At 40.7% G+C, this 72,089-nt stretch overlaps 1 protein-coding gene and 1 long non-coding RNA gene across 2 annotated transcripts; one reads left to right on the top strand and one right to left on the bottom strand.

Moving 5' to 3' along the window:
- Positions 1-6,004: 6,004 nt before the first annotated feature.
- LOC125122208 (uncharacterized) lies at positions 6,005-8,319 on the top strand. Its single transcript, XR_007133729.1, has 3 exons — positions 6,005-6,174; positions 6,401-6,501; positions 7,734-8,319. It is a non-coding gene; the product is annotated as an uncharacterized LOC125122208 (long non-coding RNA).
- Positions 8,320-45,801: 37,482 nt separating this feature from the next.
- DAPL1 (death associated protein like 1) lies at positions 45,802-71,319 on the bottom strand. The gene is made up of 4 exons (XM_047772671.1): positions 71,188-71,319; positions 60,850-60,937; positions 54,915-54,975; positions 45,802-46,082 (listed from the first exon to the last, which is right to left on the bottom strand). The coding sequence occupies exons 1-4, from the start codon at positions 71,243-71,245 to the stop codon at positions 45,966-45,968; spliced, it is 324 nt and encodes a 107-aa protein (XP_047628627.1). The 5' UTR covers positions 71,246-71,319; the 3' UTR covers positions 45,802-45,965.
- Positions 71,320-72,089: the final 770 nt, after the last annotated feature.

Here is a 72,089-nt window from a genome sequence, read left to right as displayed (position 1 = left end):
AACTTCAAACAAATGACTAATACCCTCTGAAAGATAAGTGATGATATTATATCCTTGAAACAAAAACAGGATGATAAGACAATGGAACAATTAAGGAACATGAAAAAGCTTTATAAATTAAAAATATGCTGATTTAAGTAAAAAAAATTCAATAGAAGTGTTAAAAGATAAAGTTGAAGAATCCTTCAAAAGTAGAACAAAAAAAATCTAGCAAAAGAAAGTAGGGCAATTTGAGAGGGTCAATATCTGATTAATAGGGATTTCAGAAAAACAAACAAACAAACAAAGCAGCAGAAATTTTCAGCTACTGTATTAGTCTGGGTTCTCCAGAGAAAGAGAATCAATGGTGTATATATTTATATTTATATACATTTAATATATTTATTATAAAGAATTGATTCACTTGATTATGTAGGCCAAGAAGTCACTAGATCTGCAATCAACACGCTGGAGACCCAGGAAAAACAATGGTATACTTCTAGCTCAAGCCTGAGTCCACAGGCAGAAGATTGGTGTCCCATATGGAAGTTAGGCAGAGAAAAAAAATTCTGTCTTACTCAGGATTTTATTTCTATTTGGGTTTCAATGAATTGAATGAGGCCTACCCACAATGGAGGGCAATTTGCTTTACTCATTCTACTGATTCAAATGTTAATCTCTTCTAGAAGCACTCACAGTCACACCCAGAATAATGTTTAACCAACTCTGCGTACCCTGTGGCCCAGTCAAGCTGACACATGAAATTAACCATCACAAACACAACACAGGAACACATTCCAGAATCAAGGATGTGATGGGGAGAAATGAAAATGATCCGTACCAAGGCACACCACTGTAAAATCCTCCGTCATTAGGGATAAAAGGAATCTAAAAGCTTCCAGAAAGAAAACGAAAGCTCACCAGGCAATAGAACAACATTGGACTCTCAACAGTGCTAGTGGTTAGAAGCTAAGACAACAATGCATTCGAAATTTTGCAAGAAAAATTTCCAACCAATTCTCTGCTCAAACTATCAAATATGAAGGTAGCCAAAAAAGATGTTTTCAAGCAGGATAATCTCAAAAACTTTGCTTTATTTGGATTTTTTTCCCCAAGAAGCTTCTGGAGCATATGTGTTACCAAAGGAAGGGAATAAACCAAGAAAGAGGAAGATCTGAGTGAGGAAACAAGGGTTCAAACAAAGGAAAGAGGCAAGTTGAATTTAGAGAAGGATGATGAAATGTCCTAGACTGACAAAATTTAGCCATTCTAGAAATGAACCAGTCCAGGTAGAAACAGAAGGATGGAAGAATTCAGAAAAGGTATCTGCATTAAAAACAAATAAACAAACAGACAAATAAACCAAACAACTATGGGAATACTTGAGGTGCTTGAGTATAAGAAAAAGTGTTTTATATCTATATCTCCATTCACACAGATGCACAAAACAAAATAAGTAAGCAACATTTATCTCCAGGAAAAACAAAAAATGCGTAAGAAGAGAAAAATAAACACAGTATTGCATACTTATGAACAATATTTACAATATCATTATAATATAAAAACCAAGGTTTTTTTTTTTTTTTGTCTTTTTGCCTTTTCTAGGGCCGCTCCTGCGGCATATGGAGGTTCCCAGGCTAGGGGTCAAATCGGAGCTGTAGCTGCCAGCCTACACCAGGGCCACAGCAATGCGTGATCTGAGCCATGTCTGCGACCTACACCACAGCTCACAGCAACACTGGATCCTTAACCCACTGAGCGAGGCCAGGGATCGAACCTGCAACCTCATGGTTCCTAGTCGGATTCGTTAACCACTGAGCCACAACAGGAACTCCCAAAAACCAAGTATTCTTTTAATTAAAAATTGCAATTAAAATACATAGGAAGGGAGAAGTTTGTGTGTGTGATGTAGGGATGGTGAAAGGATACCTAAGTCCTTATGTTCCATAGTAGAAAGTGAGTAGATAATGTCTAAATCAATAAATAGAACACAGGAGTTCCTGTTGTGGTGCAGCGGAAACGAATCCAACTAGGAACCATGAGGTTGTGGGTTCGATCCCTGGCCTCACTCAGTGGGTTAAAGATCCAGCATTGCTGTGAGCTGTGGTGTAGGTCACAGACCTGGCTTGGATCCTGCATTGCTGTGGCTCTGGCATAGGCCAGAGGCTACAGCTCTGATTGGACCCCTAGCCTGGAAACCTCCATATGCCACAGGTGCGGCCCTGAAAAGACAAAAATAAATAAATAAATAAATAGAGCATAAAATTATTAGTAAAAATAAGGAGGTAAATATAAGAGGAGAAACAGGTAACTGGATTAGAAGTTGCCTCTGCCTTTGGGAATCCACTTCTGTGGCTGAGTACTATGTGTTTTTGGTTGTTGTTGTTATTGCTCATTTGTTATTTTAAATTTTGTAAGTTTCTTTTTCTTTCTTTTTTAGGGCCCTACTCACAGCATATGGAGGTTCCAAGGGAAGGGGTTGAATTGAAGCTGCAGCTGCCAGCCTACAGCACAGCTCTTGGCAACACCAGATCCTTAACCCACTGAAAGAGGCCAGGGATTGAATCCACATCCTCATGGATACCAGCCACAATAGGAACTCCTAAATTTTATAAGTATTAATTGACCTTTCAAACCATGTCTGGGTATTTTTTGACTGCCAAATTTTTTTATGACCAAAAAAAATTGTGTATAAGATGATACAAAACAATCATGTTAAAGCTTTTCCTAATCTGTCTGGAATAAGCTGGGTCTAGACAAATAAGATATGTTGATGTTAATTACCTACTAGTTATTAATCACTATTTTTCCTTGATTCAAATGGCTCAATTCAGTATGGCATGTACATTATTAAGAAAATATTTCTATTAGATTAAAATATTTTCTATTGTAAGGGATGAAAAACATTTTTTCCTACTACCCTTTCTAGGTTCTTGGGGCTCCGTTACAAAAGACAGGTTAACAGGAGAAAAGCATCCAAGTTTACTCAACAAGTTTTATGTGATACAAGAGCCTTCACAAGGAAATGAAGAGCCCGAAGAACAGGTAAACCTGAATGTTTTTATACTAGGTTTATTGAAGAATGGAAAGTCATAGAAAAACATGATAGGACAAAAGGGTATAAAGTGAGAGTACTAAACCCAGGGCAACTTAGCCAGGAGGCCTCTTTGGATTCCTCTCAATGTCCTTTTTCTCTGGGTAGAGGGCGAGCGCTTCCCACACGAGGGTCTTTTGACCTTCTTCCAGGGAGAAGGGAATGTGAGAGACTCCATACATCTTCCATTTCTCAAATTCCTTTAGCTTAAAGTTTTCAGTATGCCAAGGGGCCATGCTTGGGGGTAGTGTGTTCTTAACCCTGTCACAATCATAAAATAAACGTATTTACTCTTTGTGAAATATTGCTGCTAAGCACTTTTACTTAAAATCAGATAATTCTGTATTTTTATTTTATCCCTTTTACACAAATTTCTTATCACATTCTCTTAATAACCTTCAAAGGGAACAACCCTAGATTAATGCTTTAAAAGTGAATGAATTATTTAGACATATCCTTAGAGATATTCAGTTATGTCCTCTTATATAATTTCCTCCTCCTAACTAGGGTAGAACTATTACTATCCAGTCTGTATATCTTGGCTTGAATTTCTTTAATTATCTTTGTATAAGCAATGCTCTTAAAATAAACACGTAGTTCTATAGAAAACAATCCAGAGGAATATATAATAAAAAAAACCTGACAGTGGGTATCTGGGAAGTAGAATTGGGGAGGATTTTTTTCAAATGTTTTACAGTCTTTGTGTGTTACTTTTATAATTAAAATATCTATCTCTGTGTGTGTGTGTATGTAAGATAAAGTAAGAGTTGTACAGAGTAGGTTTGGGCTCTGCTATTTGTAGTTCTTTATGGTTTTCACCTTTATCCCAAAGGGGTTTCACTGTCACAAACCTGAAAGGATATTCTGTTGAACTTCACATGGCATTCCAAGATCTGGTATAGCTACTTGGACCAAATGTCTCTGAACTGAGGTGACCCAAGGCAATTGCTCTGCTCTAGACAGTTAGATCTAAATTGGGGTCAGCAGTGTGGTGTGGCCAGGCACGTCTAAACTAGGTCAATGGGCAATCCCTCATCAGGTCACAATCAGCCACAGAAAACACACGTGCAAGCACTGGAAATGAACTTTACATGTTAAAAAAAAAAAAAGACAAATAAATTATAATGTAAATATAAATACACATCCCTGGTGTGCCTGTTGTGGCTCAGTGGTTAACGAATCCGACTAGGAACCATGAGTTGCGGGTTCCATCCCTGGCCTTGCTCAGTGGGTTAAGGATCCAGCATTGCCGTGAGCTGTGGTGTAGGTCGCAGAGGTGGCTCAGGTCCCAGGTTGCTGTGGCTGTGGTGTAGGCCGGCAGCTGCAGCTCTGATTCCACACCTAGCTTGAGACCTTCCATATGCTGCAGGTGTGGCCCTAAAAAAAAAAAAAATACATACATACATATATATATATATATATATATATATATATATAGAGAGAGAGAGAGAGAGAGAGAGAGAGAGAGAGAGAGAGAGAGAGAGATCCCTATGTCCTCTCCATTCCTACACTATAAATGGTTTAGCACCAATATGTCCTGGAAAGTATTCTCAGACTTTTGTTACCGTCATATGGTTCTACTGTGGGGACGAGGAGCAGGTTATGTACCCAAGTCCCTATTGATGGGCATAAAGTTGTTTCCAATAATTTCTGTATAAACAACACTACAATTCATAACCTTATACACAGGTCCACTGATAAGTGTGCAGTTATCTCTAGGGTATATTTCAGAAGTCATTTCCATAGTGCTCTTTACTTTTCTTTGTCGGCCCAACCCGGGGCACGTGGAAGTTCCTAAGCTGGTTGAATTGGAGCTGCAGCTGCTGGCCTATGCCACAGCCACAGCAATGCTGAATCCAAGGGGCATCTGTGACCTTGTGGCAATGCCTGATCCTTAACCCACTGAGCGAGGCCAGGGATCAAACCTGCATTCTCATGGATACTAGTGGGATTCTTAACACCTGCTGAGCCACAACGGGCAACTCTTCAGATTGTTGTTTCTTAAAGCATGGACTTCCTTAACTCCAATGTAAACTTCCTCTGTTCATTTCCACTAAACTCAAGGGGCTTGTGTAAACCCATTTATGAAAAAGAAAATTGGTATATTGTGAGGTATGTGTGCAAAGGATGGTGTGTGCGTTGGTGTTTGTGTGTGTGTGGGAGGTGGTACCGTGTGTGAGTGTAGGTGTTGTGTGTGTAGGGATGTGTGTAGGGGGGTGGTATGCATATATACATGTGAAGTGTGTGGGGCATGTTGCGTATGGGTGTGGGTGATGTGTGTTTGTGTGGTATGTGTGTGGGAGGGAGGGTGGTATGTGTATGGGGTGTCTGTGTGTGTGGTATTGTGTGCGTAGGTGTTGTGGTAGGGTGTGCGTGGGTGTAGGTGCTATGTGTGTGTGTTGTGGGGGGTATTGTGTTTGTGTGTGGTAGGTGGTATATGTGTTGTATGTGTTGTGGGGGGATGTTGTGTGGGGTGTTGTATTTGTGTGTGTGAGGTGGTATGTGTGTTGTGTGTGTGTGTTGTATGGGGGGTGTTGTGTGGGGGTGTAGGTGTTATGTTTGTGAGAGGTGATATGTGTATTGTGTGTGTTATATGTGTATTGTTGGGCTGTAGGTGTTGTGTCTGTGCGGTGTTGTATTTGTGTGTGTGAAGTGGGATGCATATGTATTGTGTATGTTGCAGGGGGTATTGTGTTTGTGCCTTTGTGAGGTGGAGTGTGTGTTGTGTTGTTTGGTGTTGTGTGGTGGTGGAGGTGCTATGTGCAGCGGTGTGTGTGGGGTTTGTGTGAGGTGGTGTGTGGGTGGTGCAGTGTGTGTGGAGGGTGTGTGGAGGAATGGGGTGTGCGTGTGGAGGCTGCAAACTGGGAGCTCCTCCTAATTTAGGCTCCACCTGCGGGAAAGGCACAGGAAGAGGGCTCTGAGGAGCTGCCCTGCACCCGTCTTCTGATCGTGACTTAGCCCCGTTTGCTGTTTTCCATGTATTTATAGCAGATATCTCATGCTTCTATCTGTGCCTTTCACTTCTGACCTCTGACTAAAGAAAAATTTTTTTTTCTGATCTGTGTTTCAGTCTCACCAGCGATTTATGGAGTTGGCTCTTGGTAAGTTTTTCTTTTGATCATTGTTCACCCTCAGTTAATTTGCTCAAGTAAAAAGCAAACTCTCAGGAGGAGATTAGCGAGGAGAAGGACCGAATTTAGCTTTATCAAATGAAGTGTTTCTGAATTTGATCACTCACTTCTCCCTCCAGGGGAAATTTAGGAAGTAATAGTAACCTCTTTGATATTTAACAACTCATTGATGGTCTCCGTTATTTATGTCTTAAAGGGCCACACTGACTTTAAACACTGATGACTCATTTAAACTCTAGTCATAGGCTGAAAACAGAAGTTGAATGAAAAGCACAACCTCCTCCAGACTGCCTTCTGGTGAGTCCTAAATTTGACCTGCATCTTACCTTTAGTGTGAAAGAGTCCTAATTTTGGCTTTCTTTTGTGCACACAGGTATTGCGGTAACGGGGGAGCTGGTTGTTGATTAGAGACAGGCAATTGTGAAAGTGATGTCAGAGAGATTTGCTCAGGCATGTGCCACTAGGTCACCTCTCCTGCACAGTTATTTTCGGAACAAAATACCGCAAATAGAGACCATAATATTTTTCTTTCCACATTGTTTATTCCGAGAGACATGGGAACCATCACGGAGAAGATTCATAGGCTTAAACTGTAAACCCTGCAAGGCTGCTTTGTTTGAGTTAATGAAGATGTGATTTGGGGTCTCCTCTTCGCCATCTCACCTCTGCTGTGAGAAAACGGCAGTTCTCTGAAATTTATGGGAATTCTGACCTAAAGGGCCAGGAAGTGCAGGAGACTGGAGAAGGTGGGTAGAAAGGAGACCGGCCCCCAGTGGTGCACTTTTCCCAGGAGAGAAAATAATATTACCTGCAGCTCTTGGCACTGTTTCCATGGCACTGTTTTTAAATGCACAGAGATTTGCTTCTCCTCTTAAAATAGCCTCAGGCGTGTGAAAGACACTAGATGTCATTTAATTGACCTCTTCCATGTTTGAAGGCTGATAACCTATTTTATCTGGGGGAAAAAACATCTTGCAGTACTCAGAAAATCGTTAGCCCTAAAACTAGGCGCAATCTGCACATGCATAGCCCAAACAATGTTTTAGGGGGAAATGATCAGTTTTGCATTGAAATTTACTGTGAAAAATTTTATTTCAAAATGTCAATGTTTGCCAGTTCTATTAAGTTAACAGGGACAAGGCTAAAGGCTGAAAGAAGCCTTAGAGGAAGTCATGAAAGCTCCAGATTAAAAAATATTTTTTAAATGGTCTCATTGAGAAAATTTTCAAATGAGAGTCACACTCGAATGAATGAATGCTGTATCAAATTATCCGGAGACAAAGAAGAGAAGCCATTCTACCAGAACAAATGCAGTCTGCTTTGTCTAGGGGACAAATCATTCTTGCAGCCCATTTGGAAATGTCACTTTTAAGTCAATGAGAGTTGTGTTCAAATAAGAGGGGGATGCAAGACCCTATTATATTCATTAGGATGTGATGTTTTGCCTCTGAATGGTTTCTACAGTGCATGAAAATTCCTTTTTTGGTGGGGGAGGCATCTATCTTTTTAATGTCTTAAACTGTTTTCAGGTTTTACAAAGTGCTTCAGTTTTTACATTGAAAGGCCAGACATGATCACACTGGAACACCAGTTGTCCAGCTACAGAAGTTCTGACTTTCCGGGCAAGTCTTTTGAACTTTTAACTTGGTGAAAATAGAGTCGTTGGCTTGCATGCAGAAGTTGTCTTCTGGAAGTGATCCAGGGCTTAGAGTAGTCAATCCTGCCATTTTCTCCATCTTTCCAAGATGTCACCACTGGAGCTCTGTCCACAACAGGGTTGATTTGAGCAGCGATGATGTCCAGTGAAACAGGAAGTTCAGAGCTGAGATTGAGCAAAACTGACAGGGAAGTCAATTCACTGTCCCAAATTGATCAGATTGGCTGGCAACTTGGGGATTGTAGCCCAGCCAAAGCAGTTTGCCTTCTTGGTTCATTCTGACAAACTATAAATTCTCCAAAACTGCTGGTAAGCTCGTGAAACCAATTCGTTTTTGTTGCCAATATTAACAACTTTTTTTTGGATTACTAAAGGAGACGACATACTAATCAACAGTCCAACACCATCAAACTCTTCTGGCAGATATAATAAAACCCTTTTTACAACGACTGATGATGTTTTTGGATCCTTCTGAAGTTTGATTTTTTTTTTAAAAGGCGAGTTTCTCCATAGAGTCAGAAGGATATAAACTGGGCTGCCAGAGTTGAGCCATCTTTGCTCCACAACAAGCAGGGCTCCCGGCAGACATGCGCTTGGGGAGAAAGCAGACGCTCCCTTTGATCTGTTAAAGTCTCTCCAGAAATACACGAAGGCTGATACCTTGTGTGCAGTCTCAGAGCAGAAACTCAAAGTTTTTGGATGATCCAAAGAAAACAGCTCCTTCCAAAAAGAAAGCAAGTTTTAAAGAGACACGCATTGGGCACATTGTTGTCAAAGTTCAAATTCTCCACCTCATTGCACAACCTTCCATTTAGTTTTCTGGTAGAGGCGAAAGTTTAAAACAGTGGTGAGTCGTCTGTGGTCAGGAGCCTGCCTCGCTTCAGCAAGCGTCAGGAAATGTACTCCATGTTGCTATTTCTCAAATATGTACAAATATCAGTGCTAAATTTTTCATCACACGTCTAATAATAATATCATTAGAATTATAAAAAGAATATTAAAAAATCATACTAACAATCAGCATATATTACATTTTACTCTGTGCCAGGCACGGTATCAAGTGTCGATGTGCCTATCTTGGAGTTGGTATTATTATTAGCCCCATTTTGTAGATGAGGACACCGAGGTTGAGAAAAATAATTTGCCCAAAGTTACGGAGTTATTTATTTAGCTTGGTAGATCTAGTATTTGGATCCAGGCAGTGTAAATCCAGAGCCTGAGAGCTTAACCTCTGATAAAAGCTAACATTATGGAGCATGCCCACCGTGTGCTAGGCAGCACTGTTCTGTGCTATTATTATCACTTTGCAGATAAGGAAATAAAGTGGTAAAAAACTTGCCCAAGGTGACACTGCTATCAAGGGTGGAGGTCAGATTTAAACCCTGTCACTCTGATCCTAGACTTTGAGCACTTAATGTCTAAGTTTGTTCTACTGGTTAGAATATACATATTTCTTATAGGAGTTAATACAAGTATTTTCATTTTGAACTCTGAAAAGATGGGATCCGAATTGCCTGGCCTTAATCGGTTATTCTAAGGAAATGGCTGCCCTTCATTGCTTAGGTAGTCTCAGGATTATTTTGCAGCCAGCCGGATGGTTGGATTTTTTTGCTGGTTTATACTACCCTCTAGTGGTTTATAGAAAATTCTGATGATACCGCAATTTGATGACAAAGAAATAGAATGAGGTCTGTTAAGAGGATTCCTTTGAAACATAAAGGTAAGTCATGAACATGAATTGATAGTATTTGTACTTTCAGTATTTTCTGACTAAGAAAAATACGTAAAGACAAAAAGCTGCTATGAATTAAGTACCTCTTTATGTGGATATATTTTTATTAATGTCAAGAGTATAGATATACATGCAGATAAGATATGCATGCATACATGTGTGTATATGTGTGTGTTTGTGTGTATGCATCATCCTGTTTCCAATGTATATTTATATGTACCTATATGTTCACATAGATACATATATACATAAATGTGTGTGATTTATTAATAATTTACAAGTCTTAGCTATAGACAATGTTTGGAGTACACTGATGGCTTTGAAAGCCTCACGACAGCTCTTGAGCTATCATTTCAACCCAATCACAAGCAAGGGGATCTGAATTAACACAAAATCTTAGATTAATCAGAATATTCTCCGGCCAGGTATAGGGTCTCCTTCCCTGGTGGTCTGTTTAAGAGGAAATCCTGCTACATGAGTACATCACAGCCTTACTCAAGCCTCTCTTATCCCCCAGTCTCCAACTCTGGGTGACCTTAGGAGGTGGAAGGGCAGTGGGAACAATCTTTCCTTGGTACACATAAAAGATACACCATTTAAAGAGAATTTTAAAACAATACAACCAACTTCAAAATGGCCTGCTTTTTATTATCACCATTAGCTGGCTATTTTATTTTATTTTATTTTATTTTGCTTTTTAGGGCTGCACCTGTGGCCTATGGAAGTTCCCAGACTAGGGGTCTAATTGGAGCTACAGCTGCCAGGCTATATACCACAGCCACAACAATGCCAGATCCGAGCTGTGTCTGCGACATAAACCACAGCTCACGGCAATGCCGGATCCTTAACCCACTGAGCGAGGCCACGGTGGAACCCAAAACCTCATGGTTCCTAGTAGGATTTGTTTCTGCTGTGCCATGACGGGAACTCCCCAGCTGGCAATTTTAAACACTGAGAATGATAACATAATTCTAAATTTTTTTTCTCGTCTAAATTCTAAACAACTACTTTGATTTCTTTTCATTTTAATCACACATACACATTTGCAATGAACACATTTGTGTTACTTATCCTCTCATAAACATTGTGTTCTTTATCATAGAAGTTAATCTGGAGAATTTCCAGTTATGCAGTTGGCCTATGACACAGGCCGACTAAGCTACTAGCTTTTTTTCAAGAGTAAGTTCATGATATATTGGAATCATTAAGCCTCAATTTGGGTATAGCTGACCCACATATTCCTGAGTCAAACTGTAGATTTGAAAGAATCAGTGATAACACAGTGATTATAAAGATAAACAAAATTCAAGTAACTTTAATTCTGTCATTCTCTATAACCAGACATATTTGCAAACTGCCAGAATCGACCTAGAACAACATACAGTAAAATGCTATACTTTAGAATTGTTCATTGAAGGCTGGCATGTAGAAATTGTGGAGAATACCATTAACTCTGCAAAAATAGAGCATAAGGAAAATGGACATTCAAAGAGTAATGTTGGGAAAAACAGCAAAAGACTGGTCTTACATTGCCAGAAGTAATCAAGAGGACAATGTTTAAATGTTTCAATCATTTTCACTAAGAACTGGACCCTCATTCTCAAATAAAAGATCAAATGCAAGCCCATGTTCTCTATCACTCAGCAACTTTCTCTAATTTTTGCAGAAGAACAATTTGGGAAGATTAAACCAAATACAGTAGAAATTTATGGTGATTCTTTTGGTATATTCTAAGGGACTTTTTGGGGGGTGGGGGGACCACAGACATATTTGAAAACTGCCACTATTTATCCCGAGGAAACAAAGACATAGACAATATTGCAATCTCTGGGATTTTTGAGAAATAGGATTATTATAAATCTCTGCTGATCTCAGCCTTATAGTTAAGTTTTCTTCTAACTCTTTGTATATGTATTGCTTCATTTGAAAGAAGACTGTCAAATTTAAAATAATTTAAAATGTTCCTTGCTTAAACAGTATGAGTGGAGACAGCTATGCTGTCTATTAAATCTGGGAAGAAGGTTGATTTTGACACTCATTGACAAATTTGCAGAAGTGAAGGCTCAGAAATAGAAACTAATAATATTCATTTCTGAAACACACCAAATGGAGGTATAAATTTTAGTCTTCTTTTCAAAAATCCATTAGATGTTTTCTCTTGTGTCCTATAATTTTTATTTTTTACTAAAAAATTGCTTTACTCTTTTCTATTGACCTCAGTTGATGCCCTGTGGAGGTCATTGTCTTGACAAAGTCTTAGTAGTGTCTCTGAAAAGTGAGGTCAGACATGGGATATTTTTAAGGTGTCTGGGGTCTGGTTTAAGGTAAGTCTTTCAAGGTCAGTCTGGATTGGAATTGGACAAAGTTCATGATATTATAATTTCGTATTGGTTAATACAGTCGAGTTAGGATTTTGAAGTGTTTTCAAAAAGTAAACAATCAATTGGTAGAACAGTTAACTATTGCTATTGCAGAAACAGATCGGTAACTACTTACCCAATGTTATATAGACTGAGTATGTCCCGCAAAATTCATTTGTTAAAGTCTTACTCTCCACTGTGATGATATCTGGAGGTGGAGCTTTGGGCACGTGATTAGGTTTAAATGAGGTCATGAGAGTAGAGCCCCCATAACAGGATTATTATCGTAAGAAGAAGAGGAAGAGAGGCGTTCCCATAATGGCTCAGTAGTAACGAATCCGACTAGTATCCATAAGGACACAGGATCAATCCCTGGCTCTGCTGAGTGGGTTAAGGATCCAGCACTGCTGTGAGCTGTGGTATAAGTTGCAGATGCAGCTCGGATTTGGCATTGCTGTGGCTGTGGGGTAGGCCAGCAGCTGTAGGTTCGATTCAACTCCTAGCCTAGAAACTTCCATATGCCGAGGTGTGGCCCTAAAAAGACAAAAAAAAAAAAAAAAAAGGAGAGCAGAAGAGGAAGAGACACCAGAACCTTCTCTTTCTCCATGTGCACACACTGAGACCACAAGCACACACAGTGAGAAGGGGGCTGTCTACAAGCCAGGAAAAGGGCCCTTGCCAAGAACCTAATCTGTCAGCACTTTTCCCCTGGACTTCCCAGCCTCCAGAACTGTGAGAAAACAAATGTCTTTCTTTTAAGCCACTTAGTATTTTAAAAATATCTACAGTATTTTTTTTATAGCAGCCCAAACTAAGACACTCCACTAAGTGCAAATTGATAGCGTATTGTTTAGACAAACTGATTTTTCAGGAAATTCAACTTTACCTTCCTGATCAAGAATTTTCTGGTAAATAAACAAGAGTAAAGTCATGTAAATGCAGAGTGTAACCTGTGTGACTGCAGACGATTTCATTTCTCAATATATGCAAAGGTTGGCAAAGTAAAATGAATATTGTTTGCACTTTTCTGGCTATCACAATTATTTATTTTATTTTATGATTATTTCCAGAAATAATCTTGTTGTTTAGAGGACGGGTGCTAAAAATATTCTGTTCTGGTTGCCAGTTATGCTAGGGAGGGCTGCTAGATGGATTATGTCAAAAGACCCTGCAATATGTGGGAGCAGTAGGATCTTGGCTTCATACCCACAAAAGGAAATGAAAGGCCCAAGGGAGTTATTTATCATGCAACACTTCTGATGTGTTAAAAATGTTAAATTGTACACCTGCATTATTCACAGTAGTCACAAGGTGGAGGCAACCCAAGTGTCTGCTAACATATAAATGGCGAAGCAAAATGTGGGTTGCACATACAAGGAAATACTACTCAGCCTTAAAAAGGAAGGACATCCTGTCACATTCTACAACATGGATGAGCCCTGAGAACACTATACTCAGTGAAATACATTGGTCACAAAAAGACAAATGCTGTTCCTAGTCAAACAGCATTATCAAGGTTCCTACTCAAATTCACAGAGACAGGAAGTGGGATGGTGGTTGTCTGAGGCTGTGGTGGGGAGGAAGGCAGAAACAGATTGTTGCTTAATCAGTATAGGCAGAGAATTTCAGTCCTGCAAAATGAAACGAGTTTTAGAGTTTGGTTGTACAACAACGTGAATGCGCTTAATGCTACTGCACTTAAAGGATTACTAAATTTAACTCTTAAAAATGGTTAAGATGGTACATTTTATATTTATATTTTACAATTAAAATAACATTAACTTATTCTGTGGAAACATTGATGATCCACTACAATTTGCATAATCCTACTTAGCTTCCTTTAAAACGAAGCAAACAAAAGGGCAGCAAACTCCCAAAGTAGGTTTAGGCAAGTAAGAAAAGTCACCTTTTCCCCTGGACACCTTCCTGCCAGGAAGTGATTCTAATGCAGGTACAAGTCCATGAGGATCTCGGCATGAAGGGTCCCCCCTAGATTTGTGCAATGTGCTATCTGTGTAGTCTTTCAAAGAATCCTTGACAGAGAGCTCTGTAAAATGCAAGGGCCTCGGCCTCTCCACTTCTGAGAGGCTCTGCAAATAGGCCACGGTGTGAGGGGTGGCTTTTTAAATTGGGAAATGGGAAAAGAAGAAATGTTTGATATGGAGTTTGGATTATACAGATGGCAGCAGCTGCAAATGCTGTCACATCAATGTAATAAGGCAAAAATGAAGGCTCCCAAAGGGGTCTAGGTGGCAATTCAGGAAGCAGCTTTGAGTCAGAAGTGGTGCAAGGCGACGTGCCAGGAAAGGAAGATGCCACCAGAATTGGCCTCATTCAGAGATAAACACATAGAAAGACAACATATGGGACACTGAAAGGGCCCACTGCATGGAAATAACTGTCCCATTTATTGGGCATGCCTAGAATTTTATTGTCATTCTTTATGACTTAAAGATTGTCAGCACTAGAGCTAACCTTAGTTCACCTGTTCAAACCTCCTATTTTTCAGATGAGGACCTACTGTCTAGAATGTTAAGTGACTCACCCACAGCTGGACACTAATGACGTTTGGCCTTGCTCTCCCTATGGGCATCTGCAGGAGGAGACAGTTTTCAAAGAGGGCATCAGAAAAGAGCAGGTAGAAGGTTCCAGAGCTATGGGTGTCCCAATTCACAGTCAACATAATTTCCTTTTTCCTATAACCCCTAAGCCCCAGGAAAGTGAATGGGGAGGGGAAAAGCAGAAGCACAAGAATACTGATAACGTTGAGAAGACTCTTAAAGCTTAAGAAGAAACTGTAAGTGCATAATGTGAATTAGACTTTTCATAATTTATTCATTAAATACATTGAACATCAGTTTATGACAGGGATCTTCTGGTCTAGTGGGAGACAGGGAGATGTAAACAGATAAATTACAATAAAACCTGAAATGTGTGGTCTTAGATTATGAATCCAGTGCTCAGGGGAAGCTGAAGAGGCAACAACTATTTCCCCACAGAGGTCTTTGAGAAAGCTTTCCAGAGGAAGGTATATTAGAGTGGGTATTGAGGGGGGAATAGGAGTTCGGCAGGTGGGAAAAATGTGAGAGAAGGCTCTAGGAGTTCTGTGCCCTGGGGTAGAGCCTAGAGAGTAGCTGCAGGTATAATAACTTTAGGAGTGACGGGAGGGTCCATGACAGGAGCACTCTGTGATTAGTGGAGAATGGGCTGAGCTAAGAAGTTGGCATTTTACCCTACAGCCGACAAAATCCACAAAGGCTGTGAAGCAGAGTGTGACAAGGACTCCTTGCTGAGCAGAACAGTGGCTTCAGTGGAGGATGGAAGGCAGAGGGAGAGAGAGGAGGGGGCTGGTGCAATACCCAGGCTGTGCTCATAAGTGAACTTGCCAGGACAAGCCAGGCAGGGCAGTGAAGAGTGGCTTGGACCCCACTCCCTGCAGCCATCTGTTCCTTCATACACAGGCTGTGCTTCCTCCCACTCCTGAGGCAACAGAGCTTCTGAAGCTGACATTTAAAACAGTGGGGAAGGCTCAGAACAGGGGAGGCCTGTGGTGAAGGTCCCCCCTACCCCAACTCCCACAGGTAAACAAGGAATGTCTCTATCCCTTCCAGGGAAACCGACAGCCTCTAATTCCAAGAAAAGCAGGACAGACCAGGCATTTTGGGGTGCAAAGCAGAGAAGACAGCCAGGGGAGGAGAAATGCTTTAATCTGGTCATGGCTGGATACCAGCAGAACATATCAGAGTCAGCTCTAAGGTTGTTGCCAACTGCCGTAGGAACAGGCAGAGGGCCAGGGAGTTGGCTGATCCCCAGAGGCTGAGGTCATCTACTGACCCCTCAGTCTTTGGGCACGTATGGCAGCATTAGCATTACTAGCTGAGGACACCTTCCAGCTGAGCATTTGAAAAGAGTCCCTCATTGGGTAGCCTCCAGCTTAGCATAATACTGGGTCTGATAAATGATTCCTCAACGGAATTAAACTCAAGTGATTCACTTAATGAGACTCTTTCCTTATAACCGTGTATATTGGAATAGAGCCCTCTGGCTTCTAGCAACACTTTTTTTTTTTTTTGTCTTTTTGTCTTTTTAGGGCCTCGCCCGTGGCATATGGAGGTTCCCAGTCTAGGGGTCAAATTGCATCTGCAGCTGCTGGCCTACACCATAGCCAAAGCAACAGGGAATCCGAGCTGCATCTGTGACCTACACCACAGCTCACAGCAAAGCCAGATCCTTAACCCACTGAGCAAGGCCAGGGATAGAACCTGCGTCCTCATGGATGCTGTCAGATTTGTTAACTGCTGAACCACGACGGGAACTCCTATTTAACCATACAGTGTGATGACACTGTGACCCTGTCAGTCTTATGGATGTAAAACTCATGCACTTGGTTCTTTCCCGCTGCAGTGATATGTGCTCCAAAACTAGAGCTAGAGCCGTATAAACTTGGGCAGGGTGTCGGGGGTACACTGCATGTGGTAGAATGTGGCTGTTACAATGACTGGCTCTGGAAACTCTAAGTGCCCACCATCCACAGCCCCTTGAGAACCTGCCTTCCATCCAAGTTGCCATGAAGTATGTCATGAGACCTTGCCAACCTGGCCATACAGAAATAAGGTTCTGACAAAAACACTACGTCAAAAAGAAATCTCCACTCCTGTGTGCATAGCAGCATTATTTACAATAGCCCAGATGTGGGAACACCTAAGTGGCCATCAACAGATGACTGATAAAGAAGTCATGAGACTGTCTATCTATCTATCTATATATCTCACAATAAGATAATGGAATATTATTCAACCATAAAAAATGGAAATCCTGCCATTCGCAACAACATGGATGAATCCTGAAGGCATTATACCAAGTGAAGTCAGAGAAAAACAAATACTGCATGATTTCACTTACATAATAGAACATAAAAACACTGAACTTGTCAGAACAGAGAGTAGAATGGTGGTTATCAGGGATTGGGGGTGGAGGAATTAAGGAGATGTTTAAGAGTAAAAAATATATATATATGTGTGTGTGTGTGTATACATATACATGTGTGTGTGTGTGTGTGTATTTAAACAAACCAAAAAAAAAAAAACTCGTAGGAAAAGAGATCAGATTTGTGGTTACCAGAAGTGGTAACCATGGACGAAGGTGGTCAAAAGGTACAAACTCCCAAATATAAGATGAATAAGTCCTGGGATGTAATGTACAGCATGATGATGATGACTATAGTTAACACTGCTGCATGGTATATTTGGTATATTTGAAACATGGTATATTTGAAAGTTGTTAAGAGAGTAAATTAAGAGTTCTCATCACGAGGAGAAAATATATAATTTTTTTCCTTCCTTCCTTTCCTTTAGTATCTCTATGAGATGATGAATGTGAACTACACTGATTGTGGTAATCATTCCACAAAGTATGTAAGTCAAGTCATTGTGCCATATACAAATTTACACAGTGCTGTATATTAATCAAAGCTCAATAAAAGCGGAAAAGAAAAGAAACAGGGTCCTGACAAAGGCGACTCTGTGTTATACACGAGGAGAGCAGAGGCTTCCAAGGTGGCCTGACATGAAAAATCAGATGAACAGGGTGCCGAACAGGGTGCCAAACAGGATGCTAACTAACTCACCCAATCTTATTCATTCTTGGGGTAAGAGTGGGAGGTAGGAACAATCAGAAGCCAAGAGAAGTAAAGAGAGGCAGCAGCAGAAACAGAGACTTGAAAGAGAATCTGAGCCATGAGAGTGCAGAGTTACCAGGAAACAACAGATGCTCAGTTCAGATAGACCCTAAAAGGTGAAGGATTAACTGTATGGTGATGAAGGGAAAGTAAATTTTTGGTGGTGAGCACATTGTAGGGTATACAGAAGTAGAAATATAATGTTGTACACATCAAACTTACAGAGTGGAAAAATTTTACAGAGTTACGAAGCAAAACCTAAAAGAGGAGAATGCAAAACAACATTGGAAGTTGGAAGCATAAGAAGCTTGTAGAATTGACCTGGATGTAATATGATATGGAAAGTGGGTTTAAATCCAAGAGAGTTATCAAAAAAGGGACTGTTATAAGATCAAAAAAAAAAAAAAACCCCAAAAAACCAAAGAAAGAAAGAATGTATATATATATATGTGTGACTGGTTCACCTTGCTGTACAGTAGAAAGTTGACAGAACACTTTAAATTTGGAAAAAAATAAATTTGGAAAAATTTGGAAAAAAATAAAAATCATTAAAACAAGCAAACCCAAAATCTTATTGATGAGTTCTCTGATGGTCTAGTGGTTAAGGATCTGTCATTGTCACTACTGTGGCTCAGGTCATTGCTGCAGTGTGGGTTCGATTCCTTGCTTGGGAACTTCTGCATGCTGTGGAAGTGGCCAAAAAACCCCACAACAAAGAAACAAACAAACAAAAATAAACAAAACAAACACCCCACAAACCCCCCCATCATTGAAGGCAGGACATCTGAGCCTTTTTTCTGACACTCTGTAACAGCCTTCCTCAGGCAGCAGTGAACTCCATCCCTGGACAGTGCAGACCTGCTTTTGTAAACCCACAGTCTACTTTATCCCCTTTGATGCTAAATACCACGGATGTGTTCTTACCATGATCCCAAGGTGCTTTACTCTATCATCGATTACTCTAAAGGTAAGAAGTTCATTATGCTCATACTGACCAACTGTAGAATTACTGGCATCATAAAATTGCTTTGAAGTGAGGGCAGAGAGTTCAGAGAACAAATGTCTCCTCCTGGGAGCCATTCAGTTTTGAGGCTTGCCTTGTCCTTTTCTTAATTCTCCCCCATTATTTCATCTAATAGCCACCTCATCCTCTTAGGTAGGGCCCTCTGTCCAGTCCTAGCAAGACTTTCCAATGGAGGGTACTGTTATATAGGCAGCCACATCCCCACTGCTAAATATTTATGCTCTTTGTTGTCTTAAGAATCCCCTGTGTCCAGTAAAACATCACCATCTGAACTTACATTACACAGCTCTTCGCCACAACTCAATGATTTATAAAGGCTTGATCATGGCAATATTTGAACATACATAATAGCAACAAGAAACACCATGCATTATGAAGTGCTACACTGGGTAGAAGAGTCAGCAAGAGCTATAAAGCTTCAGGAGACGAAGGATTCAGGAAAGCTTGAGTATTCAGGGTAGGACAGAACTTTGCAACAAAGGGAGGGAACAGGTAAAGAAAAGAATCATGGGCAGAATGCCCTGCCCGGCAGGAGGTTGGCAAAAGAAGGAGCTCTGTGGGCTGAGGAAGCTGTTTAATATACAGTTGACAAAGGGCAAAGGAGGTCCTGGAAATGTTTACAGGGTGCGCCAGAATTTAACCTTCGATTGCCAGTCCCATGAGCAACGTAGAGTGGGGACTGGGTTTGTCTCACTGGAAATGATTCAGTGTTTATCTTGGCTTGGTTAGTCCCAAAGTAATCATTTTACAAAGATGTGGGATGCTTTGCACTGCTATTTCCTCAAATTCATGGTCCTTTTCATTCACTCTTAAATGCCAAAGTTGGGAACCATAAAAGTCTACTCTTTTTGGCCATCTGGCTTTCTGCTGGCTTTAGAATCCAATAAAACAGATGGGCAAAAACACCCCTACACATTTTTTTTTCTTTCCCTTTTTCTGGTTTGGGTGAATATCAAGGCATTTTATGGGTAACTGATCAAGTTCTAGTTCAAGAGAGCAGATTAAAACATGGTATGGCAAAAAGTCAATTGTACTGGCTGTGTGACTTTGGGTTACTTAATCTTTCTGAGCCTCGGTTTTCTGGGGATGATAGTAATACCTACCCTGTATATTCACTATAGACATTGAATGAGATAATAAATGTATTATAATTAATTAAATGTATTTAAAAAAATGGAGTTCCCATTGCAGCTTAGTGGGTTAAGAATACAATGTCATTTCTGTGAGCCTGTGGGTTCGCTCCCAGGTCTTGCTCAGTGGGTTAAGGATCCAGTGTTGTCACAGCTGCAGCGTAGGTCACAGATGTGGCCCGGATCTGGTGTTGCTGTGGCTGTGGTATAGGCCAGTGGCTGTAGCTCCGATTTGACCCCTAGCCTGGGAAATTCCATATGTCACAGGTGTGGCCATAAATATACTTTTTTAATTAATCAAAAAATTTTTAAAAAACCTAGCATATAACATTACCTACTAAATGTTAGTTTCCTTTCCTTTTCTGTCTGGACTTCACTTATTTCATTTGTAAAATAGGACTTGCCTCACCCTTGCCTGGTAAGGATCAAAGGAGAAAACGTACGTGCGGACACTTTGTAGCTGGGAAGTGCTACATACAGTAGTTATTACAATGAAAAACGCCATTTTTCATCATATTTCATCATATTTGAGTCAGTCACTCCTCTGTGTTCCAGATTTTCTTTAAAAGAAAAAAAATAATGAGAAATTACTGGTGAGTCCCCAAACCCCCCATTTGAAGGGACTAGAATATAAAGCAGAAGAAATAAGAGCTTCAAGATTCAATAGAAGAGAGAAGAATAGCATTTTAATGGGAAGAAAAAAAGACTTCCTAAACACTCTTCCAGACAGAAGGCATATTGAATATTATCTGAAAATTTAGCTTGAAAAGTTTACTGATAAAAATGAATTCTATGAGGAGTTCCCTGATGGTCTAGTGGTTAGGACTCTGCCCCGTGTTCTGGGTCCAATCTCTGGTCTGGGAGCTGAGATCCCACATCAAGCCACTACACACTAAGGCCAAAAAGTAAAAAGAAAAAAATAATTATAGGTGCTTTACAATATTGTGGCAACTCAGACACCTGGAGATTCTCTAGCCAATGAACAATCAGCACTAAATGATTTGTTTTGAAAGGGTCCTCTTAATTTCTTACCCACAATAAGATGGGGTTTTTTTGGTTTTGCTTTGGTTTTTTTTTTGTCTTTTGTCTTTTCAGGGCCGCACCTGCAGCATATAGAAGTTCCCAGGCTGGGGTCAAAACGGAGCTGTAGCTGCCAGCCTACGCCACAGCCACAGCAACTCGGGATCTGAACCACATCTGCGACATACACCACAGCTCACGGCAACGCTGGATCCTTAACCCACTGAGCGAGGCCAGGGATGGAACTCGAATCCTTATGGATCCTAGTTGGGTTCCTTAATCACGGGAATTCGCACAATAAGCTGTTAAGAAGAAAGTGTCAACTAGGTACCAACATGCCATAGATGCGACATTCCAAGTGGAGGTTCCATTTGCAGAATAGAGGAGCAGTTCCCACAAACACCCCCAAAAGGAAAAGTCAGCCATGATCAAGCCAGAATCTTGGAAACTTCTCTGACCCGGGGTCCCCAATCCTTCCCCACTCCAGTTAGTAAGCTGGGCCCTGGGGTGGGGTGGGGGGTGGGCCATAAGGGAGAGTTGAATACAATCCCTGCCACTATGGCAGATTTCTCCAGCAGCAGCCCTAAATCCATCAAAATTGTCACCTCTGTATTGATCAGGCATCCTCATTATTGAAGAGAAACTGAGGGTAACCTAAAGGCCCTGTTGTTCCCTAAGGCCCTGAGGGTGAACAGATGAGTCACTGGGCCTGCTGAGGTTGCATCCAATCCCACCTTCCCAGGGATCATGAGGAAATGGGTGGGAGTGTGTTTTAACTGTCACAGTGCTTAGTGGGGAGGGAGCTACTGGTATTTAGAAGGCAAGGGCCTGGAATGCTACATAGTCTAAAAGTTGTCCTCCACCCTCATTGAGACACACTCATGGGAGCGGGATCAGCTCTTCCCTGAACAAATCTTTACAAGAGAGCGCAAGGCCAAAAATAGAAGTACTTTTGGATTCTATCATAATTCATGCTCATTCACTGTATCCATTTCACCTGGGTTGAAATGATTTTGTTTTTGGCACAGACTAGAGAGCTCTTCTCCATGGCTCAACTCTTCCTAGTGGCTTGGACCAATGACAGCAAAAGTAGGTTGCAGAATGGGGGAGGGTCTAGCAGAAGATAGGAGGGCTGTGGGGGGTTCCTGAGCCCTGGCCGCGGTGCAACCTGCTGTGGTGACAGAAGACAGGCTCAGTTTCAGGTCTGAGGAAACATGGACCGTCCTGGTATGGCAGGCTGAACAATGACCTCACTCTAACCCCTGAAAGCTATGAGCAAGCTACTCTACCAGGCAAAAGGGACTTTGCTGAGGCCATTAATTTAAGATTTCAAGATGTAAAGGTGGGAGTTCCCATTGTGACCCAGCAGAAACGAATCCGACTAGTAACCATGAGGTTGTGGGTTCAATCCCTGACCTCACTCAGTGGGTTAAGGATCCAGTGTTGCTGTGAGCTATGGTGTAGGTTACAGACACAGCTCAGATCCTGCGTTGCTGTGGCTGTGGCGTGTGGCTCTGATTTGACCCCTAGCCTGAGAACCTCCATATGCCACATGTCCTACCCTAAAAGGGGGAAAAAAAGAGTCTCCAGTCTGCAACACATCCCTCTCTACCACTTTTGAAGATTCCAAGGACATAGGAAAGCAAATCTGGCATTATCTCCCTCCAGACTCTGTGAGCAAATTGCTGTGCTGTGTGAAATATTCAGACAAGAGTCCATATTAAATAAATACATATATGTATGTAAATATTATTATACCCCAGACTAGGGTTCGAATCAGAGCTGTAGCTACTGGTCTACGCCAAGAGCAACTTGAGATCTGAGCTGCATCTTCATCTGCAACCTACACCACTTCTCATGGCAATGCCAGACCCTTAACCTACTCAGCGAGGCCAGGAATCAAATCCACATCTTCATGGATACTAATGGGGTTGGTAACCCGCTGACACAATGGGAACTCCCGGGATTTTTATATCACATGTTATATTTTCTGAAGTATCTCCTCTCTATCTTCATGAATATTTGAGCACTTATTCCATCACATCAAGGATATAAAACTGCTTCCTTTCATTTTCAGAAGGACTGTCCTAACGCTACACATTCCTAGATTAGATCCAATACAGCCTCAGACCTTACAGAAGTCTTGATTAACAAAGCCAAATAAAAAACAGAGAAAATTAAGTGAACATTGTTAGGAAGACAAAATGGACCTAATTTACTTGACAGATCTGAGCATTTAAAGTGGCAATATTTGTGTCACCATCTTGCACTGTTTCTGATGCTGTGTGCAGAAATGCATTCTAGCACAATCAATGTGACTTTCTCTTCTTTCTTCAAACCAGAGATAAATATTTAGCTTTAAACTTCGAGATAGAATAAAGCCAGACTTTGAGTTTATTTGACAAGAAAGCTTAGTATCAGATACTTAAACCATTAAGGAGAAAAGACAGCCTAATGCATGTAAAACTAAAGATTAACTAGGAGTCAACAAGTTCTCTTATGGTTTGCTTTCTATCCATCTCAGTGGGAAAAAGGTTAATCCATTCAGAATGCTATCATGGTACTGAGTCTGGATTCCCCAAAAAGGTCTGTTTTCTCTCAGGAGTACTTAGTCTGGCACAGGGAAAATGAAAACAAGCTTAAAAAATCATCCCCGGGTAGTGATTTTTCCCTGGAGATGTAGGGAAAAAAAGAGAAGCATTTAAACTTAATATAAATCTTTCTCTGCCACCTCCTTTTTTTTGGCTGCACCCATGGCATATGGAAGTTCCTGGGCCAGGGATTGAATCTGAGCTGCAGCTCTGACCTATGCTGTAGCTGCAGCAACACCAATCCTTAACCCTCTCGGATCCTCAGCCCTCTCAGATCCTTAACCCACTGCTCCACAGCAGGAACACCTCTGCTACCTCATTTTGAATGCCAAGTAAAAGTGCACAGAACAGTCTTCCCTGGCAGCTTGGACCCACCTTAACTGTTTAAAAACAGTTTTCAGAACGTAACCTGTTTCCTTTTTGTCAGCTGAAATTGGAAATGTGACGTTTATATCTGTGTTTAATAGGAACCTAAGTAAGCAGTACAATTAAAGAGTTAATCTTGTACATACAGATCCTAATTTTGCTAAAATCCGGCAAATGTGAGGAACATAATCAAGGTTATCAATCAATGCATAGTTTTATTAGTATTCTGTGTAAACCTATCACTCAATATAACTTGCCTTTGGGGCTGCATTAGATGAAGGTCTGGTTATGGAAATGTGTGGCTGGCAGGTTATAGTCAGTGAGCGGACTGCATCTGGCATCTGCTCGGCACTGGGATATTTCCTGGCTTACACAGATTGGCATCTGATTTGTGGTCCTCTTCTCCATCCTACAACCCTTGCTTTTTGCTTTTTTTTTTTTTTTTAAGGGCCACACTTGCAGCATATGGAGGTTCCCAGGCTGGGGGGGGGGGGCAAATTAGAGCTACAGCTGCCAGCCTACACCACAGCCACAGCAACGCAGGACCTGAGCCGCATCTGCAACCTGCACCACAGCTCACGGCAACGCCGGATCCTTAACCCACTGATCGAGGCCAGGGATCAAAACTGAAACCTCATGGTTACTAGTCAGATTCGTTTCCGCTGCACCACAACAAGAACTTCAGTCCTACAGCCCTTTTTATCCTGGTGACCTTTTGAGCCACCTGTTCCCTTCGCTGGCTCCACTTAGCCACCCCCCTCCATGGCCACAGCCCAGAGCCTGCTCTCAGGGGGCTCTGACCACACCCTTCCTTACAGCCTCCACCTATCATGCCAGCTCTTTGACCTGTGAGGACCTGGAACCCTTGAGCCTTTTCTTTTCTTTTTTTTTTTTTTTAATAATTTTTTTATTTTCCCACTGTACAGCAAGGGGGGTCAGGTTTCCCTTACATGTATACATTACATTTCCCCCCCACCCTTTGTTCTGTTGCAACATGAGTATCTAGACAAAGTTCTCAATGCTATTCATATTTTCTTGTTGTCAGCACCTTCTGTTCCTTAGCTCATACAGATAGGGTCACACAGTTATTCGCCTGAAAATCAGGTGCTGAAAAAACTACAGTGTCCTTGTCCTAGATGTAATTCAAAAAGTATAAAGAAACCCAATTTCTGATTTGTTTCTCATGGTGACTTATGTTTTTGTTTCTTTTGGAGAGCAGGTAGGAAGTGGAGGGGAGAATATAATATTCTTAAACTTTTATTTTCATTTTTGTGTGCCCCTGCGAAGCTGGTACCTCAAGTATGAATTTTGTCTGGTCACTGGAGTCATTCTTTTACAAATACGCTCATCTCCACTGCACATTCATTCCTCCAGTGCTCAGCCAGGCAAAATCCAACATTAGTTCAATCCAGCATTAGTGTGCCTCAGAATCACAGAAATGCTTGTTCTTACTGCTTGTCACAAATGAGCTGGGGTCAGAGACCACCTCAGCTCCCACAGGCCATGCAGACTGCACTGAGGTCGGCTGGCACTTGACAGTCCACCTGAAGCCCTCAGCTACAGGGCTGTTCCATCCCCTACCACCGGGACCCTGGGCTTTGAGGCCAGCCCTCTCCATCATCTTCTCCATCTCTTCCAATAGAGAGGCCAACTCAGTCCTTCTTTCCTTCTGGATTCAGCCTCTTGTGGCTACTATGCAAATGCAGCTGCCAAGTGCTGCCAAGGAGCTTGGAAGAAGCTGCCCCCTTCCCAGGGTTCAGGAAGGAGATAGATCCTGAGTGCACCCTCCCCTGCGAGACCACCTAGCTGGGGGTTTAGGACTCACTCTCCTGTCTAATACTCCTCCTCTCATCTCCTATTGTTCCTGCCAACCAGGGGCTCAAACTCTGTCCTTGAGAGAAAACTGCTATTCTATCTTGCAGAATCCATCCTATGGGCTTTGAGAGCCAGGCTCCTTTTCTAGATATTTACACAGAAAACCCCTTTCATTCTCAAGAATCTGGCTCTTGGCAATAAAAGTTTGAATTTCAAACTATTTTTTCTGAGAGTTCTCTTGTGGGTTCTCTTGTGGCTCAGTGGGTTAAGGATAGGGTGTTGCCACTGCAGTGGCACAGGTTCGATCCCTGGCCTGGGAACTTCTCCCTGCCTCAGGTGCAACCAAACAACAACAACAAACTATTGTTCTGTTATGTTTTTTTAAAAGGTCTCTTTTGAATATCATGACTAAGCAATAATTTTTGTCGTTGTTCTGAACTGTATCTCACCTTCTCCTGAAACGAGCTGAGTTAAAAGACGTTGAGCTGTAAAAACTAGGGGAACAAAAAATTACATACACACACTTATAAACACCCCAGAGCCATGGGCTGTCAGGTTCTGTTTGGTCTGGACAGCATTTAAAGCAACATGTGACTAGTTGCCAATATTTTTGATTGGATGATTTCATTTAAAATTTGTATTTCTGCCTTCTCTTGTGGTTTCGGTGATGCTGGGCTGAGATGGTTACTAGGACCCATTTTGGATAATCCCCCACCCCCCCCACCCTCACCCAGTTTGCTGAAGGCCCTTCTTGGCCCCCCTCCCACATTCACCCCATGGCCCAGCTCCTGAGCGTGTCTGAATCTCCACCCTTGAAAATACTTTTCATTTGTTCTCAATGTCCTTCCCACTCATACCTCTTAAAAGTTATTCCAGATCTTGGCACCTTTCTTAAACTCCCTACCTTCCCCAACACTTATTTCCCTACACTCTCCCCAGATGACCTATTTTATTGACAAAATTAGACCCAGAGTACTGACTCTTCTACCTACTGTTCAACCCACAAAATTTTCTATAACTGTCCAGATCTTGCGGCTACTCTCAGAGAATGGAGTCCTTCTTTTAGACAAAGCAACCCCTACGGCTATGCTATTTTACAGACGTATTTTTTTTTTCACTACTTCAGAAATGTTATACCTTCATAACCATTCCACCAAAGTTAAAAATGAAAGTAAATCCCCTCTGCAAACCCACATTACTCCTCAAAAGTAAATACAGTTAAATTACTATTATATATTTGGAAGAAATCCTTCTGGCACGTGCACACGCGTGAACACACACACACATCCTCATATATACCTAAACATACATGTATGCACAAAATTGTATTGCATTTTTCCAAAACAAAGATAGTATATTTTTGTGTAATTTGTGTTCCTCCACTTAATAGTGATCGTGAATGCTTTAGTACATGTAAATCTGCTTCTAATGGCTGTATAGTATTTCACTGTTTGAGTATGCTATGTTTATTAAAATCTTTTCAAAAATTCCAAAAGTTACACATGCTTCCCAAAAATAATCTAAATTATACAGAAGTGTAAAAAGTGAAGGACTCTTCCCTTCCAATACTCCCCAACTCCCATCCTCCAGGGGTAACTATTATTAACAGCTTGCTGGGAATCTTTATGAACTTTGAAAACAGTCAGATTTACTGCAGTATAATTTACAGGCAGTGAAATTCACCTTTTGCAGTGTACAAATGCATGTAGTTTTGGAACCATCACCATAGTTGAGATATGGAACGTTTCTATCGCCAGAAAAAAAAAAATCTTTTCTTGTGCCCCTTGATAGTGACTTTCTTCCCAACACCCAGCCTTGGCAAACACTGATCTGTTTTCTATTCCTGTTGTTTTGATTTTTCCAGAGTATCATATAAATAGAATACACAGTGAGCAGCCTTTTGTGTGTGGCTTCTCTCATTTAGCATAATGCATCTGAGATTCATCCACGTTGATGTATGGTTTTTTTTTTTTTTTTTTTTTTTTTTTGCTTTTTAGGGCTGCACCTGTGGCATATGGAGGTTCCCAGGCTAGGGGTCAAATTGGAGCTACAGTTGCCAGCCTATACCACAGCCACAGCCACATCAGATCCAAGCTGACACTGTGACCTACACCACAGCTCACGGCAACGCCGGATCCTTAACCCACTGAGCGAGGCCAGGGATCAAACCTGTAACCTCATGGTTCCTAGATGGATTCATTTCCACTGTGCCATGATGGGAACTCCTATTAAGCCCTAATTTTGTCTAGTACATAGAAATGGGGTTTTATTTCCAAAAATGGGGTCATACTATACCTGGAATGTAGCCATTTCTTTCTTTTTTTTTTTTTTCTTTTCTTTTCTCTTTTTTTTGCTTTTCAGGGCTGAACCAACAGTGTATAGAAGTTCCCAGGCTAGGGGTCTAATCAGAGCTGTAGCTGCCGGCCTATATCACAGCCACAGCAAGGCCAGAACCAAGCCACATCTTTGAACTACACTGCAACTCATGGCAATATGGGGATCTTTAACCCACTGAGCAAGGCCAGGGGCCAAACTGCATCCTCATGGATACTAGTCTGGTTCGTTTCTGCTGCGCCACAATGGGAACTCCAGCTATTTCTTTTTTGCTTGTTTACCTAAATATTATAAACCTACTTCCATATAATTTACTACATTTAGATCTAATTCTTCCTTTTAAATAGCTTCCCAGTATTCCATTACACCCTCGTTACCAAGTGTATTTAACTGTTCTTCTCTTTTTGAATATTCAGGTCATGTCCAAATTTTCACCATTCCAGGCAAGTAAAAAAAGTATGAACCAGTAAAACATATACTTGTTCATAATTTCTTGTATATGTGTAGAGGTATTTCTATAAGGTAGATTCTTAGAAGTGGAATTAATAAGAGTCTGGTACATTAAACACTTTGATAAATACTTCCAAATTACCCTATAAAACTTGTATGTATTTAAATTCCATCAACCCCTATTTGAGAGTATCTTTTTTTCTATAAGCTTAACAATGCAAGATAGCAACCTTGGAGTTCCCACTGTGGCTCAGCTGTAACAAACCCGACTAGTATCCATGAGGATTAAGGTTTGATCCCTGACGTTTCTCAGTGGGTTAAGGATCTGGCATTGCCATGAGCTGTGGTATAGGTCGCAGACGTGGCTCAGACCTGGTGTGCCTGTGGCTGTGGTGTAGGCTGGCAGCTGCAGCTCTGCTTCGACCCCCAGCTTGGAAAATTCCATACGCCACAGATGCAGCCCTAAAAAGGAAAAAAAAAAAAAAAAAGCAAGTTTTTGTTGATCTTTGATCTTATGGACAAAATGATGGACTCTCACTATGTATCTTCCATTTCTAATGAGATTGATAGTTAATATATATATATTTATTAGTTATTTGATTTTTGTCTTCTATGAAATGGTAGTTTATAGCTTTTTGACTATTTTTGTGTTAGGTTGTCATTTAAAAATGCATTGGAACAAATTCTTTTATATTTTACATAGAATAGAAATGGTGGGTTTTATTTTTTTTCTGTCTTTACTTGTTTATGGGATCTATAGAGACTATGCTTTGCTATCAACTCTGTAATACTTCCCTTTATGATGTCTGTAAATCCTATCATACAGAGAAACTTTTTCCACTCTGAGATTTTAAAGCTATTCTTAACTACAGAGCTTAACTAATGCTTTGCTGATAGACAAGTAAGTTGTTTCATATTTTCCTTGTTATAAGCAAGCTTACCTTGAACACACTTGTCCATCTTCTGCCTTTGAAGAATCTTGCACATTTTTTTCTCCTACGTAAGCACTTTCATAAGCTTTTTTGTAAGATAAAGTCCTAGAAGCTGAATCAAAGGATTGGGCCTATTTCAAATTTTGCTTATCTATACACTTGGAGTTCATATCTATCAGCCTATTTGGGGACCTCATTCTATCAAGTATTCCCTCTTTTGAACAAATATTTACCCTCTTCCATCTATGGGTTCCTTTTGTCTAACCCATGCTGGAAAGCAAAGCAAGCTCCAGCCTCACATCTTTTTAAAAACCAAGCAGAATAAAATAACTTCCATTGAATCTGCATTGCTTTACAGCTGCTGTCACATCTTTTTTTCTCTTTCTGGCCAACTTGTTGGAAGGTGGGGGTGGGGGGCATTCTTCCTTATCACTCATTACTGCTTTCCACTGCCATCTGTTTTCTTTTTTCTTTCTTTCTTTCATTCATTCATTCTTTCGTTCTTTCTTTCTTGATTTTTATGGCCACACCTGTGACATATGGAAGTTCTTAGGCTGGGGGTCGAATCAGAGCTTCAGCTACCGGCCTACACCACAGCCACAGCTAATGCCAGACCTGAGCCATTTCTGTAACTTATACCACAGCTCATGGCAACACTGGATTCTTAACCCACCGAGTGAGGCTAGGTATCGAACCTGCATCCTCATGGGTACTAGCTGGATTTGTTAACGCTGAGCCACAATGGGAACTCCTGCCATCTGTTTTATATCCCTGTACTCCACTGATGGAAAGAGGCCAAGGGACCTCCTGATAGTTTACTCAACTTCATCTGCAGCTCTTGCCCATGCCCTCCTCCCTGTTACTCACCGCTCTCTGCCTCCCTGACACCAGCTCTTTCCTGGTACTCCCTTTCTTGGGCACACTACCTTTTCCATCTCCTTTGGGCTCCTTCTTCCAATACTCACTCCCTTGACTTTGATGTTCCCAGTGCTTTGTTTTTTGATCTAATATTCTTCTCTCCATACGCAGCCATCTCATTGACTGTATGTACTCTCATGAACTTAGTGCCAATAACACATGTAGTTGGCTGAATAATGGCCCCAAGTATATCCTAACCTTTGGAACCTGTGAATGTTACCTTTTTTGGCAAAAGGGACTTCACAGATATGATTAAGTTAAGGATCTTGAACTGCAAAGATTACCCTGGATTATCTATAATGTGATCACAAGTGTCCTTCTAAGAGAGAAGCAAAGGGAGACTTGAATACAGTAGAAGAAAGTTATGTGATAACAATAAGATGCTAGATTGGTAGCTTTGAATGGAGGAGGGACCACCAGCCACGAAATATGGGTGGCCTCTAGAAGCAGGAAAAGGCAAAGAAAAGATTCTCTCCTAGAGCCCCCAGCTCTGCTGACACCTTGACTTTAGCCCAGTGAGACTAATTTTAGACCTCTGACTTCCAAAACTGTAAGAGATAAATTTGTATTTTTTTTTGGCCACTAAAGCCACTAACTTTGTGGCAAATTGTTACAGCAGCCTTGGGAACCTGATGCAATGCCCCAATCTGTATCTCTAATACCTGAACTCTTCTCTGATCATCAGTCATAATTATCTGCCTGCTAACCTCCATCAACAGGCCCAGACAGAACCCATCATCACGCCCCCCTCCTCCTGTTTCCCTGTTTCATTGAATGGAATCACATTCCCTGGGTCACACAAATCAGAACCCATGGGTCTTTCTGGCCTCCTCCCACCCGCAACCAATAACCAACAAACTGTGCAGAGTTTGTTGCCCAAACTTTTTCAAATACGCCTCTTCTCTCCATTCCTACATCTCTTTGATTATAGATTGATCCTTTCCTCTAAATCATTTTCTGCATCAAAGTCAGGATGAATATGAACCTTTGAAAAGGCAAACATGTCAATGCCCCTTTCTTTAACAACCACCCTGAGTCAAGTCCCAGCTTCTTGGCAGACTATACAAGAATCTCCCATTTCCAGATACATATTCTGCTGTTTCTCAACTTAAACTCTAATGACACTGAGCTGTTTATCATTTCCTCACCTACCCTCAGGTCTTCATGGAACTTTACGACTTTCACTCCTGCTACCCTCATCCTTTTTTTTATGGTCAGCTTTTAATCATCTTATGACTCAGCTCATTTTCTCTAATGAGACAGTGTCCTTCTTTTGTGCTCCTGTAGCATTTTGTGCCTGCTTGCATAGCATAGTAGTTTCCACATGAAAGAGATATTAATTGTAAGTATTTTGAGGCCAGTACCAATGCCTTGTCTACTTTTTAAAGCTCAGTGTTTTTCATAAGGCCCAATAAATGTCTGTTGAGCTGCAATGAATTTCACTGAAGACAGAATGAAAAGTATTTTTTTTTGTCATAACACTTCAACATTTTAGAAAATTTCTTTTACAAACTTAATCCCTTCCAAGTTCTGTGCTGTAGCCATATATAATGAAGAGTGGGAACACAAAACAAATATTATCCAAAAATTCCCAGAGTGAAGCATTTAAAAAAGGAATAACGAAACTGTGAGTAAACGATGGGTGATCCATCTTTTCAGTGTTCTTTCAAGAAAAATATTTGAAGTTTTACTGTTTGTTGATGATCAAAATTGGTCAAAACTTTTTTTTTTTTTGGTCTTTTTTCTATTTTAGGGCTGTACCTGTGGCATAAGAAGGTTCCAAGGCTAGGGGTCAAATTGGAGCTGCAGCTATTAGCCTATGCTACTGCCACAGCAATGTGGGATCTGAGATGCGTCTGTGACCTACACCACAACTCATGGCAATGCCAGATCCTTAACCCACTGAGCAAGGTCAGGAATCAAACCTGAGTCCTCATGGATACTAGTCAGGTTCATTAACCACTGAGCCACAATGGGAACTCTAAAATTGGTCAGAACTTTTACGAAAGTGTCTATGTATTTTGAATTTAACTTTTGACAATCCTAGAAGTTGACTTTTCTAGTCAGCTGTGAAATGTAAATGCAAGCATATTGAATTTAACTCATAGCCAAGTATCAAGGTTGTGCTTATTTTCTGAGTAAATAAATAAATGAAACCTAAACTTAGTAGAAGAAAGGAAATATCAAAGACTAGAACAGAAATAAATGGACACTATAAAAAAATAGAAAAATCAATGAAAGTAAAGTCTTGCTCTTTGAAAAGATAAACAAAATTGACAAATTTTTAGCTAGACTCACCAAGAAAAAAAGACAGAAGACTCAAATAAATAAAATCAGAAATGAAAGCAGGACTATTACAACTGAATTTGTACCACAGAATTACAAAGGATCGTAAGAGACTCTATGAACAATTACATGACAACAAATTGGACAACTTAGAAGAAATGGAAAAGTTCCTAAAAACATACAGAACTAAGATTGAATCATGAAGAAAGAAAATCTAAATAGACTGATTAGTAAGGAGATTGAATCAGTAATCAAAAACCTTCCAACAAACAAAAGTCCAGGACCATAGAGCTTTACTGCTGAACTTTATCTAACATTCAAAGATTAATACAAATTCTTCTCAAACTCTCTCAAAAAACAGAAAAGGAGGAAATTCTTCCAAATTCATTTTATGAGGCTGCATTATCCTGATACCATAACCAGAAAAGGATGCCACAAGAAAAGAAAACTATAGGCCAATACCCTTGATGAACAGATGCCGAAATTCTCACTAAATATTAGCAAACCAAATTCAGCAATACATTAACAGAATTATACACTATGATTGAGATTTATTCTAGGAGTGCAATCTGGATCAACAGCTGCAAATCAATTGATGTGATATACCACATTAACAAAAGGAAGGGAAAAAAGGATCATTTCAATAGAGGTAGAAAAAGCATTTGACAAAATTCAATATTGATTTGTGATAAAATCTCTCAACAAAGTGAATATAGAGGAAACAAAGCTTAACATAGTAAATGATACATATAACAAGCCCACAGTTAACATCATACTCAAGTGAAAAGCTGAAAGCTTTTCCTCTAATATCAGGAAAAATATAAGCATGCCTATTCTCAACACTTTTATTCGATATACTGTTGGAAGTCCTAGATAGAGCAATTAGACAAGAAAAAGAATAAGAGAACTGGAGGCATCACAGTCTCTTGACTTCAAACTCTATTTCAAAGTCACAGTAAGTTTTAAATTAAAAATTAAAACAGTACGGTATTGGCATGAAAACAGACATGTAGATGAATGGAACAGAATAGAGAGGCCAGAAATAAACCCATGCATATTTGGTCAATTAATTTATGATGAAGGAGCTAAGAACATACAATGGGGAAAGGATAGTCTCTTCAAGAAATTGTGTTGGGATAACATGGACAGCCACATGTAAAGGAATGAAGGTGGACCACTATATTATACCATACACAAAATTAACACAAAATGAATTAAAAATTTGAACATAAGACCTAAAACCATAAAACTCCTAGAAAAAAACAGGTTTTTTTTTTTCTTTCTTTTTTAGGGCCACACCCATGGCATATAGAAGTTCCCAGGCCAGGGGTCGAGTTGGAGCTGCAGCTACTGGCCTATGCCACCATCGCAGCAACACGGAATCTGAGCCACGTCTGCAACCCACACCACAGCTCATGGCAATGCCAGATCCCCAACCCACTGAGCGAGGCCAGGGATCAAACCCGTATCCTCACTGATCCTAGTCAGATTCTTTTCCACTGCACCACAATAGGAACTCCCCATACACAGTTCTTTGCGTGGATATTAGTGATAATTTTTGAACTTAGAATTTAAAGTAAAAGCAACAAAAGCGAAAATAAGTTGGGCCACATCAAATTAAAAAGATCCTGCACAGCAAGGAAACCATCAATAAAATAAAAAGACAACATAATGAATGGGAAAAATTGCAAATTATATATCTGATAAGTTCAATATCCAAAATATAAAAACAACTCATACAACTTAATAGCAAAAAAAAAAAAAGATTAAAAAAATGGGCAGAAGATCTGAATAACATTTTCCAACATATACACAGAAAGATACCCAATATCTTTTTTTTTTTGGCCATGGTGTACAGCTTGATGTGGGATCTCAATTCTCAGACCAGGGACTGAACCTAGGCCGCAGCAGTGAAAGTGCTAAATCCTAACCACTAAGCCACCAGGGAACTCCAAGATGCCCAATATCTTTAATCTTTGGGCAAGTGCAAACCAAAATTGCAATGAGATATCATTTCATATCTGTTAGAATGGCTATCACCAAAAAAAGAAGTAACGAGCCTTGGCAAGGATGTGGAGAGAAGGGAACCCTTGTGCGCTGCTGGTGGGAATGTAAATTGGTGCAGTGACTAATGGAGACACAGTATGGAAGTTCTTAAAAAAATTAAAAATGGAGTTACAGCACAATGCAGAAGTTCCACTTCTGAATATTTATCTGAAGAGAGCAAAAACACTAACTTGAAAAGACATAAGTACCCCCATGTCCTGTACTACTAGTCACAATGGCCAAGCTATGGAAACAAACTAAGTGTTCATCAATGGATGAATGAATAAAGAAATTCTGATCTATCTATCTATCTATCTATCTATCTATCTATCTATCTATCTATCTATCTATCTAGATATGTAGATATCTATATCTGTACCTATACCTATATATACAATGAAATATTATTTAGCCATAGAAAGAAGTGGAAACTTGCCATTTGTGACAACATGGATGGACATCGAGGGCATTATGTTAAGTGAAATAAATCAGAGAAAGACAAATACCATAAGATCTCTCTCATATGTGAGTCAATTTTTTTTAATATTCAAAAAATTATTTCAGAAGCATTCCACATGCACTTCCTGAGTTTGGCCACCAGTGGCAGAGGGTTGTGTTGTGATATAACTTGACCAATCCTCTGTGGGTGGAAATACAAATTTTTCTTTTAAAAAGGTGGAGCTTTTGCCTATTACTGTGTATACAACACCTTGATGAAAATCTTTATGTTTATGTATATGTTTTTGTCCACTTGTCCAATGATTTCTATAAATTTCTAACAGTGGAGTTGGTGGATCAAAAAATATACCATTTTTTAATGACTTTGATACATCCTGCCAAATTATCCTCCAGGAGACGGGCACTAATTCACAATCTCATTAGCAGTGTGTGGAATGTGGTATCCTACTCTTAGCAACTAGCCCACCCCCGAGATCTGTAGTTAAAAGTCCTGGTGAAGCCATCAGGCCAAATACATTTGCACCTTGCCTCTGCAACAGACACTAGCTTCTTTCCTTAATAATGATGTATCTCATAAATATTTCCTTTTTCTTCCAAGGGGAATGATAATAATACACTTCTCGAAGGGCTGTCGTGGAAGTGAGATACTATAAATGAAATGCATATGTGATGCCTGCCACCTGTTACTGCATCTAGCTCTAGTCCAAGTCCCAAGAATAGCCTCTCAGCTGCCCTGAATAGTCAAAGGCTGGGGGCAGAGTCAGGGTCCAATAGTGAGAGTGCAAGCCTGGGGATAGGGCCCAAGCTTTAGTTGGTGAGGGAGATAGAATATAAAAACAGCACCAACCCTTATCACCTTCTTTATGTGTTTCATGACACATAACTGATGTTTCAAAATAAATATTTCTTTTACTTTTGTTTGGTAACAGTTTTTGAGATAATTTTTATATTATACAACTACCCTACATAAGTGTACAACTCAATGGTTTTAATTATTTTCAGAGTTGTGGGACCATTAATATAATAAATTATAGAATATTTTCATTATTCCACAAAGGAATCCCAGGGAGTTCCCACTGTGGTGCAGTGGGTTAATGCTCCTGCTTGTTCCTCTGGCATTACTTGTTTGACCCCAGGCCCAGCACGGTGAGTTAAGGATCCGATGTTGCCACGACTGTGTCATAGGTAAAAGATGCGGCTTGGATTTTTATCCCTGGCCTGGGAACTTCCATGTGCCAGGGGTGCAGCAGAAAAAGGAAAAAAGAAAAAGAGAAGAAATCCTTTACACTTTAGCTCCTACCCCTAACTCTCTCCACCCCCAGATGTAGGTAACCTTAATCTACTTTCTGTGTCTATAGGTTTGCCTATTCTGGGTATGCCATATAAATGGAATTATACAATGTGTGGTCCTTTGTGATGGGCTTCTTTCACTAAGCATAATGTTTTCAAGATTCACTCATGTTGTAGAACATAGCAGTACTGCATTTACCAAATAATGTTCCATTGTATGGATATACTATGTCTTATTTATTTTACTCTGCATTAGTGGGTGGTAGACATTTGGGTTGTTTCCAATTTTTTTCTTATTATGAACAATGCTGCTATGAACATTTGTGTACAAGTTTTTGTGATGACATGCTTTTATTTTGGGAGACAAATATATACATATATATTCATAGATATATAATGATCCACTTCTATATATATATCTAGAAGTGGAATTATACTGTCACTTGTTGGTTGTTTAATATTATGAACAATATTGCAATTAATATCTTGGCAAAAAAAAGAGTAGGGAAAGATTTCCATGCCAAAGGAAAAGCAAAAGACCCAGAGGAAGGAGTGTTTTGGGTCTTAACCCCTCTAAACAACCCATTCAGCATCTGTAAAATGGGTTGCTGTAAATATTGGATTAGGTACAATGGAAGGTCCCTGACACACAGTAAATTCTCAACAAAGGATAGCTACTGTTTTACATTCTCCAGACCTTGAAGTAAAATCCTCATGGAGGAGTTCCCGTCGTGGCGCAGTGGTTAACGAATCCGACTAGGAACCAAGAGGTTGCAGGTTCGGTCCCTGCCCTTGCTCAGTGGGTTAACGATCCGGCGTTGCCGTGAGCTGTGGTGTAGGTTGCAGACGCGGCTCGGATCCCACGTTGCTGTGGCTCTGGCGTAGGCCGGTGGCTGCAGCTCCGATTCGACCCCTAGCCTGGGAACCTCCATATGCCTCGGGAGCGGCCCAAGAAATAGCAACAACAACAACAACAACAACAAAAAAGACAAAAGACAAAAAAAAAAAATCCTCATGGACCTAGTCTCCTCACCTGCTCATGTCATCAATATCAGAATTCCCTCTTTCTGCTCATTTTCATGCCCTAGTATTTTATTTTATCAGTCCTGGCTTTTGGTAACTACCTAATAGAATAATACCACCTGCAGAAACTAAAGCTGGGCTTTACTTGAAGCTTTTTTTATCTTTGCATCTTGCTTCCTGCTCATTTTTCCTTATTATTACCTTCTTCCCCCACACCTCCAAAAAAAAATAAAAAGTTGAACCAATTTATAAAAATCAGATTTCATCCCCAAATGTGTGTCATGTTGCTTTGGAAAAAAAAAATCAGAAGATGTGCAAATATTGGGGCTTCATTCATTCATTCATTTATTTTTATGGCCCCACCAATGGAATATGGAAGTTCCCAGGCTAGAGGTACAGCTACTGGCCTACGGCACAGCCACAGCAGCATTGGATCTGAGCTGTGTCTTCCACCTATACCACAGCTCACGGCAATGCTAGATCCTTAACACACTGATCGAGGCCAGGGGTCAAACCTGTGTCCTGATAGAGATTAGTCAGGTTCATTACCTGCTTAGCCACAACAGGAACTCCTGGGGCTTCATTTTAGCACGATACAGAAAGGCTGATTTATCCCATCCAGCTCCTTCTTTTTGTGTGTTTCAGGGCTACAATGAAGAGAAGTGAAGCAGCCAGTCCATAGACACACAGCCAAGACACAATTCTTTTTTTTTTTTTTTTTAATGCCTGTACTCATGGCATATGGAAGTTTCTGGGCCAGGGAATGAGTCTGAGTCACAGCTTTGATCTACACTGCAGCTGCAGCAACATCAGATTATTTTAACCCACTGCTTCTAGCCAGGGACCAAACTCGAGCCTACACAGCCTCCACAAACCTGAGCTGCTGCAGTCAGATTCCCAACCCACTGCATCACAGTGGGAATTCCAAAAATTTTCGTTTATTACTTTGTTGAGTAGTCTGCTATGTTATAAAAAAATTCCTACAAAAGCCCCCTATTCTGTCCTTAGAAAAGCTAGTGGTGTCTAGTTTCCAACATCTGCTTTCCTTTTTAAATGATCACTAGCTCCTTGTTTCACTGTATAGGTCACTTCACCTTCCTCTCAAGTGGAAAAGTGCGGGTGGCCCTGTTCTTAAAAGCTTGGTAGAACTAAGCAGGATATCAGCCAGAACTGGGAGTCTTTCCTTGTTTAAAAATACAGCTCACTTAGAGCCACTTGACCCATGATGTCTGCTGTCAGGTTGCTTGTTTCTTCATCAGCCCACAGTCCAGCTCATCACTCAATCTTTCCCTGCACTTGATAAGTTTGGTTAAACCCTTCCATTACCTCTAGGTTTTCTTTAGTGCTTTATTCTCTCCATTTTAATCTTGTGGCAATCCTCTCTCTCCTTTAGCTTTCGGAGGAATGTTTTTGTTCTTCTGTGACCTTTTCCTGCTCTCATCATCTCCATTCTGTTTCATCTGTTCTTTGATTTCACTATTTCTGCCCCAGTGTCTTCACCTTGGTTTTTATCTGTCTGTGCTCTCCCTTAAATGCTTTTGTGACAATATCTATTTTATTCTTGAAAGCCTTTGGCTATATTTCTTTGGAAAGCTCTCTTTATGTCATTTTTAAAAAAGTGTTTCACTTTTCTGAAGACTTTAAAGGGGAGCATGACTTCGGTTCTTCACTTCTTTACCCAATTCCCTATGCTTGAAGAAATTAATTTCAGCCTCTACCACTGCATGAATAGAAGTGGGAAAATCTTTCACTTTATAGCTTTAAGACCTCTAGCATTTTTGTGTATGATACTCTCAATCCTATTATGTACAAATGGCCAGCTAGCACGGACAGCCACATAAATATCCCTCTCTCCAATCCAATGACTTTTAAACTTGAATAACTGATGGATATTTTTTTTAAACAAAAGGAAAAAAATTCTTCTGGATCCATTGTATTGAACTAAATTATTTTATGATAAATTGCTGTTTTAATGCAGATATCGTTCTGGCTAATATGGCAGATTCCTGACTTTAGTAGGCCTATGATGATTCAATTCTCTCACACTTTTTTCTTTTCAAAGTCTCCTAAACTTTTGTTCATGAGGAACATTTATATGGTTAGTCTTCCTTTTTTCTTTTTTCGTAGGTATCTGCTAATGATTGACCCCAATCACACTTGGGTTGGAAACACCAGGGCACACTTGGGCCTGAGCTTGTTTCACACTTACTGATAAAGCGGGCAGACAAGACATTCAAATATGCTTTTGCAATTATTTATTCTTTTAAAAAATTTCATTATAGATGATTTACAATGTTCTGTAAATTTCTGCTGTACAGCTAAGTGCTCCAGCTATACATATACATACAGTCTTTTTCTATCACAAGATTGGATTGAATATAGTTCCCTGTGCTATACAGAAGGACCTCATTGCTTATCCACTCTAAATGTAATCCTTTGCATCTACTAACCCCAAACTCCCCGTCCCTCCCACTCTCTCCCCCGCTTTTGCAATTATTTAGATTGACTTGGAAAGCTCTTGGAGAAAACATTGACATTTCTGTAGCTACACCTCACAGGCTAATGCAAATGCTTCACCGAAGGAGTCACCTTTTGTTTTCCCACTGCTTCAGCTCCTTTCCCAAGATGCATTTGACATCTCCCCCAGCTGCGTGCCTTTTGCCGCTGTATCAGGAGGGGCATCCTGTGCACATGTTCCCCCTCTAGCTTTCATTCTTTCTTTTGAGGGGTCCTATCTAAAAACTGTCTTTTCTCCCAACCTGATTCACTCCTGTGATCCTTCCAAACGTTTAAACAAAAATCTGGAAACCTGAATTTAGGTGGCCCTTCTCCCACTGAAAAATTCAATTAGTCCTAGAACAGTCCTTTCCTATACAGATTTCTCTCTTCAAATTCAGCTCTGTTTCTTAAGTGCAAGTTACATTCAGATTGTCTCTTGGTGGAGATTTCCAAGCTTCAGCTCCAGCCTGTGTTCTTATTGGGTAATGGAGTTAGCTCTAGATTTAAGAGTCAGAGGTTCCCAGAGAAGTTCCACCACTCAACAGGCCAGATCCTTGGGGAACCTCTTAACTTCCATGAGGCTTACTTTTTCTCACTTGTAAAATAGGATGATCACGGCCATCTTTCATGATTGTTATGAGGATTTCATGAAATACTGGATGCAAAATCATTTAGTTAAAATTGTACTTGCCTTAATTATGTGTGCATGTATGAGAGTGTGTGTATGTATGTGTGAGTGTGTGTATTTTCTTTCAGTCTTCCAACGTTTCCTTTGCAAGTTTTCCTCTTTTTTCCTTTGACTCAGATTCTCGACCACTTCACTTTTTTCTCATTAACTAATTAATTGATTGATTGATCATTCATTCTATCATCTTTGGATGAAAATGTTGACATCCTGAGAGCTCGTGTCAGACTTGCTGGAGGCAGCGAGGCTAATTTGGGTAAGGATGACTCCCTGAGGACATGGTTTTCCAGAAGTCAAGACAACTAGTGAAATACTAATTGGTGATTTGGAACAGAACAGGAACTAGGAGGAGGGGGAGAGGAGAAAGGGGAGAAAAGGGAGAGTGGGAGAGGGAAAAGCGTCCAGCAAGATGATAGTGTAAGGAATAGGGGACTGCTAAGGGTGCAGTGAGCAGTGAACAAAATCCAGGTTTGAGGAGGGGTGGGTGGGAAGTGGGTGGAGAAGGGATCTAACTCTGGTGGAAGTTGTCTGGTTCCTGTGATATAAACTCTCTGACAAATCTTTGGTGAAGCTTATCCCCTCTGGAGTCGGCAGTTGAGAAATTATGGAAAAGGGCTAAGTCCCAATCTCAGAGCAGGGCGGTGGGACACAGGGACATCACGTAATGAGCACATTCATTGGAAATCAGAGGTAGCCCCCCTAGAGACTCACAGATACCCTGGGGAGGGCTTTGAACATCCAGCAGGGGCAAGATGGCTTTGACCTAATCTTATCTATTTGAAGGGAGTGGCATCTCCTGCTGACATCTACACATTCATTATAAGACATAATATGTACAAATGTCACATCCTTCCGGGACCTTGGTTCCATCTAAAGAAAGCCTATCACACAAGGGGAACTGGATAAATGCTGAATAAATTGATTTTACTTTTTACTGTCCTTAATTTACCCTCCTTTATTCCTCTCTCACCCCATTTTTTTCTCCCTGAGGGTCCTCAGAACTAGCTATTTTTAAGTGTTCTCTTTATCCTTTTCCTCAACAAGAATTAATTTCCCTCGTGTTTTCTTCCTGTACGTCTTGATTACCCCTGACAACTGCAGGTTTACTTTTTTTTCTTTCTTTCTACCTGAAAGTTGTCTTCATTTTCTACTTTCCTTCCAGAAGTTCCTCTTCTCACTGCTTTCTCCAATTCCATAGCAGTTACTTCTGTGGCTGTCACTGCCTCAGGTCTCGCTCTGTCTGTTTCTCTCTCTCTCTGTGGTTTTTGGTTTTGTTTTGTTTTTGGCTTCTGGCTCTTGCAGCTAGCATAGCAATGCCAGTCTCCCTTTTATGGTGAAAGATTCTTGGATGGTTTACATAAATACTCCTTTTTGCTCCACAATATTTGTAAAATTCAGATTAGAGAGAGACAGAGAGAAAGAGAGAAAATGTGCACACATGTGCACTCCTGAGCACTTATCTCTTGGTGATAACATACCGAAGTATTTCTAGATGAAATCATTTAAGGTTTGGGATTTGCTCTAAAATAATCCAGAAAAAGAGAGGAAAGAGGGAGAAGTAATGGAGAAGTGCTGGGTGTTACAGATCAAAGAAGCAGCTCTGTGAGGGGCACCTGAGGTTCAGTATAATATTCACTCAGTGTTTTCGTATGTTTGAAAAGTTCCATAAGATCAGTTAAAGTCTGTTAATCAAAGATCTGCATGTGAGTCATTGATTTCCACAGCCAACACATTTGCTCTTGTTTTTCTTTTTTTTTTTTTAAACTGTACCTGACCTCATCCCCAGCATGATCCTTGATGCCTACCAAGCCATTTCTAAACTTTCCTTATTGGTTTGTTGGCATGGCAACTCCCCTTTGGTCTAAGAGCTCCTGGTGGACAGGCCTGGTGTCTCACTCATCTTGGTAGTGCCCTAGCATGGAGCCTGTTGAACTGAGATGAAATAAGCTAAATTATCTGTTGGTAAACCCCGGTCATGCACTGACCTGTACTCCTCCCCCAATGTCGTGTATTTTGCTGGGCCTGTGCCCAACATGGAAGGGGCTTCTAACAGGTACAGGGCTCCATTCCTCAGAAGGGAGAGGGAGAAGCCCCTGTGGTTTTCTACACAGTGGCTCTATCACCACTTATTTCTCTCATCAGCCTGGTTCTTCGAGATGTTTCTATTCATTCTGAGACATTCTCTGAGGTAATTCCAATTCCTTCAGATCTAGAGTTCACATGAAACTTCTTATTTCCTTTGATCTGGTGATTCAAGTCACTGCAATTGTGGTTCTGGGTTAATTTGGGGTCCTCACTGCCTAATGTCCCTTTGTACAGCTTCTCTTGCCCTGCAATTCACCTTCTGTCTCAGGACAGAGGGAATGGCGCCCCTCTCTCCACACTCTCTTTGGGTGGTTGGCCCACATATCGCCCTCAGGAAAGGCAACACAGCAGTGCTGCCCTCTGCTTCCTGTGTATCTTTTCATCCTTCCCACTTTCCTCCCTGCCATCAACTAGCCCAAGCCTTCAGCTTTTTCTTGAATTTTTTTTTTTCTTTTTGCAGCCACACCCACGACAACCCAGGCTGAGGGTCAAATCGAAGCTATAGCTGCCAGCCTACACCATAGCCATAGCAATGCTGGACCCCAGGCGAGTCTGCAATCTATACCACAGCTCAAAGCAATGCTGGATCCTTAACCCACTGAACGAGGCCAGGGATTGAACCTGTGTCCTCAAGGATACTATGTTGGGTTCTTAATCAACCAAGCCACAATGGGAACTCATTTTTCTTGAATTTCTTATTCCAGGTTCAGCTTATATCATCTCTTATAGTTCTCTCCCCTATAGTTCTGGTAGCTTCTAGAATAATCATCTTGGTACCACCTTGCTCTCAATACCCTTTAAATGGCTTCTTATAAGTCTCAGTGTGTTTTGTCTTCTTCCCAGTAAGTCACTGGAAGGGTTCACCTGTGGGGTCAGATGTCACTATGCCTGTATGACAAGGATCAGAAAGGTTGAGTGGCTTACCTGAGGTTTATGACTTGGTAAGGGTCAGAGGTAGAACCCCAGTCTCCTACTCTCCATCCAGTGTTACATCTAGTACCATCATCTGGCTTATACTTTGCCAGTGTCCCCTGGGGAAGTGATGGCTAACCTTAAACTTCTGTACCTTTATTTGCCTTGCAACAGTCATCTTTCTGGAATATTTCTGACAATAGTCCCAGAGGACTGGGAACTAGGCTAAGTCAGTATGGGGTGGTGAAGGGAGTTCTTGTTGTGGCACAGCAGATTTGAATCCAACTAGTATCCATGAGGATGCAGGTTGGATCCCTGGCCTTGCTCAGTGGGTCAGGGATCCAGTGTTGCTGTGAGCTGTGGTGTAGGTTGCAGACACAGCTAGGATCCCCCGTGGCTATAACTGTGGCTGGCAGCTACAGCTCTGATTTGACCCCTAGCCTGGGAACTTCCATGTGCTGTGCGTGTGGCCCTAGAAAGCAAAAAAAAATTATGGGGTGGTGAGGACTCACTGTCTTATTAATTCATGCTGGCACAGACTGGAAGCTTGCTATTGTCTCAAACAGTTCTCTGAGGCCTGAAAAAGAGCCAAATGATGTAGGGGAGGAGATGGATACGTGGTCGTGACTGCTGGGCCTCAGCCAAGGGCCTTTGGGTTTCCAGGAACCAGACACAGTCTTGGCATTAAGTCATAGTCAGGGTTATCTACCTGTAAAATGATGGAGTAGAGTGCTGACCCCTTCCTTGGGTCAAGAGAAATGCTCATTGTTGGATAGCATTATTTATTTTATTTTTTTAATGGCTGCACCCTCGGCATATGGAAGTTTCCAGGCCAAGGATTTTAACTGAGCTGGAGCTGTGACTATACCACAGCTGCAGCAATGGCGAATCCTTTAACCCACTGCTCCTTGTCAGCAACTGAACCCTTGTCACCAGAGCCACCTGAGCTGCTGCAGTCGTATTCTTTTTTTTTTTTTGTCTTTTTGCCTTTTTTGCCTTTTCTAGGGCCGCTCCTGTGGCATATGGAGGTTCCCAGACTAGGGGTCTAATCGGAGCTGTAGTCACCAGCCTACACCAGAGCCACAGCAACGCGGGATCCGAGCCGTGTCTGCAACTCACACCACAGCCCATGGCAACGCCGGATCCTTAACCCACTGAGCAAGGCCAGGGATCGAACCTGCAACCTCATGGTTCCTAGTCAGATTCATTAACCACTGTGCCATGACAGGAACTCCCTGCAGTCGTATTCTTAACCCTCAGCGGTAATTCCTGGATAGTATTATTAATTAGAGGTGCAAAATGATGGAACTATGAGTTATGAACTATGAACAGCTACCTTCTGTGGGAAAAAAATGTGATTGTTTACTACTGTCATCTGAAGATGCCCCTGGCTATTCACATCTGGGTATATGAAGTGTGTGTGTGCGTGCTGGAGGGTAAGAGGGTTAGAGGAGGTTTGGTGATGACCACACTTTCCCTCTCAGTTCCACCTCCATTTAAAGGCAACTTCAATAGCCCAACCACAATGCCCTATAGCATCAGGATCCCCTAAGTTCTAGAGCATGGGCTTTGGGGACTCTGAGCAAATCTCCCATTGAAAGTAGAGTTCAACTGGAGTTCTGATTGTGGCTCAGCGGTTAACGAATCCCATTAGGAACCATGAGGTTGCGGGTTCGATCCCTGGCCTTGCTCAGTGGGGTTAAGGATCTGGCGTTGCTGTGAGCTCTGGTGTAGGTGGAAGACGTGGCTCGGATCCTGCGTTGCTGTGGCTCTGGCATAGGCCGGTGGCTACAGCTCCAAATGGACCCCTAGCCTGGGAACCTCCATATGCCGTGGCAGCTGCCCAAGAAATGGCAAAAAAAAAAAAAAAAAGAAAGAAAGAAAGAAACAAAGAAAATTGAATTCTATCTTCCAACCTGATTGTTTTGCTGAAGAGAATGTCTGTAGTAAATCTAATATTTTGTTTTTCCCTCACCAAACCTTCAAAACAAACTGTGTATTTGTGTGGAAAACTGGAAAAGACATTAACCTCGAGTGAAAACTTGAGTTTCTTAAGACAAACACACCAAGAAGAAGCACTCTTCACATGTACACAGCATTCTGGCCTTTGCAGAGCTCAGTGTACTCCCCTCTAACCTTTGCCCTTGAGAAGCAGTGGAACAACTCAGGGTCAACATCAAGGAGAAAAGAGCTTATCCAAGGAGTGGAGTGGAACTGTCAAGTATTCGAGATTCTCTACTTAGCAAAATTATACACATAAACATCAATGGGATCCTGACCAGAAGGAGCCAAGGCCCAGGCATGCATTGGATTTACAATTTTGGATGCTTTATTATCTAAAGTCAAAAGAGAAGATACAAAAGCTGTTTTATTTACCAAGCAAGTGGGCCTAAGGAAAGTTTTGGTCCTTTTCGCTAAGCTCTCAGACATTCAAGGCAGTTGGCTAGTTGGCTGTGTTTTACGTCCCAGCTTAACATTTGCGAGGCTGCTGAATAATGTAGATCCTTTTCAGTGGAGTGACCTTCTCCAGAGCAGGTCTGGGTTTTTGATGTGCCATGTGCACTATTGCTGGAAATTTATGGCTGAGCTAAAAGTGAGAAGGAAAGAAAAAAAAAAAAAGCATGTTGGATCTTTTTGGTCATAACACATTAAAATAGTAGAAAGCAATACAGCTGGTCAGGGGAATTTCATAGTTTTGTTTACTTCTTCAATAATATCTCTTCTTTCCATACCACTTCCAGCTCTAGACCCATGAGTATAGGTGTTAACCTGGCTTTTCCCTCATTAGTTTTTTCTAATGTTTAAAATTATAAAAATATGTAAGATAGTGTGTATAAAAATATATGTGTGCATTTATATGTGTTTTGATGAGACATTTTTAAAGGTGGAAATGATATCTTCCTCAGTCCTCTAATGTTAGCAATTATTCTGGTACTAATATACATGTATGGAATACTAAATGCTCAGAAGGCTGTTGGAGTACTGGAGACGGTCCTGGGTGGGGGTGAGGAACCCCTCAGGTGTCAAAAGATCAGAAATAACCTCTGAAAAAAGTTAGGAAGAGTTAAGCTTAAAGTTGAAACACAAGAAATTGCTATTTTTGTAGGTAAAAAAAATGGCCTAGTGGCCTCTTTATATGGTTCACTCTAAACAGTCTGGTAAAGAGAAGGCTGAGGAATGATTTATTAGCTTCAGGTAACAAAAGTTCTCAATAGTCATCTCTGCAGAAGACATCAATGAGGAAAGGAGCTTAAACAGATTTAAACTGACACAGACTGAGACTTTGACAATAAGAGGAATTTCATGTGGAAGAAAGAGATCTTATGGAATTCACATTAAGCTTACCATGGAAAGGATGTCCAGTGCTGAGAGTCGTTCAGACATAGTTATCCTAGGAAGAAAATCTGCCCAGTGGCCATTTTACATCCATTCCAATTCTTGGTTTTCGAGTCCATCAATTCAACATAAAGATTCCTAAGGATACCTTTCTTAGCTAGCAAGTAAAGGATCCCTCAGCTTACTAGGAATTTATCACTATTGAACTTAGATGCCCTTGCCTTGACACTCAAATCAAATAAAAGGGGAGATAAACTGTTCATGACCCCAAACATCCCATTGTTTATGGTTTGTTTGGGCTCTTCTAAGCCAAAGAAAACATATGTATTCTACATCTCTTCTCAAATGCCCCTGAGCTGTAGGCACACAGCATTCCCTTTCATGTGAAACTTGACTCCAGAAAGTTCTTTCTTCTTAGTATTAAAAAATTAAACACATTGGAAGAATATACACTGAAGTATTCACAATGATTATCTCTGAGAGATAGAATTACAGGCAATTCCTAGTTGTTTTCTTTACTTTGCCTTTCTTTCTCCAAAAGTTTTCTTTTACAATGAGAAGATAAAAGTTATATATTAATTAAACCCAAGGATGGTCTATGCTGGCATCCTGGTAGAAAGGAAGAAACATAATTGACGTATCGGTCATAAATATTGCTTTCTAATCTAAAAAAACAAGAGCTGGTGTTTTTTTCTTTTTGTCAGATCAATTATCATTGGGCCACATGACATGCATTTTATAGTGTGGTAAGGGCAGATTGTTTTGTTTGTTTTTCTTTCAACATTGGAGCCAGAAGGAAACTTAAGGGTCACTAACTTCAGTAGTTTTCTTCCAGACTAGGTATCTTTAGTGTTAGCTAAAACAGATGGATTGTTTCAGGTTAGCTCTAAATCACATTCAAGAAATTACAGGTAGAAAGAACAAACTTAAAAGTCAAATGTAACGTAAAGGGGGGTGAGAAAGGAAATGAACAAGTAACTCTGATATAACAGAAGTCTGGGCAATTAGCCCAAGGTGAGATGGGGCAGGATGACAAGTTGAGAGAGGAGAGAAAGCCACAATGTTGACTGTAGTTCTTAAGGTGTCAGAGTGATGATGGGAGGAGGTGGGAAAGGAAAGGGGAGAGAACTATATGTGAGGACATACTTACTGCTTCATTGTGTGCTAACTCATTATTCACTTTCAGGATTATCTCTACAATTCAGGGGCTACATTTTTTTTTGATCAATTAAAAAATTGTGATAAAATACATTTAACATAAAATTTACCTTTTTTTTTTTTTTGTCATTTGTTTGTTTAGGGCTGCACCCGTGGCATATGGAGGTTCCCAGACTAGAGGTCCAATCAGAACCGTAACTGCTGGCCTACACCACAGTTTACGGCAATGCTGGCCAGATCCTTAACCCACTGAGTGAGGCCAAGGATCAAACCTGCAACCTTATGGTTACTAGCTGGGTTTGTTAACCACTGAGCCATAATGGGAACTCCATATTTACCATTTTTTTTTTTAGCATTTTAAAAAATTTATTGCTGTTGTTGTCTAACATATTTCAGTTAGAACCAGAAATTTTGGTTTATATAGTATCTTTTACATTGGCTGAGACTTTTTTTTATGGCCTAGCACATAGTTATTGTTTTTTTTTTTTTTTTTATTTTCCCACTGTACAGCAAGGGGGTCAGGTTATCCTTACATGTATACATTACAATTACATTTTTTCCCCAGCCTTTCTTCTGTTGCAACATGAGTATCTAGACAAAGTTCTCAATGCTACTCAGCAGGATCTCCTTGTAAATCTATTCTAAGTTGTGTCTGATAAGCCCAAGCTCCCGATCCCTCCCACTCCCTCCCCCTCCCATCAGGCAGCCACAAGTCTCTTCTCCAAGTCCATGATTTTCTTTTCTAAGGAGATGTTCATTTGTGCTGGATATTAGATTCCAGTTATAAGTGATATCATATGGTATTTGTCTTTGTCTTTCTGGCTCATTTCACTCAGTATGAGATTCTCTAGCTGCATCCATGCAAATGGCATTATGTCATTCTTTTTTATGGCTGAGTAGTATTCCATTGTGTATATATACCACATCTTCCAAATCCAATCATCTGTCGATGGACATTTGGGTTGTTTCCATGTCTTGGCTATTGTGAATAGTGCTGCAATGAACATGCGGGTGCACGTGTCTCTTTTAAGTAGAGTTTTGTCCGGATAGATGCCCAAGAGTGGGATTGTGGGGTCATATGGAAGTTCTACGTATAGATTTCTAAGGTATCTCCAAACTGTTCTCCATAGTGGCTGTACCAGTTTACATTCCCACCAACAGTGTAGGAGGGTTCCCTTTTCTCCACACCCCCTCCAGCACTTGTTATCATATTTACCATTTTTAAGTATATAGTTCAGCAGCATTAAATATACTTACATTATAGTATAGCCATTACTAACTACCATCCACCTCCAGCATTTTTTCATCATACCAAACTGAAACCCTATGCCCATTTGCAAATAACACATTTCCTCCTCCCCCAGCCTCTGGCAACCACAATTTTACCTCTTATTGCCGTGAATTTGACTATTCCAGCTATCTCATGGATGTGGAATCCTGCAATATTTGTCCTTTGGTGTCTGGCTAATTTCATTTAGCATAATGTCTTCCAGGCTTATCCATGTTGTAGTACGTGTCAGAATTCCCTTCCTTTTTAAGGTTGAATAATATTCCATGGTATAGATACAGACTACATTTTGTTTATCCAGTTATATGTTGGTGGATACTAGGGTAGCTTCCATCATTTAATTACTGTGAATAATGCTGCTATGATCATTGTTGCACAAATATCTATTCAAATCTCTGTTTTCAATTCCTCCGGCAATATATTCAGAAGTGAAATTGCTGAATCATCTGGTAATTTGATATTTAACTTTTTGAGGAAGTGTCACACTGTCTTCCATAGTGGCTGCACCATTTTACATTCCCACCAGTAATGCACAAGGATTAGGTGTTGTTATTTTAACTAAGACACTTAAATGACGTTCTAAAAGCTCTGCTCAACTGCTCCTCAAAAGAGGAATGCCACAGGTCAGAATGGATGGGAGACTGCCACTGGGGAGGGGGGCTGTTGGCCATCTGTGAACTGGTCTGACAAAATTTAGGGGTGTGGAAAGTAACATAACATCTTTTCTATCAAAGGAAATCCTGATTACTCCGGTTTCAGCGGAAACACTCCTGCGACCCCCTTCCTCTTTACCTGTTTTCCCAGCAGCAATTTGTCTCAATCAGCCAACTGGGAAGAATGTTCACCCTGACCTGACCAATGGGAAGGGGGCAGGTAAATCACCTGCGTTAGGGATAAATAGGGGAGGGTCCTTTGTTTGGCACGTGCTTTTTGGAGTACCCACACCCTTCTGCAGAAGTAAAGAGCCTTGTCGAGATTTCTCCTTGTCCATGTGTCTCACTTTCCAACACTGACGACCTGAGCCAGAGTTATCTTAATTTCCAACAGGGGGAAAAAAAGAAAATCAACAGGATTAAGAAAATATGGGAAATAATTTTGGCAAGGATAATAGCCTTAGAGAAACTGCCCACAATTATTAAATTACAAATGTACAGGTTTTAGAGGGCCAGGGCTTTAGAGCAACATGTGTAAATACAAGAGTCAAGTTTTCTTTCTCATATACCCCATCTCTCAATCAGGAGTACCCTAATATAGAAAGACTTGTGGGTGGAGTCTATAGCAGGTCTACCTTCAGAACTGATGAAACTAAATATTTTACAGTTTCATTTCATTTACATGTCAACCCCTACATGCCCTAATTCTTTGTTGTAGATTTTATATCAGTGGAGATAGGAATATTTTATTTTCAAGTCTGAACTAGAAATCAGCAGGAATAGCTTTCCAACTTACAACCAGCTGTGCTTTAGTCTGACATCTTCACTTTGGGGACGCTTTGGATTTTTCATCAGTCTTTGGAAAATGATAAGATTGGTAGAATGAAAAGTATTTGTCTGACTCATTAGGGTAAAAGAATCTAGAGTAACCCCACCAGACAAACAATTCAAGGCCAGTATACATGTAAGGATTCTGCCTGGCTGTGGCTCCATCCCATAAGGGGCAAAATAGTGAAAAGCAGATGAATGGAACTTCCACATGGGGAATTTACCTTCATCTTGGTGAGCTGTGACCTCAGAACCTATATTTTTAGTTTTAGAAAAAAACTTGGAGAAGCATATAAAAGTCTTTGTGATTAGAGCTGGGACAGAAATTCTAGATGCCAGAAAATCAGTGGCAAGTTCTGTTTTAGAGCCTGAAGATAAGTGGTATTAGCAGACTGGCAGCTCTTCCATTCATCTTTCCAGTGTGTTAACTTCCAACTTGAATGTTAGCACTTAGATTTCCACACCCCGTTAAGCAAAGTGCTTAAAACAAAACATTCAGCTTGAGTCAATGAAATTCAAGGCTACTCCTACGGTGATGCTAATCCACAGAACAGGAGAAACCTCTTTAGATTTGCAGATGTCTTTGATACTTTCCTCTCCCCCAAGATCCCATTTCACCTGCTTCGTACTAACTCTGGCCAGGCTCACACTTCTGGCAGCTTGAAAAGCGTCCCCAATTTAATGAGACATCTGCATTCCACACTCCCCCCCACACCCCCACCCCCGCCATCTACACCATAACTCAACCCTGTTACTAATGTTTTAACTGGATGCTTTTATGGGATCAGAGCCATGTCTGCAACCTACACCACAGCTCATGGCAACATTGGATCTTTATCCCACTGATCCAGGAGAGAGATTGAACCCATGTCTGCATGGATACTAGTCAGGTTCCTTTCCCCTGAGCCACAACGGGAACGCCCTGGGAACTGTTTTTCAATCTCCCAAACCTCAAACCCTGGGCTGGTTGCAAAGTAGGGTATCCGGACATGAATGGCATATGGACAGGAACTGCCTGCCATGACTGACTGGTTGACAGAGCCTATGAATAGGGCTGTAACTCTGTGTTCAACTCTGAGTTCTTAAATTGGAGTGAGAATTAACATGGGTTCTGGGAACTAGACAAAATTCTAGCTGAGGTCATGAATGAACATTAATAAATGCAGAGGCTATGACCCTCATTTTGCTACTGTATGTCTTCTGGCCAATTGTATACTGTTAAATCTCCATGACAAGATATACTGTTGGGGGACTCACTATAATGCCGATGAAAATTTCTTTCTTTCTTTTGTCTATATCTCTCTTTTGTATGTCTTCTTTTTTTTTTGTATGAGGCTGTATAGTTATGTACTTTTCCATTAAAAAAAGTTAAAGTATAATTTATCCATGGTTAAATATATACCCTCTTTAGTGTTCAGTTCTATGAGCTTTCACAAGTGCACACAGTCTGTGACTATCACCACAACCAACATGTAGAACGGTTCCATCTCCCCCCAGCCTTCTTCCTGCCAATTTGCAGTCCCCTCCTCTCATCTTCTGACAACCACTAATCTATTTTTAGAAAGGCATTGGTCTTTCCAGGCCATGTTAAACTTTATTATGAAATCCTATTATGCTTCAGGTTGAATTATGGATTTGGGAAGATATTTCTTAGCTGTAAGGAAACACCTGGATCCTACCAACTTCCATATTTAGGACAGTCACTTATGGTCATCTTGGGACTTGATTTTATTGTTGACCTCTTATCCTGTGTCTGCTTTCCAAGTGATGCCCTTGTAGGGTATCTGCTTGGGGATGGAAGCTAACACGTACTGAGAGCTAACTCTAACTATACTGAGTCTTTTGTACAAGTTATATGATTTCATTTTTTTCTTTTTTTTTTTTTTTAATGGCCACAACCACAGCATACGGAAGTTCCCAGGCTAGGTGTCGAATTGGAGCTGCGGCTTTAACCTATGCCACAGCTTGTGGCAACATGTGGATTCTTAACCCACTGAGTGAGGCCAGGGATTGAACCTGCATCCTCATGGACACTATGTCAGGTCCTTAATCTGCCAAGCCACAATGGGAACTCCCATAACTTCATTTTATTCTCACAACATCTCCATGAAGTGGACACTATTAATCACATTCCCATTTACAGATGAGGAAACAGAAGCACAGAAAAATGAAGAAACCTGACAAAGAACACACAGCTGGTGAGTGACAGAACCAGCATATAATTCAGACTCCTGATATCTTCATTTCTTCTTCTTTATTGGTCACACCCATGGCATGCAGAAGTTTTAGAGCCAGGAATCGAACCCACAACACGGTGGTGACAACACTGGATCCTTAACCCCCCGTGCTAGCAGAGAATTCCACCAGAACATTTTCTAACCAGTAATACATGCAGTCTTAGCCACAGTCCTATATTAGCAGATATTGAGCTAAGTGTGAAAGGGATTTTTTTTTAATAGATAATAGTTGCTATTAAAAACATTTCTAACAGCACGTCATTTCACTGTCTTCTTATGATTTCTAAATATAACTAACTTATTATGATTGTTGTTGCCATTGGATTACTTTATCATTGAGATACAGAAGTGATATTTTTAACTGAAAGAGAAAGAACAAATTTATATCAGACACGTGCACATGTGTCTATAAAAAAAATATAGACTCTGGCATCACATCTAATGTACATAGTCAACATCTACTGACCACTCTCTTCAACTGCTTAATTTTGGGTTAACATGTATTTAGAAAAACATGACTATTCCACTTAGTTCTAATATAGACATTCTCTTGCTCCTGAGGAAGAGGCGTTTAGTGAGCAGGAGCAAGAGAATGTGGTTGGCAGGAGTGGGCAGCCTGGCCTGGTGGGTCATCATCCCTCCCTGCCCTTCTTCTAAAGCCAGAAATGCAGAGTCACCTACAACCTCCCCTCCAGTCTCTCTGATGGGAGAACCAAGCCCCACAACACAGCGGTGCCCCGAGTCACAGCAGTGACAACATTGTCACTTGGGAAGCTTCTGTAGCTATCTCCAGTCATCAAGATCTTGCCTGGTATTCCCTGCCTCACGGACTTTCAGACATACCTTTTCATTTCACTGCCTTAAAACCGCTGCTACTAATCAGGACAGAGTGCAGACTGGTTACTCTGGCAGACATTGTTCTAAGAGCTTCCTGTGTGTGAATCTCATTTATTCCACACAACCACCAACTGAAGTACATCCTCTTCCTTATCTTCCTTTTACAAACAAGTCAAAGGCTCAGGATGAGTAACTTGCTCTAGGTCTTAGAGACAGGAAGTAGAGAAACCAGTGCCCAAGAGGGGTCCCAGAAGTCTAGCCACACAGTTTCTACTCTCCTCTTTTTTCAGACCCCTCATTTGGCAGTAACAGCAGGTCTTCCTTCTACAAAGGATGTCTGGTCCTATCCCTTCAAGGGGGGCGGCAGGAGTGGTTCTTCAATGTCTGAATTCAATGAATCTGCCCCTAGAAATAGAAAAAGGACCTCACTCGGCTTACTTACAATATTTAAAAACAAACTACTGGATCCAAAACTAGACCACTCTCTATACGGAAAGACTTTTCTGAGTTCCTAAAGCTACTTAGAAAGGGTTCAAGATATAGAAATAAAAATACCAATGGTCAGCCACCTTTATAAATAGACATTACTAGATAAAGCCAGTCTGTGCCCAGGCTTCCTCCAGCCCTAAACTGGGCAGCCCTCCACAAGCCAGCCTGGCCTCAGATCAAACATTTTCTTATGAGAATGCAGGGGTGGTGGTGGGGTGGGGGTGCGGGGAGGTCAAAAGGGACTGAGTTCCCAATACACAGGCTGCCTTTTTTATAACAACACGCCAACATTCCCAAGAAATAGTTGGGCTGGCAAAGTAAAGTTCTGCCAATTAGATATCATGATTTTTGTTTTATTTTCTATCTTACCGTTGAAATGATTTATTAAATTGACACCAGGAATTTGGAGGATCAGCTTTTCTCATCAAAACCACTTCATGTTCCTTGAACTGAGAGCAGATTCTTTCACAAGGCCATCAAACCTCTGAGTTGGAAAAAACCTCCTTGGTCATCAGATCATTCACCCATGCAGCCTGACATGTGGGGTGAATCCCGGCTGGGAGCTCCCGGGATGCACCTTACCCACGGCTCACCTTCTCCAGCGTGTCATTCAGGGCATCCATCGTCTGGATTTTGGCAACATTTGCAATGGCGCTGTGAAGATGGAAAGAAACTTCATATAAAACTGAAACCTCCCCACTAACGGGGCTAAATGATTTATACAGAGGGTTTTCTACTTGGCCTTTAAGCTTTCACTCTGCTTGGTCACTTCTGGAAGACAAATAAATAAATAAAAATTTAAAAATCTGTTGTTCCTGCTCTGATGCAATGGGATCAGTGGCATCTCCATAGAACCAGTTTGCAGTTTTGATCCCTAGCATGGCACAGTGGGTTAAAGGATCTTGCATTGCTGCAGGTATGGCGTGGGTTGCAAATGTGGCTCAGATCTGATCCCTGGCCCAGGAACTAAAAAAAAAAAAAAAAAAAAAAAAAGGAGTTCCCGTCGTGGCGCAGTGGTTAACGAATCCGACTAGGAACCATGAGGTTGCGGGTTTGGTCCCTGCCCTTGCTCAGTGGGTTAACGATCCGGCGTTACCCTGAGCTGTGGTGTAGGTTGCAGACTCGGCTCGGATCCTGCGTTGCTGTGGCTCTGGCGTAGGCCGGTGGCTACAGCTCTGATTCAACCCCTAGCCTGGGAACCTCCATATGCCGCGAGAGCGGCCCAAGAAATAGCAACAACAACAACAACAAAAAAGACAAAAAGACAAAAAAAATAAAAAATAAAAAAAATAAAAAAAAAGAAAGAAAGAAAAATCCTGCTTGCTCTATATGCTCACATGCTACAACAGGCCAAACAATCATAATTAATATTTTTCACTTTTCGTTGAAGTACAGTCTACATGCAGAAAAGTGCACATACTATCCATGTATAGGTTGGTGAATATTCACATTTGAACACGAGTCAAATCAGTTGTCCCAAGGATAATCACAACCCTGAATTATAGCCCCATGTATTTTGACTTTGTCCTTTTTTTTTTTTTTTTTGTCTTTTTGCCATTTCTTGGGCCGCTCTCGAGGCATATGGAGATTGCCAAGCTAGGGGTCTAATTGGAGGTGTAGCCACTGGCCTACGCCAGAGCCACAGCAACTCAGGATCCGAGCCGCATCTGCAACCTACACCACAACTCAGGGCAATGTTGGATCCTTAACCCACTGAACAAGGCCAGGGATCGAACCCGAAACCTCATGGTTCCTAGTTGGATTCGTTAACCACTGAGTCACGACGGGAACTCCTATTTTGACTTTTTTTGTGCATTGTGAAATGCACCATGCAACATGGACTTTTTTGTGTCTGGCCTCTTTTCTCAGGAAAAGTTATTTTGTGGGAGACTTTCAATCAGGGTCGAGCCTACAGTACAATTTCTTGAAGGGAACTTTGCACTTGGCATATTTTTTTTCTGGATGGTTTATGCTGGTAAGCAGAAGTTATTAGGAAATGGACACAGATTGATGATGCTGAGAAATTTATTTTCTGTGCTATATTTTTCAAAAGCTGTTCTCCCAGAAGATGTAAGGGAGATGTTTGTCCATGAAAAGGAGGCAATCGTATCCTCCTTCATATACTCAGGAAGCAGGTGTAAAGAGCAGAGGTGAGAAGTTCCCGTTGTGGTGCAGTGGAAATGAATCTGACTAGGAAACATGAGGTTGCAGGTTTGGTCCCTGACCTCGCTCAGTGGGTTAAGGGTCTGGAGCTGCTATGAGCTGTGGTGTAGTTTGCATAAGTGGCTCAGATGTGATGCAGCTGTAGCTCCAATTTGACCCCTAGCCTGGGAACCTCAATATGCCTTGGGTGCAGCCCTAAAAAGCAAACAAACAAACAAAAGAGCAGAGATGACTTTATGGGGAGCTAAGGAGGCTTTAGGGCCTCTTACTGCACAGACCACCTCCAAGGTCCTGGGAGGGACCCCAACCATCTCTTATTTGTAATTTTGTATTATTTTTCCTTAAAATGCTTCCGGTCCCACATATCTATCCCTATTCCCGGTAAATAGGGCAAGAGAGAGCTATTTCTTGCTATTCAAGAAGTAGTAGTCCAGTTCCCAGCTTTTAAGGAGTATAAGAAAACAATTACTGTTGTTATTATTATTCTTTAATTTGGCTGCACCTGCAGCATATGAAAATTCCTGGGCCAGCCAGAAAGACAAAGACAAATACCATATGATATCACTTATAACTGGAATCTAATATCCAGCACAAATGAACATCTCCTTAGAAAAGAAAATCATGGACTTGGAGAAGAGACTTGTGGCTGCCTGATGGGAGTGGGAGGGAGTGGGAGGGATCGGGAGCTTGGGCTTATCAGACACAACTTAGAATAGATTTACAAGGAGATCCTGCTGAATAGCATTGAGAACTTTGTCTAGATACTCATGTTGCAACAGAAGAAAGGCTGGGGGGAAAATGTAATTGTAATGTATACATGTAAGGATAACCTGACCCCCTTGCTGTACAGTGGGAAAATAAAAAAAAAAAAAAAAAAGAAAATTCCTGGGCCAGGGATTAAATCTGATCTGCAGCCGCTGACCTATGCCACAGCTGTGAAAATGCCAGATCCTTAACTCACTGCACCACAGCAGGAACTCTGAAAACAACTGAATTTTTAAAGAGCGTTCCAATCACCACTTTATGACCCTCTAGGCAACTTTTCCTCCCGTATTGTTCAGCTAATGTTAGAATTAACACAAAGTCCCATTTGCTGAGAAATGAATAACTTGCCTATTGGTTGCCAACTAGAAGATTATTTCCAAGCTGTGACTCCTTAATTCCTGAGCCCTTAGCCCAGGCACGTTGACCAGTGTCACAATAAAAAGGGCTTATGCTTGGGTCAGGTTTTAGTAGCAGGATAGGCTTTCAAAATGAACCAGCTGGCAATTCAATGACAGTCTGGTGTCATTTACAGAGTGCTTCCTCTATTCCAGGAACTGTCCTAGATGACCCTCCATTCCTGAGGACTTAGAGCTTTGCTTTCATTATGTGATGATTATTTTTCTGATTCAGAAGAAATTAACCCTTAATGCCAAAAGGGCACATTTTGTAAAATTGAGGTATAATGGACATATAACATTGTATTAGTTTCAGGTGTACAACATAATGATTTGATATGTGTATATAATGCACAATGATCACTACAATAAGTCTAGTTAATATCCCTCACCATCCACAGTTATAAACTTTTTTCATGAAATGAAAAGTTTTAAGATTTATTCTCTTAGCAACTTAACATATACAATGCAGTATCATTAATTGTAGTTAGTAACGTATGTACCATGCTGTACAGGATGTCCCCATGACTTATTTATTTTATAACTGGAAGTTTGTACCTCTTGATCCCCTTCACCCATTTTCTACCCAGCCACCCATCCCCCCAGCTTTGGCAACCACCAACCTGCTCTCGGTATCCATATAAGCTTGAGCTTTTGTTTTGTTGTCCTGTTTTGTTTTGTTCTTTTCTTTTTGGATTCCACATATAAGACATATGGTATTTGGTATTTGTCTTGCTCTGTCTGATTTATTTCACTTAACATTATGCCCTCAAGGTCCATCTATGTTGTCGTAAGTGGCAGATTTCCTTCTTTTTTATGGTTCAACACTATTCCTTTGTGTGTGTGTGTGTGTGTGTGTGTGTGTGTGTATTACATTTTTGTATTCATTTATCCATTGGTGGACACTTGGGTTGCTTCCATATCTTGGCTACTATAATAATGCTGCAATTAACATGGGGTATGTATATCTTTTCAAGTTAGTGTTTTCATTTTCTTCATTAAACGAATTCCAGAAGAGGAATTGCTGAATTATATGGTAGTTCTATTTTTAAATTTTTGAGGAACCTCCATACTGTTTTCCATAGTGGCTGTACTAATTTATATTTAAACCAACAGTGCACAAAGATTCCCTTTTTTCCAGTTCTTGCCATATTTGTTATGTCTTGATTTTTCGATAATAGCCATTCTATATCAGTTTCTGGCATGAGCTGATATTTTATTGCAGTTCTGATGTGCATTTCCCTGATGATTAGCAATGTTGAGCATCTTTTCACGTACCTATTGGCTATCTATCTGTTTTTGGAAAAATGTCTCTTCAACATTTTTATGTTGGAGTTCCTATTGTGACGCAGAAGGTTAAGAATCTGACCAGTATCCATGAGGATGCAGGGTTCAATCCCTGGCCTTGCTCAGTGGGTTAAGAACCCAACATTGCTGTGAGCTGTGGTGTAGGTCCCAGATGCGGCTTGGATCTGGTGTTGCCATGGCATAGTTCGGCAGCTGCAGTTCAAATTCAACCCCTAGCCTGGGAACTTTCAGATGCTATTGGCACAGCCCTAAAAAGCAACCCCTCCCATTTTTATGTCTATTCTGATTTTAATTAATTAATTAATTAATTAATTAATTAGGGCCACACCCAAGGCATCTGAAAATTCCCAGGCTAGAGGTCAAATTAGAGCTGTAGCTGCTGGCCTACACCACAGCCACAGCAGCACTGGATCCTGAACCCACTGAGTGAGGCCAGGGATCAAACCTGCATCCTCATGGATACTGGTTGGGTTTGTTACCAATGAGCCACGATGGGAACTCCTGTTTTGCCCATTTTTATGTTGGCTTGTTTGCTTTTTTGCTACTGAGTTGTATGAGTTCTTTACATATTTTGGATAGAGCATTTCATTTTAACGTAGAAAAATCCTCAAAAATTTCCTCCCCAGAAATTGAGATGAAAACTTTTAAAGTGACGTAAAAAGTAATTTTATATGAAAAAAAGCCTAGAGACATTCCATAGCCTATTTCCCTCCAAGTTTTCTTTCTGAGACTTAACTGTTTTAGCTCTTAAGGACATACCAGAGCATCCTCTAATGAACCCCTTCTGAATCACTCATCAACTCATGGAAACCATCCTGAAAGAGATGGAAGAGCCAGTTTTGCAGGTTTATTTCTTGGTGAAGGCACTACTTTACTTACCCAAGGTATAGAGAGGGTGGGCCATGTGTGCCTGGGATCTAGCGCCCAGATCTCTGCTTAGCTCTGAGAATAGTACAGTGTGTCAAGGTTATGGTGGAAGGAACAGGGAGAAACCAACCTCAGTATCCAAATGCCTTCTGACTGTGCTAAATATAGTGGCCATTATTTTCTAAATAATTGAATGATGAATTTTAAAATAATAAAAATCATTTATTTTTAATAGATTTGCTTTAGCAGAAAGCATATTATAAAAACAGGGTAGGTTTAGGGATAGCACTTTAGAGGCTAATGTGAAAATAAGATATATGAACAAGAGTCCTGTTTGGATGCTTTCAGAACTGTACTTTTTATTTTTATTTATTTATTTAGTCTTTTTTTTTTTTTTTTTTGCTTTTTAGGGCTGTACCCGTGGTTAGGGGTCAAACTAGAACTGGAGCTACAGCTGCTGGCCTATATCGCAACCACAGCAGCACCAGATCTGAGCTGTGTCTGCGACCTACACCATAGCTCACCCCAATGCTGGATCCTTAACCCACTGAGCAAGGTCAGGGATTGAACCCAAGTCCTTATGGATACTAGTTGGGTTCATTACTGCTGAGTCACAATGAGAACTCCTGGACTTTTTATTTTTCATTGAAAAATACTTGATTTATAATGATGTGTTAATTCTGCTGTAGAGCAAAGTGATTCAGTTATACATATATACACCTTTTTTTTTTTTTTTTTTTTTTAAAGTAGGAGGCAGCTGGGCTGCTGTAGAAAGGAGGAGGATGGGCAAAGAGAGTCCCCCAGATGGTAGTTACCTTCCCCCATGCTTCTTCCACTGCCCCATCTTGACTCCCCCAACCCCCACCCCACCCCATCCTACCCCACCTGCCAGCTGTCTCTAACTCTGGTTAGCAAGTGCCTAGGGAGCCTTGGTTTATTCTAAGATACAGCGAAGCCTCTAACTTCTGGAAGTAGAGTCATTTAAAACTCCTCAAGGTGAAGAAGGAAAAGAAATTAAGCAATTCCCTACCTGGTTTTCTCTAATCCTGTTCTTTTGGTGTGTCTCTCCAAGATGCCAATTTCTTGTTTTTTGGAAATTCGTTTTCCTCCAGCTTTTACTGTAAACAAATAAGCATCAACAGGGTGTCACAGAGCAGCAAGAGAAGGTTTGCTTTGTTATTCAAGGTATGAATTCAGATCTGAAGATTTCAGAAATTATTTTTTGAAGAATTAACTTTGATCTAAAATTCATTTTGTGGGGCAGCGGAAACGAATTTGACTAGTAACCATGAGGATACAGGTTCAATCCCTGGCCTCGCTCGGGGGGTTAAGGATCCCGAGTTGCCGTGAGCTGTGGTGTAGGTCACAGATGCACCTCGGATCCAGCGTTGCTGTGGCTCTAGCATAGGCCGGTGGCTACAGCTCCTATTGGACTCCTAGCCTGGGAACCTCTATATGCTGTGGGTGGGGCCCTAAAAATACAGTAATAATAATAATAAAATAACATAATAAAAAGTTACCCTGAACTAACATAACAGAAGAAAAAACATTTTGGTCAGGGAGAGAGAAAAGGGCTAAGGTTTGCTTGTTGGTGTTTGGAGAGGTGGAACTGAGGCTAAAAAAAGCAGAGGTATTTATACCTTCAATTTGGGGAGGAAATAACATGCTCCCTTTCACTGAAAAACATTTTTTCTTTTTTCTTTTTTTTTTGTCTTTTTGCCTTTTCTTAGGCCGCTCCCACGGCATATGGAGGTTCCCAGGCTAGGGGTCGATTCGGAGCTGTAGCCGCCGGCCTCCGCCAGAGCCACAGCAACGCAGGATCCGAGCCGTGTCTGCAACCTACACCACAGCTCACGACAACGCCAGATCCTTAAACCACTCAGCAAGAGCAGGGATCGAACCCACAACCTCATGGTTCCTAGTCGGATTCGTTAACCACTGCGCCACGACGGGAACTCCTGAAAAACATTTTTTCTTATTACAAAGCCAATTACATTTTTCATGATAGCAACCAATGATTACAACATGACCCTCCTGTTTTCCCACGAGATTAAAATTTGTGCAAGGCTTGCAAATTTTTTTTCCAACCAAAGCTTTCAAAAGCTAGACTGGAGAATGAGCCAAAAGTCAGGGCATGCGGTGATAATAAGCATTTAACTCAAGAGAGATGCTTCTGATCCCACCAGATACCCACTTCCATCCCAAACTCCAAACCTTCCCAGATGTTCTAATGAGTAATTAAACTACATTAATAATCCTGCCATTCAAGAGATCAATTAGTGTTAATTAGGCTACAGATGACCTAACAGCAATTCAAGTGTTTAACAATGTCAGATGAAATCAACTTTTGAAAAGGAACAACCCATTTTAGATTGCAAGTCAAAGCAAATACTTTTTTCTGTTCCCAAGAAATCTGCACATCTGAAATCTGACAAGTTTGAATGAGAAAAAGCTAAATGGACATTGATTTATTTGAACCTATTAATTCTTTTTATGGAAATGTGAGATCAGCAATGTTCTAAAACTGGCTTCAATAGAGTGAAAAATAGGAAAACCTATTCTATTTCTTAATGCTGATGTGAACTGACTTCATCATTTTTCTTTTAAAATTATTATTTCAGTCATTTTTTGATTATGTAATAGTACCTGTATAAAGCACACAATTCAATTCAAAAAGCATGAAAAGGTTTGCAGTCTCCCTTCTACCATTATTTTTAGGCCTCCAGTTCATCTCCCTGGATACTGCGAATGTTACAAATTTCTCATGTATTCATGTATAGATATTTTATACATATATATTATTTTTTAAATGGCAGCATAAGATACACAGTGCTCTACATCTTGTTTATATTTTTCATTTTGTCTCATATTTTGGAGTAATTTTCCAAATGATATATACAGAGAGAATGCCTAACTTCTGCTTGAAATATTTATTATATAAATATTCTGTGTTTACCTAACCCATTTCCAAATGTTGGACATTTTAGATGTTTCTAATTTATTGCTATCACAAATAATGCTGCAATGAATATCCTTTTATATACATAATTTTGCACAAGTGCAAGTATATCCATGGGATAAACTCCTAGAAGTGATCTTCTAGTTAATTCTTAAGACTATGTGCATTTGGGAGGAGATCCCATCGTGGCTCAGTGGAAATGAATCTGACTAGCATCCATGAGGATGCAGGCTCAATCCCTGGCCTTGATCATTGGGTTAAGGATCTGGTGTTGCTATGAGAAATGGTGTAGGTCGAAGATGCAGCTCAGATCTCAAATTGCCATGGCTGTGGCATAGGCCAGCAACTACAGCTCTGACAATTCAACCCCTAGCCTGGGAACATCCATATGCCATGGGTGTGGCCCTAAAAAGACAAAAATATTTGGAATTTTGTTAAATCTTACCAAATTGTCTTTCATAGAGGTTGCCCCAGTTTACAGTCTCACCAGCTACAATGACAGTAATTGTTTCCCCACACTTCAAGCAAAAATGCAAACTAGAAAATGTTTGGTTTTGTTAAGTGTTAAGAAAAAGGTAATTTGCATTTCTTACATTTTGTTAAAAGTTGAGCTTGTTTCTGTAGTTTCAGTATTTTCTTTTTATAAATTGTTCACTTTTTTTTTTTTGTCTTTTTAGGGCCACACCTGAGGCATATGGAGGTTACCAGGTTAGGGGTCCAGTCGGAGCTGTAGCCGTTGGCCTATGCCAGAGCCACAGCAACTCAGGAACTGAATAACATCTGCAACCTACACCACAGCTCATGGCAATGCCAGATCCTTAACCCATTGAGCAAGGCCAGGGATCAAACCAACGTCCTCGTGGCTACTAGTGGGGTTCGTTAACCGCTGAGCCACGATGGGAACTCCTGGTCCATTTTTTTCCTGTTGGTCTTCTGTTCCATTAATTTCTCCATCTGTTTATCTGCCATTATAACTCTATTTTAATGACTGTGGCATTATATTTTAATTTTAATAATCCTTCTTTGCTATACTTTGCAGAATTTGACTCCTTACTCTTTTTTTTTTTTTTTTTTTTGCTATTTCTTGGGCCGCTCCTGCGGCATATGGAGGTTCCCATGCTAGGGGTCGAATCGGAGCTGTAGCCACCGGCCTACGCCAGAGCCACAGCAACGTGGGATCCGAGCCGTGTCTGCAACCTACACCACAGCTCACGGCAACGCCGGATCGTTAACCCACTGAGCAAGGGCAGGGACCGAACCTGCAACCTCATGGTTCCTAGTCGGATTCGTTAACCACTGCGCCACGACGGGAACTCCTGACTCCTTATTCTTACTTACTGATTTTTCCATATGAACTGTAGAATAAGTTTGTTAATTCCTTCCAAAAAAAGTGTGCTGGTAGTTTTTCAATAGTCTTACTGGAAATTTATAGGTTTTTTTTTTTTTTTTTTTAAAGGAAAATTTTTATCTTTACATTCCTGGTAGCTCTCTGTTCCAGAACGTGGTATGATTTTCTATTGTTAAAATCTTCTTTTGGGTCCCTCAGTAACTTGTTCACATAAATCTTACACATTTATTATTAGATTTATTCCCTAAGCATTTTCTCTTTGTTGTTGCTGTTGATAAAGAGGGTCTATTCTTCCATTATGACTTATAGATTGTTGTTTTTGTGTTAATATTATTGATTTTATACCCAGATCTTACTGAATTCTCTTATTGTTTAAAATATTTTTGTTGATTCTCTTAGGTTTTCCAAGTAAAAAAATATATAATCTGTAAAAATTATAGTATTACTTTCTCTAGAATACCATTAAATAGTTGTGAGGTGAACATCTTTGTCATCCTAATTTTTAAGGGATTGCTCTTAGCATTTTCCCATTAAGTGTGATGTGTACTTAGTTGGATGGACACACACACCCATTTATAATATATATACTATATAATATTCAAATGTATTTCTCTCATCATGATAAGAAAATATCCTCTTTCTGTTTTGTTTGGGCTTAAAAATTACAAAAGCATGTTGAATTTATCAAATGCCCTTTTAGCATTTATGTAGTTGATCATATGTTTTTTTTCTCCTTAATGTGGTTAACTATATTAATAGATATAAAATTCATAAAGACATTAATGGATATTTTACTATCAAACCATCCTTATATTCATGGAATAAATGCTCTTGGTTATGCTGAATCACCAAGTTTTTATTGTTTTATTGAAAAAAATTAAATTAAAATTAATTACATTTATATTTATAAAGGCATTTCACTAGAACTTTGTAATGTTAAGGTCAAAAAAATGTTCTTTTCATCATAGTCTGCTTTAAATTCACAAACTCATATGCACACAAAAGGCATGTAAACTAATCAGGAACAGGAATGAAGTGATGTGGAAACATCTTCTGAATAGCCATGGAACACAGATGAAATAAACCAAGGGAAGGCTTTTCTGTAAGACTGCCTGAGAAGTCTCACTGTATGAGGGGTGGGGATCACAGCACCAGTGTCTCTTCTACCAAGAGGAATCAAGTCACAATAGCTCTAGATCTAGAGCTTGGGCCTTCAGTACCCCTCCCAACAGTATCTTTCAAATTCTCCATATGACAAATGCTTTTAAAATATGGAGTGCTCTAGTTGTTTTCTTATTAATGTTCCTCTTGTTTTCTCTGGTGCTGCTGTTTTTCACATTTTCTTCCACTGATTATTATTGCCAACTACTGAAGCACACTTGCTACTGTTAAAACAAGCAATAGTTAAAAGTGAGAAGACCTTTGGAATGTGGAGTTCTGTGCAACTCATTTGAAAGGACATGGATAATCTAGAGAATGTCCAGAGGAGAGTGGAGAAGGAGCCGTGTCATATGAGGAACTGGAGAAACTAGAAAGATGACTTCTGAAGAAGCAAAGACTCAAGGGGAGCTTATGGTGCCATCTTCAAGGGTCTGAGGTGTTGTCTTGTGGAGGAGTAATTGTTTCCTGGTGAGGAAATGTTATGCAGAGTCAAAAAGCCCTACCCCTCCAGAGCTCTGACCTTGAGCAGGATAGTTAAACTCCTCTGAGGCTCAGTTTCTGCATCCTTCAAAAAGAGAATAATACCAATTGTTCAGGTTGTTCTAGAGAACAGAGGTAACAGAAGCACTTGGTACATGGTAGGCACTTAATAATTAGTAGTTATTATTATTTATGTTTTTCCAGAGGAGAGAATGAAAACCAAATAACAAAAGTTCCACAAAGGTAGATTCTGGCTATGTACAACTGTGTTATTCTTTTTTTTTTTTTTTTGGTCTTTCTGTCTTTTTAGGACCATACCTGCAGCATATGGACGTTTCCAGGCTAGAGGTCCAATCAGAGCTATAGCTGTCAGCCTACGCCAGGGCTACAGCAATGCAGGATCCGAGCCACGTCTGTGACCTACACCACAGCTCACCACAACGCCGGATCCTTAACCCACTGAGCAAGGCCAGGGATGGAACCTGCGTCCTCACTGATGCCAGTCAGGTTCATTAACCACTGAGGCACGATGGGAACTCCACAACTGTGTTATTCAAAGTGAAGTAGATTGCCTATTATAAGAGTATGTCTTTGGCCCCTTAGTGTGTTAAGGAGAAGAAGTGTATCTGCCATGAATATTTTATTATTTTATTTTTATTTTGCTTTTTTGCTTTTTAGGCCTGCACCCATGGCATATGGTAGTTCCCAGCTAGGGGTCGAATTGGAGCTACAGCTGCCAGCCAACACCACAGCCACAGCAACGCAGGATCCAAACTGTGTCTGTGACCTACACCATAGCTCACTGCAATACCAGCTCCCTGATGCACTAAATGAGGCCAGGGATCAAACCCACATCCTCATGGATACTATTAGGATTTGTTTCTGCCGCACCACAGTGGGAACTCCCTGCCATGAATATTTTAAAAGGATTGTGGAGAATTTGGTAGAAGTTGAATTACATGATTTTTATTATAAAGTCTTTACTGTGATTCTAACTCTGCCTATCTACCTACAATAAAAAATCTATCACTTTCCTCCCTGTCAAAAGAATATAGTGTACTTAGAGGAATTAGATGCCAAAAGAAATTTTAAAAGAATGCAAATATGGCAGTGCTTCATCCATCCTCTCTCTTGCTCTCTCTCTTTTTTTTTTTTTTTTTTTTTTGGCTAGGCCCATAACATGCAGAAGTTAGGCCAAGGATCAAACCCATGCCACAGCAGTGACCAGAGCCACAGCAGTGACAACGCCAGATCCTTAAGCCACTGACAACGCCAGATCCTTAACCCACCAAGCCACCAGAGAATTTTGGGAGTTCTTCATTCTTAAGCACAATAAAACAGAGGCATTTAAGGGGAAATTAAAAATCCTCCCGTATGATTCCTACCTTCCATCCAGAAGCCCTTGAATCTACCCAGGGCTGTGGGCTCTAACTGATTTAGGAAGTATAAGTAAGCCATTCCTTGGATTTTCAGAGTACAGTTCTTGTACCACACTTGTTCTGGCAGGTAATGTCACTTGGTCAGCCATTTACAGTAGAAAGAAGCAGAAGAGAATCTCCCCATACCATAGATGGATACGCTGAGATATAGAGTAAGGCTCTCACTGCATTGGGGTGATTGAACCAGAGGGAACCAGTGTGTAGAAGGGTCATTTTCAAAGCTCTGCTAGGAGCACATCTCTCCGGATCTAGACAAACCACTGGAAATAAACCTTTGCCACCCAACACAATTGGATTCTTGCCCATTTTGCTTATACCAGATGGTCTGACTCATGGGACCTCTTTATGTCTAACTGGAAATAAATCAGTTCATTTAAATTTGTAATCATTTACAGAGGTCCATGTTTGGGACTATGCTGCCTTTTGAACTTTTATAGAAGAACCAACTGGAATTGGGCAAAACATAAAATGAACCAATTTAACATTTTAACAGGTCTTTGAACACAAATACACAAGATAAGACTTTAGGTTTTTTCAGTAGGCAAAATGAAATAAAGATAAAAAATGCAAGAGAGAGATTCCCTTTTGATAGTTTCATTAGAAAACCTTCCTTGATGTGGAGAAAATGAAAATTTGCTTTCCACTCTCTGAGTAAGGGTTACCCTCTTGTGGCCACTTTTGTAGTTTATAGCTTTTCAAAAGTAGACACTTGAGTTTAGAACACTTCTAGTCATTTTCTAGTTAAGATTTTCCAGACGTTTTGCACAGTGTTTGGTAGAGGGGAGTCAAGACAAAAACAAGCCTGCCAGAAAAACTGAGCTTCTTTCCTTCACTCATCAGTAGAGAATGTATGTGAAAAAGTCAGCCACCACAAAGGCTTGGGCAAATTCTGCTTTGTGACTTAGAACTTCCATTTGAAGATTATAATTAAAAGGTTAGATGCTTGCAAAATGTTTCCTTGGCATTGACAGTTGATTTTTTGGCAAATTCTAAGCTGCTAATCAAGACAAAAGAACTCATCAGGAAAAGCTTGCGAAGCAAGGAGAGAGGGCTTTCAAGCAGGAGGGCTTGGTTGGCATGGGCCCACCCTGCTGTCAATTCTCTGCCCCATTGCTCACCAGCTATGTGGGCACACCCCTCTACCTTGCTGACTTGTAGTTTGCTCCTCTGTGAAACAAGGAAGATGGTACATCATCGGTCTACAGGGCTGTTGCTGCGAATAGAAGGCTCTGTGCGGTGCCAGGCACACAGGGTTGAGTGAATAGCAGCTGTTCTTGACATCAACCCCCCTGGCCCCATGACAGGGACTCACAACCTCTCTCTGCCAAACGTCACAGATCAACTCCTAGAAGTTGACCTGAGCAGACTGGAGTTGAGAGAAGTAAGCCAGTGTTTGCTTTTTAGAAATGGAGACTGGCCCTTCTGTAGCTCTGATTTCCTCTATGGTCTGCATTAGTTTCCCCCTTGGGGATACACTCCCCAAACTTCCCTCTGTCTTTAAAGAGCCAGAAGCAGATTCTCTCTGGGGTTCAGTGGTGACCCCTCTGATGGCTGCATTTCATTTGTCTCAAACCAAATTAAAGAGTGTAGGGAATATAGACAAAAATTCATGAACTGCTGCTCTTTCTACTTCATCACACATGTACTTAGCTTCCTCGAATTCCCTTCTACTCACACATTTTTGGCTGTTCATGGAATGGAGTTCTTAGAAAACTGAGAGCGAGGAAAATTAAAACAGCAGAAAACCCAAAGCTAAGCGTCCTAGAGCCCAGGCCACCTCATGTTTAATGCAGTCTTGTTTCACAGCATAAATTTATAACCAGGGCTCGCAGAGGTGCAATATATTACATTAATATACATGAAAGAAAACCCACTGAGCACTCCACGTGTAGGTGGGAAAGAGTTACAGCTGCCTGACTTGGGAGTGGTTTCGTTTTTAACTCTGATGGGGCAGGCACATGTGTCTTCCCCATTGCCATTTCCTTCTGTTCTGACCACGGCAGCAGTGCCTCACGCAGCCCTCAAACATCGAGAGATCTTGCAATTGAAGAGAACTTCTTCTGACAGCTCTGTGTTTGACTCATCCTGCCCGCATTTTACGGAGATTAACATTCACCTGCTGGGTACCATCATAGGTTATCGCCTTCAACAGTCATAACAACCTTACACTACTGGTGGTATTTATTACCCCCTGTTTTAGAGTTGAGAAACTGAGGCTCAGAGACGTGGAAAGGAAGGAGGGTTTAAACCCAGGGCCATCCGATTCCCAAAGCATGTCAGACCTTTCTGGCCATACCATGTCTGTGGCCTACTTTTAGGAACCTGTGCACGGCCTATAAAAATCAGGTGAGATGTAATGGAATCCTGGCCATGAATTATTTTTGTTCCGTAAATAAAATTTTGTGCCGTGGCAATCTGGTTCATATTTTAAAAATGTAGCAAGTCAAGCTGAAGGATGAGGTTTCTTTGTTCCCTTGTCCTCAGTAGGGAGGCAAAAATCTGCCTTCATCTCCATTCTAATTATCCCAAACCTTTTATCTGTAGTGTCACAGTTCATAATAATTAATTGTCATGCCAGAGGCATTGTGACATGCTTGGTGGCGTCATGGTGTGCTATGTACACAGAGTAATTAGCGATCATTAGTGGTGGGGATGGAAAGTTACTGGTGGCTTCATTCAGACTTTCATTTGGTTAAGTTTATCTCTGTGTTCTTTGTGTATAAATGTCATGTAGCAAATCAGATGTCAGCTGAACTGTTTTCTGAAGGATGTGAGTGTAAGTGGTGGAAAGAGAAGGGTGTTTTCTTTGTCTTTATGTATAAACTCCTAATAATTTGCATCTATAGGTCTTGATCATTAGTTGGCATCGTTATCTTTATATGGAGATAACATTAAATATTCCTAAATCCAATTACAAACATAAGATGTCAGGCATCTGCCATAGGAGACTAGGGCATGGTGCCAAGAAGAGGAAACTCAGAATTAGCAGTAAAAATCCTGACCCTTTTCTGCTGGGCTGCCCACCAGAAAGCCACTGAACCTTGTTTCAGTTTTTGATGCTCTATGAAGGTTATACCTGCCATCATCCTCTCCATTAAAGATGACTGAAATAACCTTGGCTTAGAGGATCCAAAGAATTATACCACTAAGTAAGTTTTGTTAATGGAGAAAGGCAAGAACAAAGCGGTCAAGCTCTTGAGATCTTAAGGAGAAAAAGGAGAAAGGCAGTTGAAAGAACATAAAACTGGCTAAAAATAGGCCTGCATGCCTCAGCCAACCTATGCAAACATATGGTTAAGTACAATAAAACTAATTTCCATATTTCAGAGAGTTGATATAAATAGAATACATTAAAAAAATAAGAACTGTGGATGCTTTGCAGAATACCTTGATAGCTCCCTTTTCCAGTCAGTCCCTTTCATGCTTGTGTCCTTATTAAAAAGTGCTCCTCAGCTTGGTGACAGACAAATGACATCACTGATAACACTGCTCAACCACAAAGCCTGAGGAGGGAGCAAGAAATTGGGCTGCTGTCCTCTGGGTGGAAGCAGGTTTGCCTAGGCACAAAGTTGGATGATGTACAGGCATCTTGGGGAGACTGAGTCTGAAAGCTGGAACCTCTAGGGAGGAAAGTTTCCATGGCAGCAAGTCACCTTCCAGGTGTGCATGGGTTGCTCACCTATAGTCAGGGAAGGAAACTCTCCAAATTCTCCACCAGTTCCTTTCCACAAACACCCAATCCCTTATATATAATTAGGTTTTAATTCAATCAGGCCCTGACAAATCCCCAGATGCTTTTTAAACACAAGCCCCAAGTATCAAAGACATAGGAGGAGATCAGGGTGCCGGAAGTTAAAGTAGCAATGTGAGGTTGAGAACCTCTGCTCTGTGGGAGCGGCACCTCTGTTGAATGCATTGATGGGGCGGTAGCAGCAGTGGGGCCTTGCTGTCCACAGGTCAGAGGGCTAGCGGGCAGCCTACCTGCAGGAGGATGCCCCCCTTTCAGGGGGGAGAGCTGGACTTGTACTTCATTTGCCATAGCGCGTGCCAATGCCGGTGCTCTGGAGGCTGAGTGCCAGCTGCAGCTGCCCCACTGCACCCAGGCTTTATATGGGCTGGGGGTGGGGCCCCTTAAGGGCTTTGCTGAGCAGCAACAGGGCTTGTCACCTAGCTTTGCTGGGAACCTACATCTTCTTGGCAAGTTTTCTTTTAGAAGAAAACTTTCCTCCTTTTCCCATCATCTGAGAAGGTGAGGTAGACAGCTAAGGGGACTCTTACTTTCTTCAACAAGAGGAAGGGGAAAGGGTCAAGCTCAGTGGAATTCTTTCAAGCCATCAAGTGTGTATGGTACCCCTGCAGTGTGACAGGATCTTTGTCATATACTGGCATGACAAGAGGAATGAGACAAGATCTTTGCTTCAAGACACTACTAGTTTTCTGAAGAGAAAATTTAAAGCAAAGTGTTATACCTATGCCTCGGTCTTTGTAATTTTAAGCCTTTATACTAAGAAAATAAGTGGGGAATGTGCACAGAGATTTCTTCAAAGGATGGTCATCATATAGTTCTCTAATTTTTTTTAGTCTTGATTGGAATAAACATAAACACATCCAAGTAGAGAGAGATAGCTAAATAAATTAAGATATAGCATGGGAGTACTATATACATATTACAAATCTTGTTTTCAAACAATATTTAATCATGTGAAAAATATTCATGGTGAGATAGTGAGCCAATAGCCTATTTTGTTGAAAAAGTATAAATGTAAGCTTAGGCAGTATTATACCTCCAGTGAGGATCAAAGTTCAGCAGATGGCAAGTACTTAATTAGAAATTAGTCTTTGTTCTTAGGGGGATGGGATTAACATATATACACTACTAAATA

This window comes from Phacochoerus africanus, chromosome 3 (genome assembly GCF_016906955.1).
Source record: "Phacochoerus africanus isolate WHEZ1 chromosome 3, ROS_Pafr_v1, whole genome shotgun sequence".
NCBI classification, from domain to species: domain Eukaryota; kingdom Metazoa; phylum Chordata; class Mammalia; order Artiodactyla; family Suidae; genus Phacochoerus; species Phacochoerus africanus.
The sequence above is the reverse complement of the archived record's forward strand: the minus strand, read 5'-3'. Positions and strand labels throughout refer to the sequence as shown.

Coding starts and splice junctions, on each gene's coding strand:
- DAPL1 (XM_047772671.1), bottom strand. CDS start 71,245: ATGGCAAATGAAGTACAAGTCCAGCTCTCCCCCCTGAAAGGGGGGCAT. Junction 54,976..60,849: donor ACAGGATTAGAGAAAACCAG/GTAGGGAATTGC, acceptor CCATCTTCACAG/CGCCATTGCAAATGTTGCCA. Junction 46,083..54,914: donor TGAATGACACGCTGGAGAAG/GTGAGCCGTGGG, acceptor TCTCACTTTTAG/CTCAGCCATAAATTTCCAGC.